Source organism: Chelonoidis abingdonii, chromosome 4 (assembly GCF_003597395.2).
Source record: "Chelonoidis abingdonii isolate Lonesome George chromosome 4, CheloAbing_2.0, whole genome shotgun sequence".
NCBI classification, from domain to species: Eukaryota; Metazoa; Chordata; order Testudines; family Testudinidae; genus Chelonoidis; species Chelonoidis abingdonii.
In genome coordinates, this window is record NC_133772.1 from 42,832,992 (window position 1) to 42,905,080 (window position 72,089).

Below are 72,089 nucleotides of genomic sequence, written 5' to 3' on the forward strand. Positions count from 1 at the left end.
CCTGTTACACTGTTCACTGAAGTTACAGACTCTCGGCACCTCTGAAATTCAGGACCTTATATCTCTTAACTCTCTCGCCTGATTAATCTAGCAATTAAGGTCCTGATTGTCCTCTTATATCTGTATAAATCAGAATTCCTTTGAAACGAGTGGAGTCAGACCAATGTAAAAAATGATGAGAGCTGAATCAGTCTAAATTACTTAAATTAATGGCCTAAAGTCCTTAGGTGAGGGATCATGTCTTCCTCTGCTATCAGTGCTCCATAAGTAATAACTCCTGTTGGCATGTTCATGTTTTTAGGGAATATAGTATCATGTGTTTGCTAAATGACTCTGGGAGCAGAAAGTCTTGTGAAAAGTGGCAAACCTCTGATACATGGACGGAGAGGGGATTTATTTACCCACATAGGTCTAAAACAAGGTTATCAGTTATGTCCTCTGCTATATATGCTCTCTCTCTCTCTTTCTCATGCTTTCATAGCATTCAAACAAGTTAATAGCATCTCTGCACAATATGTAACATTATCCTCATCAACCCCCTCCCGCGGTCCCTCAAAAAACCTATTGATGCACTACTATGTGACCTGGCAGCATATTCAGGAATAGGGGCTTGGGTGCCAGGAAGATCTGAGTACAGTAAATTCACTTAATCAGGCCTGCTTTCCACTGGGCTATGAGAGGGTATTACCTGCTTCGTGGAGTAAGTGCCTCCTAAATCACAAAACTGAGATACAATGTTCAGGAGATTTTCAAAACCATGAATAGAAACTGGGTGCCTACCACATCTCTGTGTCTTTGGCAATCTCCCCCAATATATTGATCCAAAATAATGAATCCCACAGCCTGTTGTGCTTCTGACATTATGGGTGGCATTGGCAAAAATACAGAAATGACTTAGGACCCCAAATCCCGTTACAAGTTAGATGTTTTTAGTTCCCCCTCCTGCCATGTGGCTAGGTGGACCCTATCAATATACTGCATATCTTAGGCTCTTGAAGAACAATAGTTCACTGAACTGATTGCCTCAATAATATCCTACAGCAATGAGTTCCATAGGTTAATGGCAAGAGGTGCTATTTTAGAAAAGTGTTTCCTATTTATCTGTTGCCTTAGTGCTCCCTTGTTTTTGTATGACTGGGAATAGGAGTGTCCAATGAGTCTCCACTATGCCATTAAATATTTATTTAGACTTTTGTTTAAATCTCCCATTCCTCTTCTCTTTTCCACACCTTAGAACGGTGTGCCTTGAGCAGGGGCACTGTGCAAGGCTGTCTGCTCTCAACCCTGCTCTTTGTCAGTTTAATCACTGGTGACAGCTATTAAGCATCAAAAGCATCACGGTAGGAAGGCCAGACTGTAAACTCTTCGGATGCCCGTGAAGGATTGCTGCAGAGAAGAGACCCGGATCTCTTTGTTTAAAGCCTCCGTCCTCACAGCTATCGCAAACTCTGGAGGTTTTAAAATGAGCTTTGATAAGCAGGACCCTTTCAGCATCCTTCCCAGAAAAGTCTGAATGCAAGCCCCATTACCTAGGAATCTATATGTCCTAGCAACTATCCCCACTCCCATCCACCTATACTAAGCAACCTTTGCAGCTACTTGAATCTTGCATGTCTGCCTACGCCGGGGTTTGCTGCTGCATGTTGGCTACACTTTAGAGCTGGAGGGCAGCAGATTTGCCTAACTAGCCAGTCAAGTGCCATTGGGGCTGCTTCCAAGAGGAGCCTGCTCTGGAGCAAGGGCTTGTGACACTTTGTACATTTTGGGAAGCATCCTCAGATGTTTTAAATTGACATGGTTCCAGGGAAGTCAATAGAGCTCTTCTGATTTACACCAACCAAGGAGGTAGCCCATATGACACTGATTCAGCTGCAGCTCCAGCTGTCCTACTCATGTCATTTCATTTATGGGACTTACTTAAATGTCTAAAGCACTGCTTTCAGTTGCACCCAAAACCAATTTTGTTTTGTGATTAACTGGACTTTGGCCACAGGCCTATCCCTCCATCTATAGTTCCAATTAATTCCGGATATCCAAATCCCTTAGGCAGGTTTGAAAATCTCATCCTGTTTCTGTAGCATGCACACAAGAGGTCTAGTATGGCATCAATCTTTTCAGGAATAAAATAACAGCTATCTGTGGAAAAGGAGAAAAGCCAAACTGCGCCTGTCCAGACAGTAATTCCCATAGCTTTGCCATAGTTTGAGTGGTTCAGAGCACTCACTAGGACTATTGGAGTGTTATATTTTGTTCAATTCATTTTCCATTTCTGTGGACAGCTCAGTTTTTACAGATGGGGGGGGAATGATGTGGGGAAAAAATCAAAATTTTGAAGTTGTTTCGAGGTTCAAAATAGACCCATTTTCCACTTTTTGTGAAAACTTTCTATGATTTTTTTTGCCCAAAAAATCATTATCAATTATATTGCATTTCAAACATGGACTTTCAGTGAATGAAAAATATCAACAATGATTCTGATATAAATTTCAATAAAATGTTGATAAAAACATTCTGGAAAATTTTGTGCAAGAATGACGGTGTCAATGAAAATAAATTTTTGCAAAAAGTTGAGAGTTTGCAAAAGGCCATCTTTGAATGAAAAATGTGTGAAAAATCTCAACCAGCTCAATCAATTTCATTGTGGAGTGAGCCTACCCCTGGATCATCACTTAATTAGATGGAAAAGGGCCAATGTCATAAATATTTCTTTGATTTTTAGGTCAGATTTGAACAGTGTGTTCAAACCTGCTCCAATGTCCCGTCCTCTGGTCATCTGGACAGAAGAACATGCTGTGGGGGGTTGAGAAGGGTTATTGAACTGCTCATGACTTCTGCCCTGTGTGACATAGTTTCAAGTCACGTCCAGAGCTGATATCTTCCAGCAAGACTCGTGCCTCCCCCTACCCTAAGCACTTACATCAATGGGAACTTGGCTTAGGCAATCCTCAGTGTCGGGTAATCAGGTTTTACAGTCTGTTGCCAGCACAAGAAATCCTTTACTACAGTAGATGTCTAGCATTTTCGAAAGGTGTCCTGAAAAATAACAGGACTATTATGGGGGAACTGGTTAACGATTACAAGTTTGTGCAAGTTCTACTGAAACCAAAGGTCAGATTCAGAGGTGAACAAGTTCTCAGTGAGTAAACTAATAGGTATCACAAGTCACACCCATGGCTTTAGCTGCCTCACTTGTATCATGTTCACTGTTCACTGCTAGAGCTACCCTGTCCCCATGCCACTGGCAGCTCTCTCACCAGCCTGATCTTATCAAACTGCTGTTTAACCATGTTGTGACGTTATTGATATAAACTGGGACCATATAGAACATGGGTTGCAACCAAGGTTCTGTAGTGGCACCAAATTCTATGTAAAGGGGGTCATATAAGGTGTCTAAGACCAGGTTACGGGTTACTGGTTATGATTATGCTGTCTGTATGTCGTACATTTATGTACTTGAAGTTATAAGTATTGGCTGTATACTGTTCTGTATTTTAAAAATTGGTGTGCCAGTTCGGTGACACCCAAACTAGTTGGTGTCAGCTCTCAGCTTAGCCTGCTTGATGGCCCATTAAGGACCATCACCTACACAATTGACCCATCGAGAGAAGGCAGATACACCCTGTGACTCAGCAGGGTGTGCAAGACTGGCCCATGTGACTGCAAACTCCATTGCTGTAATCTTTCCACAGTAGAACAAAGAGTGTTCTTTACACCTGGAAAAGTCTATATAAGGCAAAGGCCTCATCTCATTTTGTCTTCAATCCTGCTTCTACCTCTGGAGGGACTTTGCTACAAATCTAAAGCTCTGCACAAAGGACTGATGACCCATCCACAGCGGGGATGTTCTCCAGAGACTGACTTAACCTGCAGTTTACTTCATCACTGCTACAAGCCTGAACTAAGACTTTCCATCACTGTATGTAATTAATTTCATTTAACCAATTCTAGCTCTCATCTCTAGCTTTTTCCTTTTATGAATAAACCCTTTAGATTTAGATTCTAAAGGGATTGCACCAGCGTGATTTGGGTAAGATTTGATTGCGTATATTGAGACCTGGGTCTGGGCTTGTCCTTTGGATCGGAGACCTTTTTCTTGTACTGGGTGTTGGTTTTCATAAACCATTCATCCCAGGTGTTGGGACTGGTGGTGATACTGGGAAGACTGGAGTGTCTAAGGAAATTGCTTGTGTGACTTGCGGTTAGCCAGAGGGCGTGCCACGAAGTCTTTATCTGGCTGGTTTGGTTTGCCTTAGAGGTGGAAAAACCCCAGCCTTGGGCTGTGACTGCCCTGTTTGAGCAATTGGTCCTGATTTGGCACTCTCAGTTGGGTCCCGCCAGAACCACATCGTCACACATGTCCAACTGTTACCCATCTGGTCTCAGTTTGGATTTAAGTGCTTGTGTAAGGATATGGATCAGCAGTAAAAACTGAAGCCCTTTCTCCATTAAACAGGTACAGAAGTTCAGTCCTCGGCAGGCTGATTAGTCAGTTGCTCTGTCAGCTGTGATTATGCTTTTTGTGATATGGACACCTTTCTTATTGAAAATGGGGCAGAGACCATGGACTCATTCTCTCTGGGAATTCAATTGTGGGTGAATTCATTGCATATTAAACCAATGGCAGCTGAGCTAGGCATAACACATGCAAGCACTGTTTGAACTTTCCCCATACCTTTCTGCCATCCAGCAGCAACAGGGCCTCTCAAGATGTTCATAAAGATCAGAAGTGTTGTGTAGCAGCTTTTATGATGTCCACTTAGCAAAGGACATAACAAGCCAACTCATAATGGAGATCTAATCTGGATCTGAAGCCAGGGGTCTGTTTCTCTAGCTGTAGTATGCAAGTAAATCCCCTTGCTGTAAGTGGCAGCTGCTTTGTATCTGTGGTGGGAGACTAGAGCTTCCGGGAGTCCAACAATGAAAGGTCAGTCTATCAATTCACAATGCCACCCAGCACCCCATATTCTGTGTCATTCTGCATGTGCTGCTCTCTCATACTAAATCCTTATGCTCAGCATAATCAAAAGAGGGGATGAGGATTTAGTGTAGTCTAGAGGGTAGGGCACTGGCCTAAGAGTCAGGAGGTCTGTTCCCAAGGTCATACAACAGAGAGGGTAAGTTGTTTCACCTCTATCCCCTCCAATCCTGTGTTCCATTAGACTGGAAGCTCCAGGATAGTTTCTCACTAAGCGTTTGATTAGCTCCCTATTGCTCGTATTAAATCCTCAGCACGTCGTACAATGAGGCTGCAGTGTGCTACTATATTACACACAATAACAAACGGATCAGGAAATGAGGGATCTGCAATGGAAACGCTGAGTGAATTGGCAGCAAGCAGGGGATGTAAATCCAGGATTAAAAGTCCGAGCTATCAGAAGAGGGATTGTAGGTTCAACCTGCAGGTGTGGCAGGGAATCTCTGCCTGTGTGGGAGATATGGAGGCCCAGAGCTGAAGAGCAGCGGTAGTGAGCTATAAAGGCTTATCTGGAGCCGTACAATGAGAGATATCATTGCTCCAAAAGAGACATTGTGCAAGCTAACAAAGACTTCACTCCACTATCTGGGCTAAAAGCAATCCAGCTTGTTTCTAGAAAATAATCCAGGCTGTCAGCCGGGCACACCTCTTATGGGGTGACCTGATCTTCCCTCCAGCTATGAGACCAGAGGAGCAATGTTGCTACCAAACTGGATTTCACAACTTTCCAAGCCCCTCTGGATAGGGAACTTGGTCTTGTTCTTTGTTTGTAGGGTGCCATCCACAGCAATGGTGCAATAGTATAAAATCGAGGGCCTGATTCAAAACTCAGAATACCCAACTAGACTTTTCCCATGGGTTTGGTATCTGATTCTGCCATCAGATCCGATCTGTTAAAAGATTGCCAGAGAAAGGAGATATATCTGTATATATGGATAGGTAGCTAATGAATATAAGGAGTACCATATACTGGTACCCAAGAATACATAGCATAGTTCATAATCAGAAGGTTCAATAAAGTTGTTGCTATACACAACACGTGGCTTCTTAACTCCAGCCCTTACTACGATTCCTTCATCCAACGGTGACATTGTAGCAGGGAGGAAACAAATGGCCTGATTCCTTCATCCAATGGTGACATTGTAGCAGGGAGGAAACAACTGGTCCAATTCCTTCATCCCTTTTCACATCCCTGGGAGCTCAGATGATTCTACTTTCCATCCACACTTTGTGCCGATTGGATTTCTTAATAAAACCTAGTTCTGATCATTTTTCATCAGCAGATCTCAAAGCACCTTACAAAGAAGGATCAGGAACATTATTTATTCCCATTTTACAGATTGGGAAATTGAGACACAGAGAGGGGTAGCTGCTGTTTTGAGGCTGGAATTAGTTTACTTTATCCATAACTTTCTTTATCATCAGTTACACTTAACTCTTGAATAGCCCCATGCTCTGTGAAGCACTATGAGGTTACAGAAGGGTTAATTCTCGCATGTGTGTACACGCACACACACACACACAGACCCAGGTCTTTAAGACATTCCCAATTATTCTGGAAATCTATCAAATCCCTTGGGGTTAGATACCAATAATAATCACTGGATAAGTGGATTGTTTTGAGCACTTAAGGCTCAGAGGCACAGCAGTAACTGGTAGATAGATTTTTGACTACTGGTTTATTGGGTACCTAGACAATGAGGTGTAAACCCCACTGATAAGCACCCTTAGGTCACATCTAGACTACGCGCCGGATCGGCGCGTTAAAATCGATTGCTCGGGGATCGAAATATCGCGTCTGGTCTGAACGCGATATCTCGATCCCAGAGCGTGCTTAGATCAACTCCGGAACTCCAGCTAGACGACCAGACTTCCGGATTCGACACAGCGAGCCGCGCGGATCGATCCCGCGCGGTGAAGACGGGTGAGTAAATCGATTTTAGATATTCGATTTCAGCTACGCTATTCTCGTAGCTGAAATTGCGTATCTAAAATCGATTTAATCTCGTAGTGTAGACCTGACCTTTGTATTACAGGGTCCACAGAAACTAAGCCAGGTAGGCTGGAGAGTGGTTTGGTTGGAGACAGGCACATGAATCTCTAGGTTCTTAGGGGAAATGATTAGTGGAGAGCTGGTTCTCTGCTGTCCCTCTCACAGGGGCTGTCAGTTGTGCAGCCTGCATATGGTGCTTCAGAATCCCTCTTGCTCACACTGTGGTGTGGAAGTGACTTGAGGCATTGGGCTATCACTACCAGTGGGGGCTCTCCCGACTTGCTCCAGCTGAGGATCTGCTCCCATTAGTTGAAAGTTACCTCCTCTAAGTTTTTATCAATGTTTAGAAAGAAAGTTCCAATCTATTCATTAGTGGTTTGGCCTTAGCTATAAATCGAGGGGCCCGCTACTTTGCTCTGACATTGTTGTCCTTGTTATCTTGTCTATGCCCCCAAAGGGAGGCAGAAGTTATGTAGGGTTGACCTCAGTGGAATAAGAATGAACAACTTGCCTTTCTCACTTTTTTTCTCTCTCTCAGGTTATTGTTTGTTACATTAGATCATCAGAGCAGGATATCTACTACTTCTCAGGCCATAAGAATATTTTTGAAATCATTTCATTGCTCAGTTACCACGTGTGTAGAGATAGTAAATCACCGTAAATAATAAAAGGGTAAGAGCGTTTAACAGCAAGGATAAAAATGGATCTTACATCTTGTTTCTCCAACAAGACCAATTAAGATGGTTCCTGCTTATCTCTGAGTCACCAATCTGCCATCCCTTTGGCTCACATCTCAAAAAGCACCTGTGTTTCATTGCTAATTAACACTTCCAGCATCCCTCTGGCTGAATCTTTAGTGTGTTTTATTGCAATGGATGTACACATCTCTCTCTTTGTCAATGCAGGGCAAACCTCTAAAGGTTTAGAGGTTGGGTTAGGATTGGATCCAGGGTTTGACACTGGGAATTTAGATCTGGATCCAAGCTCTTCACAATTCTGGGTTGTTCAGTGCCAGGGTTTGTTTTTTTGGATGGTGGGGGGAGATGGATCCACCTCTAGTTAGATTTTGAAAGCTACCCATGCAAAACTCCTCTATTCACAGTGGAGCACAAACATGACTTGTGCATGTACAATGCCCAGTAAGTATATGCAAGTCAGGATTTGTGTGCACATATTGACGTGATCATGCACAAATCCCAGTTTGTATCTATGCAAGGCAGGCATATATAAAAAGAGTGTGCAGGTTTGAACATTCAGCCCCCAACAGCTCATTTTATTAATCTAAGTCTGAAAAACAGGCTGTATAATAATTGTAATGTGTTTGCTTAGTTTGTAATGGAAGTTGTATGTTGAGAACTCAACAACGCTATATCAGTATGACTTCTGTTTTGTAGTCAGTGTTTTTACATCGTTAACTATGAATCCTTATGTGATCTTGCCAAACCTAGTTAGTCAGCAAAATGGGGCTCAAAATCTCTCAGTCAGGCATTTTCATGAGATATTTGATACTTCCTGCTTTTGGCCAAGCCAGAAATCGCACAAGACCAGCTTTTCTGTAGGACTTTTGCTTTCACTCCCAAACATAATAATGCACAGTTGCAAAGGAGCTGGACTATTGAAAACTAATAAAGAAAAATGCAGAGCATTTTTTTGCCTCTCTTCTCCTCCCCTTCATCCCCCTCCTCAAAAAAAAAAAAGAGGTTGATTTGAGCTTGATTCGAATTTTGGGTGATGGTTCAGGTCTGTTCTTATTTTACCCAAATCACACAGGTGCTTATGTGAATACACAAACATACTCATCCCAACGGCATGACACACTCTAGGCAGAGATTCAGTTCACAGATTGCCATTGTGGAACAGCAAAGCCAGCTGTCACAATTTTTTTAAAAGCTGTCACTGAAGAATAATACACAATTATTATTATTTTTCAAAGTACTTGGACCATATTTTGTTTGCTAAAAGCAAAGTATTTCCTAGGAAATACTTTAGATATTTTCAGGACAAAATCCTCTTTAATAAAAACTCAAAACATATAATTGTACTGATTTGTGCAGTGATTTGGGTCTGATCCAAAGTTTGTCATACTCAACAAACTGATTCAGCAAGGTACATGCCTCTTTTTTTCTATATATAATTTCCTATTTTTCCTACCACCCTGGCGTGGCTCCTCTGGTGAGGTCACTAATGTACAAATGCTGCAGATAGCTGTTGCTGTGTTAACCACCGGCTTATCTGTATCTCTGCTCAGAGCAGGTCTAGACATAGAGAGTAAAACTGCAGCAGGTGCATTTTTCATCCCCATCAAAATCACTTTGTGTTACAGTTAATAACATTCGTAGGTTCCTATACAAGTTCACTTGTAATGACGTCCCTAGGCTGTTCATGGTCATCCCTAGATGATCCCCAAGTCATCTGCAAGGATTGAACCCTGGATTTCTGGATCTAAAGTAGAAGCCACCAATGTTTGAGCCAGAATACCAACCCCCTTAGTGCTGAGGCAGTAATAGACTCACAGACCTTTCCTGGGCTCATGCTAGTGTTCTAAAAATAGTTGTGTAGATGGCATTTTGAAGCAATGGCTTCGGCTAGCTCTGGAAGCGGAGTGGGCTTCAGAACCTGAGCTCCAGGGTAAGCTGCAACTTCAAAATGCTGTCTGTCTATACAGCTATTTTTTTAGAGCAGTAGCACAAACCCAAGTCTGCTGACCCAGATTGGGAGGCTTTCTGCCATTGGCTGTGTAGACGTACCCCATGTGGTTTAGCCCCGTGAGATGGACAAAAAGGCATAGTGGCTAAGCTAGCACGCCTACCATTACTAACACCACTGGGTCTGAACTTGTGGTAGTAATAGTGGGGAATTTAAGAAGGGGAAAAGGATAGAGAAGGCAAGGCTGAAGCAAACTTCTGTTTGGTGTTACTAGTAAGAAAAAAGACATCTCCACTAATGCTACACGAGTAACTGTGCAATTAATAAAACCTTGTGAAGGCAACAAATAAGCCTGTTCCCTAGGACACAATGGCTCACTAAGTCAATGTTCTGTATAAGAGACAAGTTGGAGATCTTTTGCCTTATCAGATCCTTGTTATGTTTGTGTCCTGCTGGCAGACATGGGGCCTGGTCTCAGTTTGGAAATGAGAAAAGACACAGAAACCAAACCCAGGATGCTAGACCAGAAATATAATCTTTATTACTATTAATATGTGAGCAGCAGCATGACTCTGAACTGAAAAATAAATTGTTTTTCTTTACACAGACAGACAGACAGACAGATCCATCCACAGCAGCAGCAACAACAATGAGAGAACCATTCATCGAGGCATGATGAATATCAGTGAATAAACTAAAGGCTGAATCAGATAAAGGCTTTGTATCTTCTTCCTCTTCCCTTCCCCAGAACTCCTACTCCCAGCATGCTTCATTTAAAGGAGAGTTAAAACAGTGACCAGTTGCTCGTTCATTCTCCAGGTCATTTTTATACAAACTGCCTGCACATGTCATGAAGTCTGGGGAAATGGCACTGTAGCTTCCAGATCTGGGCCCACAGAGCACTTAGGAACATGCTTAACTTTAAGCACCTGAGTAATTTCATGGTGGGTGTTATCCAACACAACTGAAGTCAATACAAAGATTACCACTGATGGGATTACCTACGTGCTTAACGTTAAGCACGTGCTTAAGTACTTTGCTGAATCAAAGACACTCCTGCTAAGGCACCTTCGACCCCTGGATGTTCTCCTTACCCAGCCTGCTTGCTTGCTGGGAGGGGAGAGAAATGGGACAATGCAGCTGCAGTAACTATATATATTTAGTTGTTTCCTGTAGTTGAACAATGTAAAATAATTAAACTCCTCCCTGTTGGAATGAGTACCCTCACTGGTAGAATGAAGACTAGCATAGCCTTTTGGGTTATTATCTCTCTGTAACTGAGCAAGCAGAGCATGGAGGCCCCCTCAGAGTAAGTCTGAGAATAGGTTAAATGGGTGATGTGTGGTGTTTGCATTAAAACTCCTTAATGAGTCCCAATGGAAGGTAGGAAAACAGAGCTCCACTGAAGGGTTGGTTTTTCCTGCCCTCCTTCTAATTGTCTTTATCCTAGGGAAAATATATTTTAAGTATTTATAGCTTGGGCTAACGTGTTGATGCAGTTTTCCTTGGAGCTAGAAAAGACTCTTTGCTACTAGCTGTGAGACTCCATTTTGGGTAGGATGGAAAGGGCTTATTGGCCAGATTCTATTAGGGGTGGGGCTAAGGATCTATAAAACTGGCTACTAGGCCCAAGAAGGTCACTCCACATTGGGAGTTCAGTTTACTCAGAAGTCTGCTCCAGTTCTGGAGTGCTGGTTGTGGTTAATATAGCTCAGGAGTTCACTTCCACCTGGGAGGACCTAGAGCTGGTAGGATTTACTTAGAAGCCTTTTTGCCCTCAAGGGGGATTTAATACAGGGCAGTTGCTTCTTCATGAAGCTGCTATTGGAATTTTTTTTTAATTAAATGAACATGTTTCCTGTGGGATCTTAAATGAAAAATCCCTTATGTCCAATATTTGTAATAGACTCCTGACTTCTTATGCCCTTAATTCCATTAATTGCACTTAAGTCTATGACCCACAGCTCACGTATAATGACTGTAGTGTGACACTGTATTGGGGACTGACCCAAAGCCCATGGTAGGCAATAAGAAGACTCTCAGTGACTTCAGTAGGCTTTGGATCAGGCCCTTAACCCTTCCATCTTCCATTCAAACTGGATCATCTCAAAATACAAACATCAGTCTTTAAATGACCGTGGGGATACAATGGTGGTGGGCAGCAGTACAAACCCTAAGAGAGAATGGGTTGAAACTATTGCCCAGGACCTGGCTGAAAGCACAGTGGCAAAGTGCCAGAGCAGGGGCCATCTCTGTGATGGTGAAAGGACGAAGCACCCAGTGGCAGAGGGGAGAGAAAGAACATGGTTTTCATATTAACTGATAATATTCAACGCATCAATTAAGGAGTGAAGCTCGTCCCTCACATTCTCCAGAGAGTGGTGGATCTTCTGCGAGTTGTCCAGGAGCTCAATGCTGTGGGTGTATGGATCGTATTTCACTGAGAAGGGTCGCTTGATGCGAGCAGCATAGCTTCTGTAGGGAGAGGGTAGAAGCAAATGTAATGAGTAGAAAGGGATTGTGAGTGGGTTGAAAATAATGGGGGGGACACGTATGCTGCCATGAAATATCTTCAGAACGCACTCTCTGTTTTCAATCACTATCCATTTTAACGTTTTATCAACTTCGGAAAAAAATCTGCGCTTTTCCCAACATCAAGTTTATCCCCAATGACAGTGGCAGAGATGTAGTCTCGATATATCCCTAGTGTATTTCCATGTACTGGAGGGATGAATTTGTTCCTGCACATTTCACTAGGCTAAGATAACTCTGAAAATAAGGGTTAAAATGTTGCCATAAGTCAAATGTGAAAGTGAATTTCATCTGGGAGGATGTTTGTGTAGATGACAAAACACCATTCATTTTGGCATAGGGCAAAGTGACTAACATCCACACCCTCAAAGGTATCTAACCAATTATTTTAATGGGAATTAGGTGTTTAAATACTTTTCAGGCATTAGGGTGTTTGGAGACTGAGGGTTTGTGTACATGGGGAAGTTATGCTCGTGGAAGGCAGGATGTGAATTTAATCTGCTATACATGTACCAGTATAACTCCTTGTGTGGACACTCTTATTCCAGAATAAGAGGGACTTTTTCCAGTCTAGCTTAGGTCACTTTGGAAGCAGTTTAAACTAAATCAGAAGAAAAAACACAATTCTTATTGCAGACTAAGAGTATCCTCATGACAAGATATACCTGTATAACTACAGTGATTTAGCTATAGCTGTATAATTAGACCAGTATAATGTCTCATGTAGAGAAACCCTAAGTAAAACTTTCAAAAGCACCTTAGTAACTTTGGAACCAAAGTCCCATTGATTTTAATTGGGGCTTAGACTCCGTAGGTACTTTTGAAAGTCTTGCCGTAGTTTATAGCCTCTGCTCAGGAGTGGAATGGCAGCGAGTGCTGCAGGTCAGGAGAGAGGTACATCTGGAAAGCTGGGAACCAAGAGTGGACCATGGGGGAAGAGCGGCTTTGTTCTCAGAGCTCTCTGGGCAAAGGGGAAGTTTACACGGTTTCTCTGTACAGTGTCCTGACTCAAGTCAGTACTTCACTCCCAATTAGTAACCCTACACCTGACTCAGCATTAACCCATTGACTTCAGTTATAGGTGTAAACACTCAGCACCTCTCAAAAATCAGGACCATAGCCGTCAACCTTCTAAAACCCAAAATGTGGGATAAAGATCACAGGATAAGTTAAAAAACAAAGGCCAAGATTGTCAGAACTGGGTATCTGACATTAGGTTCCTGTGACAATATTAAGCACCTAAATAAGTGACATGATTTTCCACTACTGAATGAATATGGACTTAGGATCCTGACAGTAGACATTCATACTTGAAAACTGAAAAAAGCTTACAAAGATGGGGGAACAAGTTTGTTCTACTAAAAAGAGTATTTTTGATGAACTCCAGTTACATGAGTCGTTATTTCTGATGGCAATAACTGATACTAGTAAACAGGTAAAAGCAGGTTCATGTGGATAGAGGTGGACAGGGGAATGACTGACTGGGATGATGATTACCCAAAGCATAAGAGAACTAGAATAAGCAAAAGTGTTAAACAATATCCTGCACATTTCACCTTGCTGCCAATATTTGACAGATCTATAATACCAGGTTCACCTGCATCCTTTACTGATAGTCTTTATAGTATCAAGCAACATTTGTCTTTCCTTAGGTTCTGGCACCCTCTTGTGGTCTTTAAAATGACATTCACTTACATTTAAAATAGGGAAAAGTATAATTGAAAATTTTTCCACAAATCCATATTTTCCAACAAGAAATATCTGCCTGAATCAGATCAGTGACTTGAACTGGGTGTCTCGCCCTCCCAGCGACTGCCATAATCATTAGGCTCTTGGTTACACTGGCATGGATGGGTCAGTCGGTCTATCTTGTTTTTTTTTTTTCACAAAAACATTTTTTCCCAAAAAAGTTCTAGTTTTGTTCCAATGTAGAACACAACCATATGTCGAAATTTTTCATGAAAAGGAATTCTTGTTTTCTGGCCAGATGTATTACTTTCCTTTCTCTCCTAACTATGCCTCTATTGATCACTAAAACAACAAGGAGTCTGGAGGCACCTTAAAGACTAACAGATTTATTTAGGCATAAGATTTTGTGGGTAAAAAACACCTCACTTCTTCAGATGCATGGAGTGAAGAAGTGAGGTTTTTACCCATGAAAACTTATGTCCAGATAAATCTGTTAGTCTTTAAGGTGCCACTGGACTCCTTGTTGTTTTTTGGATACAGACTAACACGGCTACCCCCGATACTGTCTATTGATCACTGTTTTTCATTGTTACTTCGAATTAGAATGAATTGCTCTTTGAATGGTGGCTCAAGAGATAAAAGAAGCTCTGACAGGGCACTGAGAGTTAACATTGTGACAATGGTGGTCTTATTGGAACTGCAGTGGTCTGCTGCAAATTGGGACAGGAGGAATCCTGGGGGAAAGCATTAATAATTAGAAATGTGGGCCCTTTGAGGATCCATATCTCAGATGACCTCCTGAGGTCCCTTCCAACCGTGATATTCTATATCTATATCTATCTATGTCTTGCTTCTCCTGGAGCATAGGAACACAATATCCCCTCTGTAGGTAGCTTCATGGATAACTAAATAAGTGCCAGATTGTAAGCTCCTGGGGGCAAGAACTATCTTTTTGTTCAGCACCTACCACAATAGGGTCCTACTCCATAGGTGGTGGGGTCCTCAACCAGACATGAGTCTGGTCTCTGCCATACTCTGCAATAACGGCATGACTGGCAGATGTGCCATATCACCACTAAGTGTGGAGCTGGGGCTCCATTCTGTGATCTTTCTGATAGGAGTCCAGTAGTAGAGATAGAAGTATACATTCCTTTATCTCATTCAGTCTGCCCTCCAGCTCACTGCAGTTGACAGATCTAATGCCTATGAACGATTAAGGTTTGGATGGTTGGGCACGGTGGCCTACTGCTTAGAGCAGAAGTTCATGAGTGAGAATTCCTGGGGGTTGATCTTGGCCTTGCTGTGTGAGCTTTGCAGAGTTGCTTTAACCTCATTGTGCCTTAGTTTCCCTACCTAAAAATGAAGCTAATATGCTTACTTGCCTGTAGGGCCTTCTGAGGCCTAATTAATTATGGTTTCTAATGTGCTTTGAGGTCATAAATGAGGACTTTCAACTGAAGTGTCATATATACTCCTTCATAAGCTGATTTTTTTTTTAGTAAAAAAGGGAAGCATCAGAGAAGGGGCTCGACTTATGAACAAGTATAAAGAGGGAGATGTGGGACACAGTTCCTCCCTCCAACAAAGGGGGCAAGGAGAGGCAGCACAGCCCGCAGAGCCAGAAGGGAAGAGGCGGGGCCAGAGTCTCCTCACTTCTGGCCATGCTGCTCTTCCCCCAGCCTCCAAAGCAGCTGCAGCTCCAGGGCTGGCAGGCTGCGGCTGTGCCACTCAGCTCAGCCCACCAGAGCAGGCTGTGGCCACGCCGTCCAACCCACCAGAACATGCTGCGGCCGCACTGCCCACCCTGCTGGAGCAGCCCCAGCCAGGCCAGAGACATCCTCCCTTGGCCCGCCCCAGGTAAGGTGGGAAGGGATGGGATGGGGAGAGTGCGGGGGTCCTGGGCTGGGGTGGGATCATGTGGGGGTGGTCACAGGGATTATTCCCCTGACTCCCAGTTTCTTCCCCTCTCCCATAAAATTTCCCCACCAGTTGCTGTCCCAGCCCATCAGGATAAGCAGCTGGCATGCTGAGACACTTTGTTTACTTAGGTTTACCTCCGTGACTGCAGATGCTAGAGGTAAACAAACAATATCAGACTTTCAACAGCTTATCCTGATGGCCTGGGATAAGTTTGCCAACCCCTGAATTATCGGGTTAGCTTCTGAATGGGCTATAAAAAATTTCCATTTTTATCCATCTTGGGGGGGTCGGCTTATAAACGAACTGGCTTATGATCGAGTATATATGGTACCAAGTGTTGTTTTGAATGATGCAAGGAGGAAGACAGACTATGATATAACTAACTGTGTGTATTTGCCCTGGTGGCATTTCCGTTCTGGATCCTACCTGAGTTTGTCTTTGGCATCATTGAAGCTTTCAGATACAAAATACACTGGCTGATAGTTCTGATCCTGGTAGGGCTGAACAGCAGCAGCATCTGGATCAAAGTTCCGGACCTCTGGCTCGTCCGACAAGGAGTGCTGAGGAAGGTACGAACAAAAGCCAATGCTTAAAGGAGGGGAAGGAAGTTTGTGTGCATGAGGGAGAGAAATGCAGAAAGTGGATTTGCTAAAGAAACTGCAGGTGTGCAGAGGGAAAAGGAGCCCTTTGCCACAATGTGTCTGAGCAGAGACAGACAAGGTAGGTTGAGACTTACTATCAGCTCCCCATAGGAGGAGAGGAGCCCAGCTCCATAAGCTTTGATTATTCCATTCTGTTTGCAGAGCCCAAACTCCACTGTAAACCAATAGAGCTGCGAAGGGAAGAGAAAAACAAGCAAGGAGTCACTCCTCCTCCTCTTCTTCATTTCCTTTCACCTCTCTGCAGACCGTTCAGATCAAAGAACAGCCTTCCCAGGGCTGTTAGATGGGCTTGAAAGGAACCAGAGAGGTCACTAGCCACAAACTCAGATCAGATCACTCATACGCTTTGGAACAACTTGCATCTCTGTAGACTGTCTACCTATACTGTACCCATCACTGTCATATCTGACTTGCATTGACTAATTGAGACCTGCTTAAGAATAAATCCCTCCTTCTTAGCTGGTGAGGAGCTGGCTCTTTCCTCTCTCCCCCCTTTGGAAGATCTGGGGGCATGGTGCCACCCTGTCTGATTTCACTGCTGGAGGGAGTGAGACAGACAGTGAGTTAGTAGTCTTATTGGGGTCCCCAATAGCATGGGGCTTGAAGCAATTGCTTGCGTTGCAGGTGCTCAGGGCCAGCTAGTCCCAATGTTGTTCATGCATCTCTCTGGATAATGTACTAAATAATCTGATTGTATCACTGAGTATTCAGCGTCAACAAAATATCTTTGTGAATGGGCCTTGAAGCTGAACTTGGTTAGGCAGACTCAAAGATTCCTTTCAATGCTATGCTCAGAATCCCACATCTTTGACAGCACGATGCCAGATGATACAGAAGTGTAAGTGCCATTGTCCATGAAACTTAATGTGTGCCGGGTGAGCTTTGCTCGACCTTAGTCTTTTGTAATAGACTGTATTCCCAGCATGCATTTCAACAGACGCTGCAGCACCCCATGACTAGGCCCCATGTTTCATTGGTGGTATGTGACGCTCTGGAGATGGTCACCCAAGAAGGGAACCAGAACGCTGTGTTCTCCACTCACATGCTCCAGTGGTGTAATGCAGCATGCTGTGTGGGAAACAAGCCAACAGAGTCTCCCCGGTGACACATCTGCTGATTGGATGGAGAAAATGTGAGGGGAGAGGAAATGGAGACATTTGGAGACAGGACATTAGTGACTGATCTTAATGCCTCTACTGAACCTGTATGTATGTAACTCAGGAAAAACTACCTCATTTCCTAACTAAACCACATCCTCCTGAATCATCCCAGCCACTAATACCCAAGGAGGAGAAGGAGTTCACCAGTTCTGCTAGGGTAACAAGGATCCCTACAGAGTAAAGGAAAACTTACTGTTGCAAGTTTCTCAATCTCTTCCTCAGTGGCTCCCAACGATGCCAGTCCAATATCCTAGGAAGAGAAGGAAGAAGGTTAACACTTAAACACGGGTTGTACCCAGAGCCATTTCAGTCCAGTCAGTTTTGCTAGTGGGTTTGGCTTCTAGCCTGCTCAGATGTCACTCATTTTATGGACTTCTCACACCACTCCCTAGTTAGCAGCTCAGAAACCAGCAGCAAGGTGGCACTACGCTAATTCTGAGCTTAGCATGTAGCAGCTGCTTCGGTATCATTTCCTCTAGCACCTCATGCTACGGAGGCTGAGAGTGCAGGGGGAAGAAGGATGATCTTATAGTTAAATCACTGGGCTGAGATTCAGGAGATCTGGTTCTATTTCTTGACTCCTTGGGCAAATCACTTAATCTTTTGGTCTTTGTTCCCCCATCTGTAAAACAGAGGTAATATTTCCTTTCTTTCTGTCTTGTCCATTCAGTCTGTAAACAGAAATGATACCACACCTTACATTTATGGCCCTTGATGGCCTATCTCCACCTCCCTATCATCTCTCACTCAGTATCAAGATGTCAATTTCTGCCTCCAATCAGTAAATGTCAGCCTTTGTCACTCATCTGTTACATTTTCAAACAAGGACCTTCATGCTTTCTTCCAAGCTGACCCTCCTGCTCGGGAAGAGCACCCCATAAACATCCATAAAGCTGCCTCATTATTTTCCTTGAAATCTCTCTTTAGAATTTTCCTTTTCCATGATGCCTACCAAAAACTTGAAAAAAGTTTCGCTACTGGTGCACTGAGAACACAGTCTATCTTGCTGACCAATACTGTCTCGCTGTTCCCTTGTACTCCCCCAGCTGTCTGTATCCTTCTGACATATTTAGACTGTAACCTCTTTGGGGCAGGGACCCTCTTTTGTTTTATGCTAGTTGATATGCAAACACAGCAGGTCCTGGTCCATGACATTAGTCAATAAAAATACTGCTACTACTAATGATGTAGGTGGCCAGTCACCCATCAGAAATGAACAAAGAGTAAAAAGCACTGCTCACAGTAGAGAGGGCACAAACAACCTGTGGCTGACATACAGTCACACCATGGATTTGAGGAACAGTTACTAAGAATGACTATGTGCATAAAATGCAAAGTTTGATCTGTACATCATTTGTGGGGAGGAACAAGTCCTAAATCCACTGGATAAATTGTTTGCTGTGCTTGATACTCTCTCCAGCTCTAGTCCATGATCCGATAGCTACAATAACTCCTTCTAGGAATAAGCTCCCACACAGCTACTATTTCCATGCCATTCCCAACCATACTGCTGGGGAAAATTGGAAGTGAAGTAGCTCCCCTATAGCCAACATAACTATCCAGATCCCGAAGTAATCCCCCCGCTGGGATAAACTGGGATTGGAATTTGAGTTCTCACACCATTCCCTACAATGGCTTCTGAGCATCAGGACCCATTGCTGGGATTTCAGTGCAAGGAATAATCTGCCCTAATTACCTGGGAGAACTGTGCGAACGTCCTGTCGGCTAGCATCGGTACGTGCCCCAGAAGTTCGTGACAACAGTCCCTTCCATTGGAAAGAAAAGAGGAAGGATGGATTAGTTACTGCTAGAGGGCTGAATCACATTTTCTGGTTATACACTGTGGCAGGAGCAGTGTGAGGACAGAGAGGATTCTGCATTGTACCCGACAATACTCACGGCTCTGGGGAGTGCATGGGTGAGGATGCATGGCGGATGTACTGTGTGCACTGGAATACCCTGAAGGCCAAGCTGGATAGGAAGTCACGTGCAGACAGCAGACCAGCCACAGGTCGGAGCTGGAACCCAGTTCTCTCTGAAATAATCCAAACTACCACATATCTTAGGGCCCTACCAAATTCATGGCCATAAAAATCATGTCAAGGACTGTGAAATCTGGTCTCCCACCATGGAATCTGGTCTTTCTTGTGCTTTTACCCTATATTATACAGATTTCATGGGGGAGACCAGCATTTCTCAAACTGGGGGTCCCAACCCAAAAGGGAGTTGCGAGGGTGTCACAAGGTTATTTAAGGGGGGTTGTGGTATTGCCACCCTTTGGCACTGCCTTCAGAGCTGAGTGGTCTGGAGAGCGACAACTGTTGGCTGGGCGCCAGCTCTGAAGGCAGCAGTGCAGAAGTAACGGGTAGCAATACCCCCCCATAACCTTGTGACCCTCCCCCCACACATACACACACAACAATCCTTTTTGGGTCAGGATCGCCTACAATTACAATGCCATGAAATTTCAGATTTAAATAGCTGAAATCATGAAATTTACTATTTTTAAAATCCAATGACTGTGAAATGGACCATGAATTTGGTAGGGTCCTACTTATATAGTGAAAGTTCTTTGAGCCGAGTCTCAGAGTGGGGTGTTCATTAGTCATGATAACATTATCAGCACTTACAGCAAAAGCTATGGTACTGTAAGTGAATGTCTTCAGTTTTACCTTGGCAGACCTAGTATCTCTACTTGCAATAGGCAGCAAATTCCCTGCAAGCCAAGAGGACATGGTGACTGGGCAAATGCTGAAATTCACCACTAGGTACAATGGGGTCCATACACAAATATTTCAGTGCTTGGGCTCTCCGCCCCAGCCCACACACCCTCCACACTAGCCCCTACATTCCTTGAGTTGATTCTCACTCCTGTGCTTGGAATACACATTCCCACTTTAGACCGTCCCCCCGTCCCCTCCCCAATCCTTCTTTGCACTTCTGACCTGGAACCCCATGTTTCAATGCACTGACTCCTGCCACCACCCTGAATTCTCAGACTGAGGCCCAGAATGCTCGCTGGCTCCCTCCCTTTCTCTGAAGTCACTCTCAGAGTCCACAGAGGCATACACACTCTTGCATGAGCATCCCCCCACCCCCCGCCCACTTCCTTCCTGGAGCATGCTAGACCTCTCCCTTGTTTGTACTACCCTACAAATCAGTTCATGCTGTCGGCCCCCATAGCAAGCACTTCTTTACCCTAACCTCCAGTTCCCTCCTCCAGATTCACATTCTGCCTTGCAATGCGCCCCAGCCATTCCATGGAGTCACATGCCTCCATGCTGATACCCACGATCCTGTGATCCCACTCCTGGCCCTGGAACGTGCTCACACCCACCTTTCAGGAAGCGGGAGACATCCTCCAGTTGAGGAATGTTGTTCTCGCTGTAGCCGCAGAATCTCTCTAGCAGGTGAAAGGCCTCCAGGTGCTCTTTGCAGGCATGAGTTGGGTACAGACTCTTCAGTGTGGTGTAAACCTCCCTCCTTCAGAGTAACAGATGGGAGAGAGGGTGTGAATTCAGGATCTAGCCCTGCTGGCCTCTGTAGCTCCTCTCATCAGGACAGACAACACCCAGTAAGCATCCTGTTGGAGTTCGTCTCCCTGTTTTTGTTTTTGTTTTTAACCATTGATTTTCTATCTGTTTACACACACATGCTCAAACACATGTGCACACGCACACTCTCCACCCAAATGCTTCTTGCTGACTCTGAGAGTGGAGAATTCAGAGGCCTCCTTCACAGGGACAATTCCTGTATCTGGCGATAACTAACTCAAGGCCAAGGTGCATCAAGAGAGTTCATTCTAACTGGGAACAAAAATCCAGTCCCAGTGGCTTTATATTTTAAAAAAGTTACAATAGTGAGAGATAATTGAGAGACAGCAGATGGATAATTCCAAAATACACATCAGCAGCTCCCCTGATAAGTCATCTTCTCATTAGTGGTCCTACCCACCAAAGGTAAGTCTACACGGCAAACAGAAACCTGCAGGTGTGAGTCTCAGAGCCCAGGTCTACAGTGTCAGGCTCATGGGGCTCATGCTAGGGCGCTAAAAACAGCACTGGCTCAGGCTGGAGTTCAGGATCTGAAGCCCGACCCTGTCCCTAGGTTTGGAGGCTTGCTGCTGTGGGTTTTAAAACAGTTTAGACGTACTGTAAGGGGAGCCTCTTGAGACAATAAGAAGTGGAACTGTAATGGCCTTTAGGTTAGAGAGGAGGAGCAGCAGAAATTGATTTATGGTACTAAAAGGTCTTGGCTGTGCCTTAGACCTTGTTAGGTGACTGAGCAGTTAACAAATAGAGTGGCATTACTGGGTCAGATTTCCTCACCTGCTGCACCTCCTTCTCTGAGCTATGAACATTAGCATCATCTGACATTCTTGTTCTTTAGGGATGGCCTCCTGCACCCTCCCACTTAGAATTCCCTTAGCTCCCAAAAAGAACGAGGAGTACTTGTGGCACCTTAGAGACTAAAATTTGTTAGTCTCCAAGGTGCCACAAGTACTCCTCGTTCTTTTTGCTGATACAGACTAATGTGGCTACCCCTCTGAAAGTTAGCACCCAAGGAATTCCTTGCAGACAGTCAGAGCTCTTTACAGAGAGGCAATTAGGCAACATCTATGCCTTCGTGATATATTTTTTTAAGACACTGCACCACAACCATTCTGTTCTCAACTTCCAGTATTGGCCCCAGTATAAACACACTACTGTTTTCTGATTTCTCTATTTGCCCAAGGCACACTCCCCCACAGCTCAATGGGACAAAATCTTTTATTTCTTTCATGGTTCCTAATTCAGCAGGATGGAGTCCGAAAGGATTTTGCATTAAATCAACACTCACCATGTAGCTATCTCATCTGCCCTGTACTCCACTCTAGGAATTGGCTCCCCGCTGCAAGGCAAACTTGGGGTTAGGAACAACAGGAGATGGGGAAACACAATAACAACATGCTATATACTCTGGGGCCTCAACTTTAAGAAAGCTCCCCCACCCATTAAAAAAAGAGCACTAAGTTTACGATGCACAATATCTTCACAGTATAATATGGATTGGACAACTTTAAACCTAACACATAGCTAGCATATGGGGCACAGGGTTAGCACAGGTCTAGCAGGAAACATATGGGTCATAAGTAGAGTTGGGCCAAATTTTTTGATCAAAACTTCTTTTTGGCCAAAAATGCAGATTCAGTGACACTAAAACATTTAGTGAATTTCTGTCAAGATTGCTCAGTTGTTTGGGTCAAAATGAAAGCTAAAAAAATTCTGGAAAAATGGAAACTTTGTTTCAGTGGTTCCTTTCATTTTATTCATAGTTTTTTGTAATATATTAAAAATGCTCAAAATCAAAACAAAAGGTTTTATGGGGTGCCCAACAAAACAACATTTTACAAATATTTTGATTCACTGAACCTATCAAAAAAACCCTTCATTTTTGTCCCCACCAGAAATTATTTTTTTCTTCAATTTTTCAGACTTGCCAGGGAAAACTGAAAACACTATTAGTTGCCCCGCTCTGGTCATGAGGCTAATTAGAGACACAGCTAGTATATGAAGATAGGGCTAGCATGGGTCTAACTGGAGACATGGGGCTTAGAACTGAACATAGGGTTAGGAGGGCTTTAAACTAGCAGCTACTGGGGTGAGTCTTAAAGAATCAAACCCTGCACATATGCTCAAAACATGTAACTGAGACTCAGCATGGCCTGAAGGTAAAGAATCAGGGCACCAAGGGCCATAAGGAGCAGCAATTCTTCTATTGCCTGTACACCAATACTAGAAAGCTGGGAAATAAACAGGAGGAATTAGAAATGCTCATTTTATAGAAAAAAATTGATGACTGGTGTTACTGAAACCTGGTGGGAGGAGTCACATGACCAGACTGTTGAAATCCCTGGATAGCCTATATTTCCTTGATAGGGTACATGTCTACACTTTGAGCTAGGGGTGTGATGCCCACAGGCGGGTTTGATCTTGGCACAGCTAGGCTGTGCCTCCACTGTCACTGCCCATGCTCCCACAGCTACACTGCTATTTATACTCATGCTAACGCTCATCAAGCTAGTGTGAGTATGTGTATGTGTGCTGGGAATCACAACCCTAGCACATAGGGTAGGCTTAGTAAGAAGGGAAGGGAGTGACACGCTACATTAAAGATACTATTACCTACTTTAGACTTACTGACAATTCAGAAGGACAGGAACAGGAATGATTATGGACCTATGTACTAAGTGATAAACCACAAGAATTATATAGATAAACACAGACACAGACACACTTGGTGCTTTAATATGGACAATTCCCCAAAGCTGACAGTTGAGTAAAACTGAGTGGGAGGGGAGGAAAAATTTAAATATCAAAATGTGAGTGATCATTAGCATATGTTTAAGAATGCTTTATTCAATGCCCCCAGCAAACCCACAATTCCACAAGAAATTATATATATATATAAAAAACTGTGACTACTTTTCTTTTATATATATATATATATATATATATATGTATATATACACACACACACAAGGACAATGGAAATGTTGATAGCAATGAATACAAATGGACAATTAGGAAATGCAGATGATTGATAAGTGAAGTTCAAGGTATCGATGAAAAAATGTACGGCCAACAGAGGTAAAGATTTCCTTCTTATTGTCCTTAAATATACTAAAACTAACAAAATCCTAACATTGGGATAAACCTGGTAATATATAAGGATGATAAAATTGTCAATTATGATGTAGAAAAGGCAGAAGTATTCCATAAATAATTTTGCTCTGTATTTGGAAAGAAGCAAGATGATGCCTTCATGCCTTACAGTGATAATGAAATACTTTCTATTTCATCAGTAACCAGGGAGGATGTTAAACAGCAATTATTAAGGTTAAATGGTTAACCGATGGATCTAAAAGAATCATCATCATCTTGTTAAGGAAAGTGGCATTCCCAAGGTATCTGTTCTTTGCCCCATGGTATTCAATATCTTTGTCAATGATTTGGAAGAAAATACAAAATTATTGCTGATGAAATTTGTAGATGACACAAAAATTGAAGGAGTGATAAAAAATAATGATGTGGTCAAGTCAGTTCTAAAGACCAATCTGGATTGCTTGGTCAGATGAGCTCGAAGTACAATACTATAACTAAGTGTGCGGGCTGAGGTGAGGTAGGGTGGGGAAGGGAATGCATTCGTTGGATGCATAAGCAAAGGAATATTAAGTAGGGACAGAGAAGTGGTATTACATCTGTATCCAGCATTAGTGAGACCATTACTAGAATACTGTGTCTAATCCTGGTATTCATACTTCAAAAAGAATGCTGAAAAATTGGAAAAGGTTTAAAAAAGAACTACAAGAGTGATTTGAGGTCTGGAAAACATACCTTATAATGAACTAATTAAGAAGCTCAGCCTATTTATCTTACCCAAGAGAAAGTTTAGAGGGGATCTGTTTGCAGTTTACAAGTACCTTTATGGGAAAGGGAGTTCTGATAGTAGATGGTTCTTTAATCTAGCAGAAAAAGGTATAACAAGATCCAGTAGTTGAAAGATTATTTCTAGATCGAATTTGTCTAGCTTTAAACATACATTTTTAACAGTGAGAGTAATTAACCATTGGATCAATTTACCTAGGGATGGGGTGGTTTCTCCATTACTTGACGTCTTTAAATCAAGACTGGATATCTTTCCAAAAGAGATGCTCTAGCTTGGACTGGAGTTATGGGCTTGATGCAGAAATTACTGCATGAAGTTCTATGGCCTGTATTATGCAGCAAGTCTGTTCTGGCTTTAACATCTACGAATTAATGAACATGCAGATTTTTACGCATGGGAAGAAGCTGAAATGAGTGCAGAAAGCAAAGGACCTGAGAAAAGAAATCGGAAAGGAAGAATGGAAGGGCAAAATAATGGACAGAGAAGAAGATAAGCTGACAGAAGACAGGTTTATGGAAGTAACATCATAAATTCCCAGCAGGTGGCACTGTGCTATGAAATTGCTCCGGCACATAGGTTTGGAAAGTGTCTTACTGCTTATAGTGGAAGGCAATTTCTGCTATCATTTTCCTTCGCTGCCGGTATGCTTGGTCAGAGAATCCCTGTGACAAAAGGGAACAGAAAACAAGTGTTTAAGTTAATTAACCTTTCACACAGGAAAGTTCTCCCATTTCCCGCACTACCACACACACACTTATATATAGGCCCTATAGTGGTGGAGATATACATGCTCACATATTAGCAGTTAGCAACTGCCCCTCGTTACAACAGAGGCCCCTCCTTTCATATCCATAGGTAACTTCTTTCCCCATCTCAAAGTGAGAGCTTTGTATTCTCCTTCTAGGTGGAGGAATTGGGCCCTGCTCCAATCCAATGTATGTCCTGTCTATTCATTTTCTGAGAAGCCAGGTCCTTCAAGCCAAACACAAGACATCTCTACTCCATCTCTGGGAAGCCAATTCTGAAACAGAACCAGTTAAAATTTGGGCTATATAGCCATGAAAATTTCTTCAGAAGTGAGATTTTTTGAACTGAGGAATAATATCCTTAGGAATGTAGTAGAAGCCCCATCTGTTGATCAAACTAGACTAGACAAAGCACTGAAGAATACAGTATCCTGCAGGAACTAAACTTTTGCTGGCTACAGGGAGATAGGCAAAGTGGGATTACCAGTAGAGCTAGGCCAGAAATGGTTTTCCCATCCTAAGAAAATGTTTGACATTTTAAAATCTTTCCTTTCCCAATTTGGATGAAAAGTCAGAATCTCAAAATATTCATGAGCTGACTATCCCACAAAAGTTTTAGTTTGAGTCTATCAAAACGGTTCCTTTTGATTTTGATCTTTTTGTATTTTAACATTTTTTAAACGAAAATGGACCCTTTCCTGAAAACAGTTATGGGTTTGCAGAATCAACATTTTCTGATAGAAAAACATTTTGTCAAAAAATTCCCAACCAGTTCCAGTCACTGGTGATTTCCATTTCTCTGTTTCCGTTGGAAGACACGTGGCTAGAAAGTGAGGATACGTCTGTATGCACCAACTCACCGGGTGATCCAAATCCAAGTCTGGGTCAAACTTGGTGACCAAGTGGTGACACTTGTCCAGTTCAGAGATTTTTCTTGGAAACCAGTAAACTGTAAAGAGAAATAAGACCATAGAAGTGAACACTGAGCTAAGTATGTCTCAATCCAAGTGAAGAAGAGAAGGTCATAGCACACACATGACCTGATGGGTCACATGCATAAACACATGACCCGTCAATTCCAAATGATTTAATTGCACGTGACACCACTGCGCTTCAATGGCTATGCTCCATGACTGCCCATGAGCCCTTCCTATGGAACACCTATCACACAGCCAGACATCATAAAGTGACCTCCATCACATGCGCAAACATGACTTTCCTTTCAACCTCCCAGCACAATGATATTTTCTGTTACTAGGAAACCACTAGGAAAAAAAACTGGCTTTCACTCAGAGCAGCTTCACCCTCCCAAGGGTAAAATAATATGTGGTCACTGTAAAACACCTAGGATCCTGCATGACCCCCTACACACACCTCTGAGTGCTTCTGTTGATGAAGCTCAGGTACATCAAGGATTAGGTAGTAATGAAACAAATCCATTTTACCAGCCTTCCCAGGCTTGTGTGTACACAGGGAACCATCATCCAATGGCTTGGACCAGGCTATTCACTTGCATCGCTAGGTCAGAGAAAGATGACGTAGCACTGATCAGCTAACACTGAAGGGGTGGAATTACAAGGAATGCAGGGAGATAATAATGGCCCCAGATTAGCAGTGTGATACCCAGACCCCAGGCACATCATCTTCTGATGCCAGTTATAGTAAGGAAAGGCCCCATGACTGATCATCATCCCCATCATCTGGTCTCCTTTCTCTTTGTATCTGTTGGGCACAATTAGTCAGAGTTGTTCCCTATCTAGCCCAAATATAAAGTCTGAGACAATATCATGTTTAAATCACTAGCCAATTTTTGGCATGCTGGCTTCTCACCAGGAAAAAATTAAAGTTCTTATTGACTTCTCCTGATGAACTTCCAGGGCTACTTTACCCTTACCACCCACCTAATGGCTGCTCCAGGAATCAAAGCTGGGAGGAAGAGAGAAATCCTCTGACCTTAGTGATGTATCAAAGTAGAATTCTTGCTCAACTAGAAAGGATTCATTTTACTAATCCTTAGAGACATGCAATTGGTCACTAGTGTCTCACTGGTGTAGAAAGAGCACCCTTCAAACACACGTGAGGTTACTGACACATAGGTAGAAAGGTCAGAAATGTAAAATAGACAACTGGCTAGAATAAGCAGGGTGGAAGCTGTACGGTACTAGCTATTAGGCATTACATTTCTAATCCTGTTGCTATTTGGACCTGGAAGAAGGAATCCAACACCTCTTGAAAAGGGAGAAGGTGAGAGAGAAAAGATGAGATCTGAGGAGCTTGCTGGGAGGAATATTCTAGTCTAGTCTAGTCTAGTCTATTCAGATCCCTGGCATGTGAGTGCTGAAATCCCTGTGCCACAGTTTCTAAAGTTCAATCTTCATGTTAGACTTGAAAAAAAAACACAACAGCTGCAAGTTCCTTACACTTGTCTTCCTTGGTGTGCCTCACATCTTCTGACATCCTTCTGATGGAGCTCATGAGAGTGCTAACATCGGAGCTATGGACTTCACACCGTACAAAATATTCCAGCTCAGTGGTCCCTGTCCGAAGCTTCCTGCTGGGCCTTGTCTCCAGGTGGTGAATTTTAGCTTCAAATGTCTTTAGATGGTGGAAGAGGGGAAAGATATAATATAAAAATACAGGCTCTGATAACATTGCATTACAAACTTTCCAACGGGTGAAATTAAAGTGGAAAAAGTCCAGAAACACAAACTCTTTCCAGGATGCCTGCAGGGTAGGAGAATGGGTATTTCTGATCCTGAGTTAGGAACTCCTGAAATAAGAATATCCCTCGCATATACTGTAACGTGAGTAGGTTGAAATTCTATGACTGAAACATTTTCCCATTACAAAATGCCATTAAATCTTAATGGACATTTTCTGCAAAATTAAACCACATTTTGTAATGTCAAAAATTTTGCACAAGCAAATGTGAACCATCGTGACATATTTTTCAATTCTCCAATTGGGAAAATGAAAATGAGAAAAATTATTTTGAAACAAAATGTCTCATTTTGAAATGGTGATTTGAAACAAATTTTGTTTCAATTTAAAATGTCAAAAATTAGCATTTCCTATTTGAAATTTTCAGAATTTTTTAAACTAACTTTTTCTCTATTTTGGCTTTTCACTCTGACACAGGTAAAAAGTAATTTCTAAATGGAGGCATTTCCTGTACATGGAATATTGCCCTCCTCAAATTGTTCTAATTGTTATCAAAGTGATGAGTCATCAATGTCAGTCAAAAGGCACAAGCTCTTAGCTCAGACTGTGCAAACAAATAGATACAATTTGTTATAGTTGCAGAACCTTATTACTTATGTTGAACAGCTGTAGTACACATAAGGAAGTGACATTCCACCAATACCTCTCTTAATATCTTTCAAATGCCTATTATGGGTGTGGATTTCAGCCACTATTACCCCAAAGGAAGCAAAACACGAAGTGAGAAGGTAGCTTTCATCTACCAGGCAGTGTCAGTCCTATGCACTGGCCAAGGTGCTGAAATAAAGGCAGTGAAGAAACTGTCAATGCTATACATCATTTATGAGTCATCTTTTCTCTCTGAAGGAGCTACAGGGTCAAACACACTGAGTCGCTCTCTCTTTCCAACACACAGGCAGTTTTTCATGCATTACACCCATCTCCTCTGAATTCCTTAAGGATCTCATATTGTATCTCAGTCAAGGAAATTCCTTTACAGACTCTTGTCAAAAAAGCTATCAACATCTCTAAAAAGTAATATTAAGAACCATCATCTTGGTCCTTTCTCACCACCCATACGAGCCAGCAGGTCTGCATGCTACTTCCACTGTCTTCCCATCCCCTCTTAGCCAGGAAGCAATATTCTCACTCTAATCTTCAGCATGTTAACAAATTGTGATACTTTTTGGCCATTGGGCTGGCTCACAGAGCACTGTGATTGGTTTAGCTTCCCTTCCAATACCTTGACTCTCGATACATGGTAGATCTAATAAGTAACTTCCTTCAGTTCTATTTTGAATTAATTACTAGACACTTATGAAATCATAAATACCTGGAAAGGTTCCTCCTTTGTCTCCTGGTATCTTTATTATCCAACAAAGGGAAGGTAGCAGCATCATGGGAGATCAGCCAGTGTTCATGCTGCCACTGGAACATCTTGCTTCTTGAGAAGAATTGGAACTTGGCCTCATGCCCTACCCTCCAATCTCAGTGACAGAGCTAGGTGTGCTGCTGGGAACATCTTGCGGTGTATTGGAGAATCCCAAAGCGCCCACTACGAGATTCCCAACAGCAGGTATAAACTGGCATAACTTCATTGAAGCTAAATGGAACTAAGATGAGTTACACTAGGTGCAGATCATTCTAATTCTTTTATTAAACATGAAAGAGAGACCCCAAAAGTCAGACATCTTAACAGAGTTTAACTAGCTTATGAATTAGTCTGTTTCTCACTAGCAGCACTCAAGTGGCCCATTTTCTCTGCTATCTCCAGACTAACTGAATGCAGGTGCAAGCTAGAATTTTAACTCAAGCTATCGCATTTTTTTGCTTATTCCCAAGCATTTGGCTATAGGAAAACAGGCTTCATTTTAGAACATGGGCTGAAATGATTGATTCAGATGGAATAAAGGAGCCCAAAGAGTTAAAGGTGTTAACGTGACCCTGGAACTCTCCAACATTAAACAGTTTTCAACGGTTTGGTATTTATTAAAGATACGGAAAAGAAAGAGAAAGAAGTGAACCATCAGAAATTTTAAGTATTAAGTAAGGCTTTTATTCTAACATCCATTGTTCTCTTTCCCTTTAGAAGTAATGAGTCTTTAGAAGGGAAAAAAGAATCCATCTCTGACAGTTGTTTAGATGCTATTATAGGTGGCAATATCTGTCCTTCTGAGGAGAAGAGCAGAAGTTAATTGGGCTCTAGCTGTTACTGTTTCGGTTGTCAAAGTCTGATCCTGCTTCCCTTCAGACAAAACAAAATGGACACAAGTAAAAGTGGGGAGAAAAAAGAACAGCAAAGATAGAAAATGCAGCTTTGTCTCTGGTGTTTAATCTTACTTGTGTCCTCACCGAGTGGGGAAAAAGCCAAGCACAGCACATGGTCTTATTAGCTACTTCAAGACCCAGGAAACTTGTATTAACATCTGGCTGTCCCAGGCATTACTTTTAGCTGCCCTTCTGATCACAGGCTTACAGCAGCGGCAAAAAAAAAAAAAAGTTTGACCAGCCAAACCAGACTCTGATTAGACAGAAGGAAAAAATCTGGAAGCAGGTGGGGTGGCTCTGGGGAGGCTGGTGCCATGAGCAAGAAGATTTCACCTGTAGGTCACAGGATTGAGTCAAATGAGTTTGGTGGCCTCAGTTCTGCAGACAGGGCCCGTGCAACTAGGTGCTAGGATTTGGGGAGCGGCATTTTCTTCGGCGGCAGCTGGATCTTCGGCCACCCCAGTCACCGCCAGTATTTAGGCAGAGGGAGCTGGGCCAGGGGAGCATGGGGAGGGCCGCCTGCAGCAAGTAAAGGGGGGGCAGCACGCAGGGGAACTCCCCACCCAATCAGCTTAGGCGCTGCAAGCCTGGGAGGCAGGAGAAGTGAAGCAGCGACAGCATGCTCGGGGTGGAGGTGGAGCAGGGGGGAGCTGGGGGCGGGGGTGCCTCAGGGCGGAGGGTGAGGGACCTGCCGCAGGTGGGGCACCTCAGGGCGGAGGGGGAGAGCTGCCATGTTGGGGGTGTGCCTCAGGGCGGGGGCTCAGGGATGGGGGAGGGCTCAAGGTGGAAATTTTGCCTAGGGCTCGAAACGTATTTGCACCAGCCCTGCCTGCAGACAGATGTTGATGTCATCACGCTTACTTCCACAACTGGCGTCTCAGTGGGGAATGACTACTGAAACAATATCAGTCCCAGAGGTGGTCCCTCCAGCTAGGGTGAAGGGAAAGCATAGAGGGATGCTATGGGAAGCTTGCTCTGCAGCTGCCCATGCTGTACCTGAGCACTGCTTGGTCTCCAGGGATATCATTTTGGCATCTTTCACCAGCAATTATTTCACCCAGAGATAAAGAGTGGAGAAGGGGGGTTGGCCCTTTGCATCCACAGGAGGGTTCTGATATATTCCCTGATGTAGGGAAATCTGGCCCTTGCAAACCCACTTCTCTGGGTGATGACCCAGTCTTTTCCGAATCTCTGAGTTCTTCAGTAGAGGAAGGGGTGTGATTTTTAGTTAATCAGAGGCAGAACAAGGAGAAGGAACAGAGGCAATGTCACGAATAAATTCAATTTAGGACCATGTTTTTAAATGTACCTACCCACCTCTCTATTACATTGTCCCCCAATAATCAATGCCTTAGCATTAATCTGACAGCTCTGATTGCATTACCTATGCGTTGGCTGCATGCATCACATACAGCAGAGTGAAACCAGCCTCCCTGCAGCCTGTTTCATGATGAGACAAATGTCATTACACCCGTCCGTTTTCATATCTTGTACCTGCATCGCCAGAGGGATCTGAGAAATGAATCTTCCCCTGTTGTAACTTGAGATGCTTGCGGCTTTTTTAAAAAAAATCTTTCTCTGTATCAAGCTGAGAGAGCGCTTCCGCTGAGACAACTCCTCATGCAATGAGTAAATTGCCCAAGAGGAAGCAGGTGCCAGTTGAATAAAAGCTACCCTGAGTTCTTGCCTGACTTTTTAAATTGTTCTCTGCTGCCTTGGAATATATTTTTTACACACACACACAGAGCGTAAAATAAATATCACCCACATCTACTAAGTGCAGGACCCTATAAAATTCACGGGATGAGAATCACTTGGCATCTCATACCAGAGAAGTAGTAAATGGCATTTGAAATCTGTTGTTGATGCACTTCTGAGCCTTTTCTGACAGTCACAAACTTCCTGGAAAGAGACAGCAACTGTGACCAAGACCAGTAGGGCTCTCAAATGCTTGCCTTGTGGAGCACTTCTGGTCCACAGATCCCACTGCAAAGGCAATATGCTACAGGAACACAGCGTTAAATACTGTAAGTTGGTACATTTCTATCCTGCTTCCACAAGAGATGCAAGGCCACTTGTGGCCATTAAGATCCCAAACAGCTTTCCATAAGATTAGAGGAAGTGTCCTGATCAAATTTCAGTTTGAGTAATTACTAACTAAACTCTCCCCTCACACACACACACAATTTCAACTGAATATTTTTTTTCTTTTCTATATGGCCTCAGCTGTTTTTCATTGTTGCTTTGTATTGTTAATGGTGGTCAGGTTTCATCCCCAGAAGTGGCTGCATTTCATTGGGGACTAAGGTGTTACACACATACACGCACATACTGACCGAATTCTCCTCTTATTCATACCACAGAAGATGATGGAATTAAACAAATATAAATGAAGAAACTCAGGCTCATGATTTGTAATCTGCTTTTTGAAAATTTCTGCATGAAAAGTACTATATAAATTCAAGTCATTATCCTTTATGACTGGTTAAATAAGCAGCACTTACCTATGTGAGCATCCATCCATGCTACCAATGTCACAGATAAAGCTACTTTTGACTGGGAAAACCCAATTATTTACCATCTCCCTATGCAATTGTATACAGTGGCAAGAAATGCTTCTTGTCATGGGCATATTCAGGATGCAGTAATGAAGGAAATCAGTGCAACTTTTGAAAGTTTATGGATCAAACTCATCCCTGTGGTAAGTAGGTATAATTGATGGGCACTATCCTGATATTATGACCATGCTGAAGCTGGTCCTGTCACTTTGGTTGAAGTTCAGTGGGGATATGATTCAGAGATGGGCAGAGCTTTGAGTGAGGGGGTGACTGAGGCTATGTGAGGGAGCTGCATGGTTCATCTGCAATCTGTCCAAACTCTGCAGTCTCTGATGTGTTTCAGGGAGTGCCATAAAGGTGGACAACAGTGCAGGGTGCGGGTCATTAGAGGGAACCATGAGAATCAGAGGTGAATACAAATCCACACTTGTTTATACTTTAGTTGTGCTGGGTACTGGTTCACTCTGGGCAATGTTCAGTCAAAGGCAAGGCCAGAGCCTGGAATTACAACCACAACATTGTCAGGCAAGGGGTATGTCTCATTTATATTGGTTTCTCTGGGAAAGAATGTGATAGAGACACCAGTAAATGAATAGAGTGTACTACTTAAGTTAATGTAACCATCAATATTTGAATTCATCCAATTAAGCCCCGAAGAATTAAAATCAATAATTCATATTAGGTAGGCTTTAAATTAGACCCTTATCCAGTTGAATTTTGGTGAGTTGGCAGTGTTCCCCCAAGCTACAGTAACAGACCTTCCACCTACATCAAATGCAGTATTTATTGAGTGCAGTACAGGAGGTTAGTTGCTCACCTCAAACACTTTAAGTGCATGAGATAGCGATGAAGTCTTCACTCCCTTAAGCATGAAGAAAAGGTTCAACATGGCCTTCCCATCTTTCTCCTCAAAGACAATTGTTTCTGTGGACTCTGCAGCATCAGTGGCGGTGGCGGCTGCTGCTGCTGCTGCAGCTTCTCTCTCCTTCCTTGCATCTTCAATGAGGCTCTGCCGTCTACCGATGAATCGTGGAGACTGGAAGGAGAGCAGAGTTAAAAAGCAGCAATCTTCTCCTTAAGACAGCTGAGGAACAATGGGACTCCCACCACCTGATCCCCATTGTAACATTCCTTCAAGGACTAGCAGAGAACAGCTCTTATTGGAGTCAACTAGAGCAATCTGGGTCTGCAAACCTGTCAGGGTCCAGGCTCTTTTCAAGGTTCTGAATTTGGCAGCAAGTGTAGTCAGGTAAGAGTGTATTTCTTAGGTTGAGCCTAGATTTTTGCTATGGGCACTATGGATTCTATTGTTTTCATGTGTTGGTTCATGATAAAGAAGCTTCTTTTAGCACTTTGAGACACACTGATTTAAACCCTGGCCTCTACTGGAGGCAGAAGTCTGGATCTCACAAATGCCTACTGCAAGGAGCTGACTACCTTCAACTCGCATTGGTTTCACTGGGAATCACAGGTTCCCAATGCCTTACTGGGCTAGTCTCATAGAATAAAATATCAGGGTTGAAAGGGACCTCAGGAGGTCATCTAGTCCAACCCCCTGCTCAAGCAGGACCAATCGCCAGACAGATTTTTGCCCCAGATCCCTAAATGGCCCCCTTAAGGATTGCACTCACAACCCTGGGTTTAGCTGGCCAATGCTCAAACCACTGAGCTATCCCTCCTCTCATGCTGTGGTAGGTTCCAGTGTAGCGGGAATATGCCAACTCAACCACCTTTTACTTATGACACTTTTATTCACTCCCATCAAAACCAGGTCTTGGGCCCCATTCTCTGTTGATGTAATATGGCTAGATCCATTTATACCAGTAGAGAAATTGATTTATCCATTTTTTGTGTGTGTGTGTATCTTATGTGCATTCCCAAACACTGAGGCAGGGGTATGTCTGTGGAGGTTTTTGTCCTGCAAATAGCATCTTTTATAGGCTCCCTTGGTTGTCTTTTTTTTTTTTAACACCACTCTTATCAGAAATAATAGTTTCAAATCCATCTGAAATGTTCCTAACTGGATTATAAGAGAGTGAGATGGTCCATCTGTAAACTCCCACCAGGCTTGTGTCTACTGCTTATTATGGGATCATATATTCATGATGATTTGTTTGGTCTAACCGAAAAAGCTATAAATCCATCCCAGCCAGGACTAGCCAATCGGGCCTCAGCACACTGCTGGTAATATACCTCCTTCCCTGGGCAAGACTTGGCAACAGAGTACAAATAGGCTAAGCAACAAAATAAAACCAAACTGAATCTTCACCCCACATTTGAAATGCTCTTTATTTTTGTGCTCCCTGATTGCGGGGAAGAGTAGAAGAAGGAAAGTTGTTTCAGCTATTCTGGCCAGGTTGGAAACAGGAAGAATTGTGAGCTCTTGAGAAAACTTGTTCCCAGCCCAAGTTTGCAGGCATAAGAGGTTTGTCTAGTTCAGATAAAATGGTGACAATAACCCAAACTTTTGGGTGCTTTTCCAAATGGAAACTTTTATTTGTATGATAGTAGCACATAGAGGCTCCAACTCAGCTCGGGACCCAATTGCCCTAGACATTTTAAAAGCACAATAAGAAAATATCTAACCTAAAAAAGCTTCCAATCTAGATGGACAAGGCAGACAAAGATTGGGAGAAGTGAAATATTATCCCTATTTTACAGATACGGAACTGAGGCACAGAGAGCTTAAGTAGCTTGCCCAAATTTGCACAGGAAATGTGTCACAGAGCAGGAACTGAAACCAGTTCTTCTGAGTCCCAACTCAGGACCTCAAACACAAGCCCTTCTTTCCTCTTGTATTGAAAAATCTCTGAACGTTTTGAAATTTGCCCACCCACAGTTCTTCAGATGTGTTGAATATGCCAACAGGAGGACTAGTAAAGATTAGTCCTGTGTACAATAAACAGTCAGTGAATATTTTGCTCCTCTACAGCTGGGTATATGTGAGCTTCCTTTGGTGGGTGGTAATACTAAAGTCTGGTTTTAAAGCTTTATAAAATCTCTCACTTCCTTTTTCTCCCCACCTACTCAAAATGCCTTTATTTAATTAGTAGAGCTAGGTGCAAACCTCACTAACCTGTTGAAAAAAGAGTTCTTAACAATTTTCAAAGCACTGACCTTCCATTTGCTTTCATAATAGAGAAATTTTCTTTCTCGTTGATCATTTGTGGTTTTTTCCTTCAAAAAATTGAACATTTTCTACATCACAATCGGAAGTTTTCAAAATTAAAAAAAAAAACCCTTTAAATCTGTCAAAAGAATCCTACCATATAACTCCCCCAAACCTGGTGATGAATGATGAAAACTGAGCATGACAAAAAGAAGACATGACTTATGAAAAAACACAGAGAAGACTAACACCAAGAGACTAAAACCCAGATGGCTACATTTTTCAGTTGGTTTCCATTGAAAATATTTCAAAAATGTCCATAACTCTTCCAAAAGTTTTTGGGGAAAAATTAAAATAAAATTATACAAAATTTAAACCAGCTCAACCATTCAACCTTTTTTTGTATTTTTAATTTCCTCCACTTACCCAGGTGTATTTTCTTTTAAAATCATTCATGCATCTTGTATGCAGCCAGTCTCAAAACTTTTCTCTCACATTTTAAACATATTTATCCTACGAAATGGGTATTCACCCACGAAAGCTTATGCTCCAATAAGTCTGTTAGTCTATAAGGTGCTACAGGACTCTTTGTCACTTTTTACAGATCCAGACTAACAGGGCTACCCCTCTGATATTTTAAACACAAGTACTTATATAGTTTTCTGTGTTGCATATTTTTATACACCAACCCATGCACCTACCCCCAGTACTTTTTATTATAGATTCCCTTATAGGATGATATTTGAAGCTTGTCACACATTTGTTCCTTGCAATATAAAACACACGTTTGAACAAATAATCACTGGTTATCTGCATGATCAGGTCCACAATGGGTATGGAGGACATGTGTCCATGTCCAAAAAGAAAACTCATCTAATAAATATATTAGGTCTCAATTGAAGAAAGCATCCCCATTTAGGAAGCAGTTAAGCACCGGTTTAAATGCCATCGGAAGTGCTTAAAGTTAATCAAATTAATTTAAACTTCCCATGATAGATGGAACAAACACCCCTGTGAAACACCCACCATCTGTAACAAATCGCCTTCTCAATGGTCCAAGTCAAGCAATGCTTTAACAGAAAGATGCATCTTGCCCTGTGCCCTGAAGTTCAACAAACTTTAGCTTTGGCTTAGTAGAGAAAAAGAAAAAGAAAGAAAGAACCATGCATGACAGATATAAATCATAGAGTCTAATGGACAACTGGAAAGGGCTCTGAAAGCATGATCATGTGTTGTATGAAAATCAGAATAGAATAAGCAGATCAGATCATTGATAAACATCCACTTGACACAAGTTGCTTCCATTCAGTGAGTTATGCTGGCAATCAGTCCCCAACATAATCACACACTGACACACAGATTTGCTAAAACTTACTACATGACACCTCCTCCTCTGCATGATTAAGGCTGGCTCTACGGATGTGCAGCAGACTGCACTGGATCGAAAGGGAATCAGTTTGGTTTCCCTTCCTCCTTTACATCTGGCTACTAGAAAAAACTGTAGGATCATCCTAGCGCCTGGCAGGCAGTCACCTAGTATGTCTGGGTAAGTTAACAAGATACCAGATTTTGTATGGGAGGGTCTGGGGGAGGTAATATTTGCCTGCCATCTCCACGGCTTACTCTATTGTCTGTTTGCTAGCTTTCCATCACGCTGGTCTCTCTCTCTCTTTACCCTCCTCTTTGCTATTTTTTTAGAATGTTATTTACTCCCAAAGGGCTTAAGTTATAACTCAGTACAATTGCAGAGGGTTTTCATTACCAATTGCAAATTAGATACACACAAACAAAATTGATTCCTCTTTCCACACTGACTGTTCTCCCATTAATGCTTGGTTTTTTAGAAGACATTGTTGAAAGGTATGTTTTGATTCAGCTTGCAGATTAGTTCATCTTGTGTATTTTAGAATTCTAACTACAGTAAAAACATTACTTTTGTTCTGTTAAGCATCAGGTTGCTTATTCTGGACTAGATTGTGAATCCGTGATTGACAGTTTGTGGTACTTTACTCCTCCAACAGCCACTTTAAAATTGTGGCAACTCAGCGGGATGACTTGGTGTGAGTAAGGATGCCAGAGTATGGCCTTCTGAGTTTGAGTAACCACAGCAACTTAGCTTTCTCCCTGCTTATAATTTTCAAGAATCTAGGAAACAGAGAGGATTTTACTTGTTAAGAACATTTACTACAGCCTAGCATATCCTACCAATATTGTGTCATTATTTCCTTTTGCCAGTTTAGCTTATTTTGTTCAGGAACTGATATAAACAATATTAGCAAAAGCACTTTTTTTCTGGTATAAGCTGCATCTCCTATAAGAGAGTTTGATGGTACAGTTATATCGTCAAACCCTTTTTAGTATAGACAAGGCTTAGATCCTCAATGCTTTGAGACTAGCACAGTCTTTTCGTTCTGTTTTTGTACAGCGCCAAGCACAGTAGGGTCCTGGTGTATGATCATCATCATAATAAAGGAGATGCAACAGCTCCTTTAGAACAGAGCGAGTATATGGGACGGGGAACAGATCACTGACAGGATTTTAAAACAGTGAAACAAGATGACAGCTTGTCCCAGACATACAGGTCCAGATTTTTAAAACTATATAGATGTTGCTGCGGTCAGCATTACAACACCTAAATGATTAAGGAATCTAAATCTCACTTTCAAAAGGGATTTAGGCACTTAGGAGTCTAAATCCATCAATTGACTCTGAGATTTAGACTCTTAAATGCCTAAATCCCTTTTGAAAAAGAGTTTTAGATTCCTAAATCAGTTAGATGTTGCGATGCTAAGCACAGCAACATCGAAATAGCTTTAAAAGTCTGGACCACACTCAATACATAGCAGAAATACAGAGGCAGAGCCTCAGTTGATATAAATCTGATTAATGAATAAAGGTAATGTGGAAACCTTCTGCTAAAGGTGCAGTAAAAAGGATAAACTAAAAAAGAAAAGACAGAGTCTTAAATGTGCATTTCAGATTTGCCATCTGTTATTAAAGCCTAACAATTTTGTTCAGAGCTTTTCCAAGTCCCCTTCCCTTCAAAGTCAATGGTGTTTTGAAATAATTTGAAGTCTGATATAAGCTTCTCAGTGCCGAAAGTGGAGTGAAAAAGGTGTGTGTGGGGGGAGGGGGCTACCGTAATCCAGGAGCAGCAGCTTTGGCAAAACAGTTCTTAAAGTGCTCCCCCCCAGCAGTCCAGCTCAATTTTTAAATGAGCCATTTGGGTGGAGGGAGAGAGTTACTCAAAGGAACAAAAGGTAACAATCGAACACAGTTTCATTCTGAGCTTTTCTAAACTCTCTTTCCAGGGTGCCATGAAAGAGACAGTATTGCTATCACTAATACACCTGATAAATAAGACAATTCAATGTCACGTTTGTCATTTAAAGACTAAATACTCACATGAATTGTATTACAGCATCAAATAAATGCCCCTTCATTGTCATCTCCTGCTGTTACCATAGACAGAGGGTTGTTCATTTGACTGGCAATCTGGAAAGTGCCAGTGTTCTAAGAGTTCACTATATGCCCGCCAATGCACTCTTTTGCTGGAACAAGTTGCATCTCTACTTAACGGGCTCCAAGAGTTAACTGCCTTGTCACTCCCTATATGCCAGTTGAAAAATGCCAAAGTGATGTGGAAACTCCCATGGTTTTCTATGATTGCATATTACAGAAATCATGCATACCTCTTCATTTCCAACTCTCCTTCCCTTCTTTCCTAGCATGCTACAGTGTCTGGGAAACTTTTTTGTTGTTTGCACAATAGTTGATTTTACAAAATACACAGCACTGCAGAGAGCGGAGGCAAGAGTGGGTCAGCAAAATAGAGACAGCAGAGAATGGAAAGTTCCATCCCCTGCAAATAATATATCAGAAGTCAAATCCAGTTTTACACACAATATTAAACAACAATTGGATTAGATGACCTCATCTCTCTTTTCTTTCCATATCAAATATCGGTGATTCTGGAAATGTCTTTTTTATCCATGTCTAATATCTGTGGTTCTGGAAAGTGGTAGGAAAGAGGGGAGCTTTAATTTGGGGTTGAAGTTTATGTGGGGAAGCTCTCATGTGACTTGGCTAGGGAAAAAGGCTGAACAGTAACTACTAGGAAAAGCTGAGGGATATTTAAAACACACATATATGCTACAGTATAGACAAACTCTAACTTATGTGAAATCCCAATTTTCAATATGTACTCTTTGCACACAGTAAGATCTATTTAAAAAAACTTTACAATCTCCTACCTACTGGTATTTGGGACAAACTACATAAGGCACTAAACTGAGTTTGCCAAATGCAGATGCTAATCAAAGCTATCACTTGAAATCCTATAGTGCCCTAACTGTGGGGCATTTGGAAGTTGTTCCAGACAGCTGATTGCCTGCTGTAACAGTCAGCCATCTAGCAGAGAGGGAGATGGCCACAAAAAGGGACAAACTATGCATTAAAGGTTTGATCTGACAGGATGCTGCATGCCTTATCGTCTCGTTAGCTTTAATGTCTCCTAGGGACATCAGTTGGCACTAGAGGACAAAACTGTTTTTAACTAAAACGCCCTGCATGTCCCTAGTGCCAGGCCAACTGAATCAGTGTATCTGAAACTCACCTGGACTGGATTCAAATTTTAAAGGTAGTTTAAGACTCAGCATGAAGTATTATTTTCCCCTCACTTATAGTTATATTGCATGTGGGATTGTTCCACACCCTGAGCGGATGGTCCTAAATCTCTGTGGGTGGAAGCAGACCCTGCAGTAATTACGTAGGAACAGTTAGTAAGTTTGCCTGAATTCCCACCATCTTGTAGCTTCACTGGAAAAAAGACAGACATCCGTTTTCATTCAATTGGCAAAGAAGGACGCTTTTTGGCTTAGTGCCGTGAACTTAAAACCTAGAGAGTATTTAGATTTTCAAAGTGCATTTTTGCCCTGGGGATTCCTTGTTAGCCTTGTTTTCGCTCTATTGGTCATTCCAATTTAAGTGGCCGGTTTTATTATATTATTAGGATTATTTGTTTTCTGATATTTATATTTATTGTGTATTAGTTTGTGTGCATGAATGATTAAGCTGGATTTTATTTACGATTTGCCAACCCTGAGTGCCTAAATGCCTGGGTGCAGTGATGCTTTAGAAATAAAGTCATTTTGTTAGTCCATCTAGCTATAGTTACAGTCCCTTGTGCAGCTTTAGCCATTCTGGAGATTACTGGGTGGTGGTGGTGGTGGTGGGGTAGGAGGGTTCTTACCATGATGGCCTCAGCTTGCTTGGAGTCCAGCTCTGACACCGCCCTGCGGAAGCCTTTGGCTGAAGAAGTGGAGGAGTTGGGGGTTGGCATCCTTGCTGTCGTACTGGCTCTGCTCTCAGCTTTGCCTCTCCTTGCCAGTCTTTTATAGGGCAGGTCTGACGTCAAAGACCCTTTCACATCCCCCCGCCTCCCCTTCCCCATCTCCCTCCCTTTAGCCTGAGGGGGAGAGAAGAAGAGGAGGAGGGGATGTGGAGGAGAAAAACGCTTCTGTCCCATTAAATCTAATTGCTACAAAGATTGCAGACACCCTGCCTCTGCAAACCAGCCATCAGCTCTTCTGCTCCTGCACCCAAAAGCTTTTGCTCTCTGTTTCTCTTTCTCTCCCTCCTTGCATTGGAGTTCACGCCTTGGTCCTGTGTGTTTTATTCTCCCCCACTTTCTTCTCCAGTCTGGGCTACGCTGAGCTGAAGTGCTTTGATGCTGTAAAAGAATAAAACCAAGGGAGAAAAAGAGCCAGACCACTCTATCCTTTTTAGTCTGTAGCCCTACAGTAATGTAGACGAAATAATAATGAATAATAGAAATGAAATAGGATGTGGCATGCCCACTTTGGACCTGATTCTGAGCTCACATACACCCCCACTGGTGTAAATCAGGAATAACTCTGTTGAAGTCAAAAGAGTCAGCCCTCCAGATGCAGTAAATAGGCACCACTCTCTTGACTTCAACATTGATTAACACCAGCTGAGAATCTGGCCCAAAGGGGTCAGACTGGTGTAAAACCAGTGTAAATAAGACTAGACTCCTTGGGAAGAAAGGGGGAAGGTTTTTTTTAAATTCAGAAGTCTAATTGGAACAATATGAGAAGGATTCAGGGTTTCGCTTTTTTGGCGTAATTAGTCCAAAGCCAATGACTCAAAGATCCATGGAGCTATGACGATCCATGCCAGCTGAGGGGCTGCTTCAGGGATTTGGTGTTGCTACAACTGCCTTTTTCTCTTGGGCAAGACTTATTGGAAACAACTTCTGATAATTTTAAGAAATGGTGTTAATGCTGTGTGCTGGCTTGCAAGCCTTAAGACTGAGGGCCAGCTAGTGTGAATGGTCATAGCACCATTTAAGTCAATGGCGTTATGTCAATTTGCATTAGCTGAGGATGTGTCCCAGAAACCCACTCTTGTTAATAACATGGACCACAGCAATGTAAGACTCATGTTATCTCCCTAACAGGCTCCCAACTCTGGCTGAGAGGGACCATCTTCAGTGGGGAGATGATAGGCTATTCTTGATGGCCTATCCGGTCCTTAGCCTCTCTACTAAACTGCCAAGTTGATGTCAGTGGCACTGGTGGTTGCTGTGTCATGGTTGCAGATCTAGATTTAATAAGCCCCGTTTGTAAAGTGCTTGACGTCTGTTGGCTGTTACAGTTTTGTTGTTTGTCACCTACTATAGTTAAACTGGAAAGTACAAACAGCATGACAAAACAGTATCACTGCACAGAGATATTTTTGACCAGCACGTCGGTGGGTATACGGCAGCTCAGCTTCCTTGACATCAGAGTTATGCCAATTTACACGAGCTGAGGATCTGTCCCAATACTGAATACAAATAAATTTCAACTGAATTTGTTCATTTTGGATTCCGCTTGCCAGCACTAAACACATGCAAATACCATTGTCAGAGGGTGAATTGCCCGTTTATGGGGGAGCAGGGTCCAGTGCACCTGTGACTCAAGAGCTGCCTCTCAGTTGGGTTTAAATAAACACACCTGGGCCAGAGAAGTGGGAAAGTCAGAAAGGGATAGATGACAGCTTCCTGAGGGCAGAGGAGAAAGAGAGAAGGAGACAGCTAGTTGTCTGAGGGAAAAGAGTACCAGGAAACCAGGAAGAGAGTAATAACCATGAGCTGATGATGATGAGTATGAAGGAAAACATTTGGGAGGACTGGCTAGAACTGAGGAACCCTGCAGGAAGGCTTGTGAAGTGGTCCCAAAGAAGAGTGAAAGAACCAGTATGGTCAATGTAAGCTGGCCCCAGAAGCAAGCAGTTGATGCTACAGGAAGGTCCCAAGGAGCAGAGGTAGGACTCACAGCAAGGAAGCCTGGAGAGCATAACACTGCAGAGAGACCTGAGTGCAGTGCTGTGGGAAGAGCCCAAGAACCAGAGATTGGTCCTGAAGGGAGATTCCTTTGAGCAGGGATAGGAATCAAAGGTGAGGAATCCTGAGGCAATGAAACAGTCTGAGAAGATGCTTTTTCAGCAGACCTGACTTGGGGCTATGGGAGGAGACCTGTGGGAGAGAAGTGGGTCTTGGAACTCTCAGGTAGGAGGCCTGGAGAGTGGGGCCTTGGCTTCGGAAAAAGGAATTGGGGTAGACTAGTTAATGACTCTTGAGTGGGTGACCTTTGGATTGGAGAGCTGCTGTGTGGTAACCCTGGTTTTACCTAGGCGGTTTTGAGAGGAACTGGTTTTACTATGAGGGATCTGTGGACCAGGGCACTTTATGTGAATAAAAGGGTTTGAATTTGCCTTTAAGAAAGACAATATTCCTTTGAATGTGTGGAGAAAAGGGAAACTGAGGAAGGTGTATGGTTATGCCATGGCCTGCTGCAGGAGAGTGGCCCTAGGAGGGGCTGCCTCAAAACAACCATTCCTTAGAGGTAAAAAACTGAAGCAATGTGCAAAGTACCAGCCAGGAGTCTGCTATTCCAGCTCTCCTCAGCTCTCATCCATCTCTGCCTCTCTGATCTTCACGTGTCCCCTTCTCTTATGTTTTGAACACCGAGTTCTTTCCATGCCTTTAAATTTCATCCCTAATCCCCTCTGTGCCTCTCAAACCTACTGTTCTCCCTCTGCTAAACGCTGGCTGCTTGAAATGTGAGATGAAAAATAGTCTTACTTACCAAACAGAAGTGCAAGACAGCACTCAGAACCTTCCAACATCACCTTCCTGAAGTCAGATGCTGTTTATCATAGAACCAAAGCAGTCCACTGTCCTGCTCAGTGCCTATGTGCTACTCCCATTGATAGTTCTAGACAGTGTATGAAGGGGAGAGCAGACTGAGGTATACGCTATAGATGCCATAAAATATTTTGGAAAAAGAAGCAGGGAGTGGTGCGTGGCCAAAGTGCTGCTGAGGTCCGGTGACCTTTGGCTGCTGGAATGGCACTTTGGGGCTACTGGGAGTGAGAAACAAGTTAGAGTATCCCTGAGGCTGATTTAGTTTGTGCCAATGGCTGAAGCGACCCCTGGTGAACAGCTGGACTGGGGTTTGAGGAGGAAGGGGAAGATTTTATAAAGCTTTAAAACCAGACTTTAGTATCACCATCCACCTAAGGAAGCTCACATATACCCAGCTGTAGGGGAGCAACAGCAATCAGATTAATTCTCCTCAGACTTTTTCTGGTCCCAGAGGGTGACTGCAGAGTTCCTGTCTCTTTCCCTACAAATCCTTTACTACTGTCAAGTTCCTTTCTTTATATTAACCCACAGCTTGGATTGATCAATAATTGGGGCTGGCCCACCCACCAGCTGAGGCCAGGTACCTTGAACTCAGTAGTTCTAGTTATCTGTTTCATGACAGTGTGGAATGCATTCCCCATCACAGGACGATATTCTTAGCCATATGAAGAAACAATCCTTTTTTGAACTCTAAGCTCTTGACCTCCATGTTATCTTGTGGCAATGAGTTCCACAGACTAATTATTCATTTTGTGAAAAAGTCATCTAGGATTTCCTTAGAGGCATCTGCTGGGAGAAATAGCATGAAACTAGGGTAAAATCTGGGACCCTTTGAAATCAGTGGCAAAATTCCCATCAACTTCAATATAGATCAGGATTTCACCCATAGTCAATAAAAAGATTTCCAGGTCTGAATGCTCATGGAGATGGAATTTAATATTTCTGTCCAGGAGAGACTAGTCTCTCAAACTGAAGTGACTCACCTCTTCCTTTCTCCTTTGTTTCTTCTAACCCCTTTTCAACTGACCACAATTTGGCCTCTCTTTTTTTTCCCTACTGTATCCTTTCTAAAAGTCTCTGCCCCCACTCCCCAGGAGTCTTCCACTCCGTCTAGTGGTGAACGGGTGTTTCTAAAGGCAGTGCATATAGACAGTTGCCTGGGAGAGAGAAGTGTCAGGGACGTGCTACTTGGGGATGGAGACAAAATGGCAAGTTCTTTAACACCCTCCTTTCCTCTGGCATTCAACTGAAATCCTCTTATTTGTGCCCCCATGCAATAAAAATGTGTTGGGGTGGTGCTGCCTTTTGGTATCTCATCATCTTCTTAGTAATGTCATGGGAAGAGCTGGAGACACAGCTTTTAGGAGAGGAAAGCTGATTAAGATTTCACCATGAGTGAGTCTCCTTTTGCACAAGGAGGGTTGAGTGCAGCAACTTTTGAAGACAGTTGGTACTGTTCAGTGCATCTGTCAGGAGGAGTGGGTCATGGCTGCACTGCAACACAAGTTATAGCTTCCTGACAAGATCTGGTGCATGGTCTGTACAGCACACCCAGCTTCTGCCTCATGGAGTTGAATCCCCCAGCTGGGCTTCCCCCGAAAGTAATGGGTTGCACAGTCACTGTGGCCCATCAGTCCAGCTCCCCTGCTTCCCAAATTGTGCTTCTTAAGCATTTATTACTGATGCCTCAGTCTTAGTTCAGATTTGGACTAGAGGTGAGCAGGAGTCTAAGTATGGCTTCATTTAGCATTTATTATTTGCATTACAGTACTGCCTAGAAGCTGCAGCTGAGACCAGGACCCGTTGGTGTTAGTACAAGCATACAATGAGAGTCAGTTCCTGAACCAAACAGCTTGCAATATAAATGGACAAAACAGACAAAAGAATCAGTACCCCCATTATCATAGATGGGAAACTGAGGCACAGAGCCAATCAGCGACTTACTAAGATCACACAGGAAATCCTGTGGAAAAGCTGGGAACTGAAACTGAAGCTTCCAAGCCTCAGGCAAGTTTCTTAATCACAAGATCAGCTTATTCTACCATCCATTCTCTTAGGGTGGGTCAGACCCCTCTCCAGTTCAGAGAGGAGCAGGACTGCTCATCCAAACAAGAAGTGCACTAATGAAAACCAACCCCCACCTGCTAAGAGACCGCCTACCGCTCTGACATTTCCATCCCTTGGTGTCTCTGCGTCTCAGTTAATCATCTATTCCATTGGGTGACCAATTAGTGCTAATGTCAAATGTAATTTTTATGTGTGTGCCTAGCTAAACATTGGCCCCACCACACCCATGCCTGCCCGCAGTTTCCACCACTATTTGACTAAATAACTAACCTGTTTGGGAAGAAAGAGGAGCACTTCTTTAGAAAGCATTTGAAAGGGATTCAAAATGAAGCAAGAGTGCTCGTTCTCTAGCGCTGTAGAAAGCATTTGAAAGGGATTCAAAATGAAGCAAGAGTGCTCGTTCTCTAGCGCTGTTTCTGCTGTTCAGGCCACAGAATTCTCTCTGCATGTGTATAGGCATCATGTTCATACAGGGACGGTGCGTGCGTATAAAGAGATTTATCGGATCTTATTCCTGAAGCAGAACTGGAAACTGCTAACACCTTTATAGGCAGCTTATCTGAACTGGTCTGAAAAAGGGAAAGTAACTCTGGCTGTGCCTTACTAAAGGATAAGCCAGAGCTGAGAGAGATTAAGGAAATGGCATTATCATACCCAGCACTGTTGGTCTGTCTTTTGGATGTTCATTTCACCTGCTGCTGGATCCTAGTGTTGATGATACAGAAGAAATAGCAGGGAAGTGCCTGTTACTTTAGGATGGATTAATTTGGTTGTTCGTACATCTTAAAGATTTGTTTGTAATAAATGCCCTTACTAAGTGTCCTGGATGCAGGGAGCGATCTGCTTGTCTAGTGTATGCTTGTCTAAACTGCTCAGGGGGCACTCAGCTGAAAAGACCACACTCCTAATACTTTATGGCCCTAATCTAAAGCACAGGATGGTCGATGGAAAGACACCCATTGACTTCTATTGGCTTTGGATCGGGCCCTAGCTGAGCAAGGATATTAATATGTATTTATTTGTATTACATAGCACCTGGGAGCCCCAATCATGGAGCACGATCCTATTGTGCTAGGTGCTGTACAAACAGAGAACAAAAAGGCAGTCCCTACTGACATGCCACTTGGTATCTGAAGACTGTGGGCTCTACTTCAGGGCAGACTGTTCAATAACAAGGAAGATAGCCCAGTGCCAGCTGTGACTTTGACTCTTCAAACACACCAGCTAACCACACTGGCTGTTAACTCTGTAGACTTTTTGCCAGCCTTCATACAGAATTTAAACAATCCCCTTGGAAACATCAGTCCGTTTTGGCTCTAAGTAAGTGGACCCCTGTGATATTAGGCCCCTTTCACTGTAATATAGCAGAAAATCCAATTTTCTCTGTTCCCAAAGGACTAGAAACATGTCACAGGTCAGTTCCTCTTTAGGTTTCCCTCCTTTATCCAATAAGGCAATGCTCAGTCTGACCCTTTTAATAAACTTATTTAGGCTTTATTAATTAAATGAAAATGAAGCAAGAGATATTTGCACAATGCTGAGAATACTAAACATTCAGACAGAGCAAGCCAAACTCAGGTTATTATCTTATAAAACTTGTTCAAAGTAACAAAGTCTCATAGTTTCAACTTCTGAGGCTTATCCTAGCTGCAGAAGCTAGGGGTCCTTTATCTGGCACACAAAGTCCTTCCCTCTTAAGATCTAGTCTGGTAAAAAGAATCTGGTTTCCTTCCCCTAGGCAGCTTTTATCTGAAAACCCTGCAGTGTGCCCATTCGAACCTAGGCTCACAGATGAACAAGGTGATGGGGCGGAGTCCATGAGGTAATTCTTCAGTGAAGTCATCCTGAGTGACTCATCCTTGGATGGGAGTTTCCTCTTCTCTGTTGCTCTGTACACTGGTTTCTACCTACTGTGTTGAGAACTGAGGCGTTCTCTTTAGACATGTTGCTTTTTAATGGGTATCAACTGACCATTCTTCCCCTAAGAGGTATAGTCATTTCTATGGGTGAAACTCTGCAATGATTAATAGCTCTTGTTCTCATGGGGTCTGTCCCAGCCGTGAGAGTTATGTAACACACATGCACAGATGTTACTCTTCACATGAGAAATACGGAGATTAATATATGCATATTACCTTTATCATATTACCAGCATTTAGGAAAGTCCAAACACTACATATTTTACTTCAATTTTAACAACTTAATTTTAACAATATTCCACCAGCATTTTGCCTGACACTTTCAGCTGACACGTAGGCCTAAAGTTGGCCCAAGTCTCTAGCATCATACTTTCCACAATGAGCTTACCTTCATATATTACTTCTTCTACAGCCCATCAAGCCTTCTTAGAAACCCCACCCAGAAGTAGAAGAGCTTTTATGCCCATGGCCTCAGGCAGCATATGCAAAGGCCCAAGGTACTACTAAAGCACCAACAGCCTAAGCCACTGTTGATTGAAGTTGATGGAGAGATTCCAGCTGACTTCAGTGGGCTTTGGATCAGGTCTCAAATGCATCACATTCTCCTAGAGCTACTGGTGGCAGAATTAGGTTGCTCATCACTGACCACCCGGGCTCCTAGCTGAATCAGAGCCCCGTGAAAGAGCACCTCCTGTCAGTGCCTGAAAGGGCGTGCTGGCTCAGTGGGGCCAGAGACATAATGTAAAGACTCGGGATTTGATCTCAAAGGCAGAACTCATTTGGCATTTCAGAAGCGGGATGGTAGGGAGTGCATTTTTTGTGGGTGTTACCATTCACCAACTGGTCTAAACATGACTCTAGAATATCCAAACTATTAGTAACCGGTATATTCCTCCTCACTGTACCACAGACTGAATGTGGGATTACAGCAAGAAATAAAGGGGGAAAAATACTTCCATTCCAACAGAAGCCATATAAACCATCCATTGAAGAGGCTGTGTGTCCTCTGCTTGAGACCAGCACCTCTGACTCTGACTATTCCTTTGCAGTGGTGTTGTTTTTAATTATTCATATTATAGTAGCACCTCGAGGCCCCAACTGAGATCAGAGCCAAATTTTGCTAGGTTCTTTGCATACACGTGAGGGAGAAACAGTCCTTGCCAAAAAGAGCATACAGTTTAAATACAGAAGATAGAAGCAGAGGTGAAGTGATTTGCCCAAGATCACACAGCAGATCAGTGGCAGAGCTGGGAATAGAATCAGGGCACCTGAGTCCCAGTGCAGTGCCATATCCCTTAGACCACACTGTCCCTTTAGTTCTGTGGCATAGTCCCTACTCTGGTGTTTCACTGGTGCCCCTCTCCCTCTTTGGGAGTTGCTGTGGCATCAGAGCAAGCCACAGATCATTCTGTTTTTCTTTTTCCCGCAATGGAAAAGGTGTGTCCACCTGAAGGGGACTGGATTTGGCCTTCCTTGACGCATCATTAGGATGACATGTTGCTGAATCTGTTAGTGTTAATATGCTGAACAGCAGGAACCTGCTTGTATGTGTAGAGAAGCCTGGAGGGCCTGGAAGTTGGGAAACCTGTCCCTCCTAAGAAAATGTTGTCGTCTGTCCTCTAATAAAGCAATTGGCATTGTGTTAGGAGCCCACATGTATACCAAAGCTCTGCGTCCCACTAAAATATCACAATGTCCCATTCCCCAAAAGGATTCAGGCAGGATGTTTGACATTCTTGGAAGTCAAAAATAAATCAGACACCTTCATCCTGGGGTATAACTTGGAACTGGTTGCTAGTGACAAGCAGTAAACCTCTCCAAGCAGTGTATCACTCAGTACAACAGCACGTGGAGCCCCACACCCAGCTAAATTGCATGAAAGCTCCCTGCGCCACTCATGAATTGCCCAGGAAAAAGCTTCAGCAAATCTCCCAAGCCCCCAGCCTTGTATCTCTGAGCCGTACCGTCTTGTCGTGGTCAGAAGCCTGACCAATGTAAGTTCATTACCCAGTCCACCCCTCCCTCAATGTGGAGAGGACCCACACAATGGGGATTGTCCAACTCAGCCTTTGTAAACTGAGCACTTCGACCATAACACACTGTTTTAGGTAAAATATAAAACAGATTTATTAACTACAGAAAGAGAGATTTTATGTGATTATAAATGATAGGCACAAAAGGTCAGAGATGGTTACCAAAGAAAATAAAAGGTAAGCATGGAGTCTTAATCCTAAACCTTATTAGACTAGGTAGTATTTGGATCAAGCAGTTTTTCTCATCCCACTGGATGTTGCATGTAGGTTACAGTCCTTACTACATAGGCTTTCTGTTTAAGCCTGGGACCAGTCTCCTCAGTTCAAGTCTGTGTCTTCCCATTGTTCTTGTTGCTTCCACCATAGGTTGGCGAGGAGAAAGATAATCACATGGTGCCACTGTCTCTTATTTTATACTCTCAGTCCATTTGCCTGAAAAATGGAATATACTAGCCCAGACATGTCCTGATGGGCTTTGCTGAGTCCCTGAGTTGGACAATCCCAATTGTGTGGTGCTTGCACAACTCTCTTACAGAACTATAAATCTCTTGTTTACAATACCCCTGCTGATTAATGGTCGTTTAACACCTGCCTGGGTGTGGATCACCTCCTTTGTTGTCACTGGAGAACTAGCAGTGGACAACTCCCAAACTGATAATGTATTTCAACAACAACAAGTCCAGCAACATGTCATAACTTCATACACACTAATGATATACATATTTTGACAGAATAATGGGTTTCAGGAGATCATGACCTTTCATATGATATCTTCCATGACAAGCTTTGTATGAAATAGCACACCCGTATATGAATAATGAATATAGGAGTTACAGGGTGCTACTTTGAGATACGGTGTGTCACATTCTCCTAATAAAAATTCTCTTTGCACCTTGAGTGCCTTGTCATGGGAGAGGCAGAGTACTGGGAACATAGCAGCACTCATTTAAGCTCTTGACGCCACCTTTCCCCCAGCCTTAGCTCCTATGTTGCATGCAGCCCAACCAGATCCAAGGAACTGGCCTTATATGCTTTAAAGGGCTGATATATACTACTGTGAAAGTGACCAGTACCTACTGATCATTCAGTGGGACAAAATCTCATATGACCAACAGTGTACAATACAGTGTTCTACTGATGACCATGTTTAGAGTTCAGTTCCCCATGTGGTTCTCTCTCTCCCCCCTCTTTACATAGTCTTGAATAATTATAGTCTTCCACTATAAGCAATTACAACAGAGTTTAGCCAGCTCTATCAAATTGTGCTTTTTCCATTCACAGCTCCATTCAACTTCACTGAATGCCACAAAAGAGTTTAATAGCCCATAATGATACATCACAGCTCAGCGTCATTGGCAGCCTCCCTGGGACTGGAGGAACTGGAAAAGAATATAATTAAAATCCACATCTACATTGACTTTACAGCCACCTATTATTTAGCAAACCATGACTTTTAGCACTTGTCCCCTTGCGCTCAGGGTGGTTTTGTTAGAAGCAAAGTTTTTCTAACTTCTGAGGCTCCTCTGAGGCCAAACCACTGCACCCTGGAGAAGTTGGTTTTGACAAGCAGTTGGCATGGTGTGTGAATCCGACATGGAGAGCTGCTCTCCTGTGCACTAGGTCACTAGGATGCTGATGGGTCTTACCATGCTCAGAGGTGGGGAGGTAGAATCTGGCGCGTTGCTGTCAATGGATCATACTGTGTTAAGAGACTGGGAAATCATTAAGTGTACAAGGCTCTGGCAGGGAAACAGATTCACAATTCATATACTGCCAAAGTAGCAAGAATGTTGGCCACTTGATAGATGTGTAGTATACAGAAGGGAGAAAGAAAGGGTCTTTTTGCATACTCCTTGGCTTTGTAATGCTCCCATGTACTCTTTATCCTCCTTTCGTGCTACTGGCTATCTGACCTTCTTTCATTGCCTTTTAAATGCTGGTTTGGGCCTCCTCTATTCATCCTAACTCCTTTAAGGATCCCTAGAATTTTGAGGCTCTATCCACTGCTCACCACTGGTGACTTGTCTCTGCTGTCCCACATCTCCAGTGACCTATTACGTCTCAGATTCAAGCTTCTGACTTTTGCCTCCCGTAGACTGAGATCCATATGAAGCCAAAACATTTTTTTCTTCACAGCCTCATTCTCGTGGACAATGAGAGGGGAAGGTGAACCATCCCGAAGCAAAATCACTATGCTGTCTCCTTAAAAAGAACCACAAGGTCAATGGTTTGAGGTAGAGAGATAGATAAGCAGGACTGTAAAAAATGGATCAAACAATCTGTTGGCCTAGATCAGGGGTCACTGAAGTCAAGTGGATTTACACAAGCTGAAGAACTGATTCAATATCTTAGGGTATGTCTACACTACGAAATTAGGTCAATTTTATACAGTTGATTGTGTATGTCCACACTAAGAGCATTAAGTCAGTGGAGTGCATCCTCACTACCGTGGTTAGCATTGACTTACGGAGTGGTGCACTGTGGGTAGCTATCCCACAGTTCCTGCAGTCTCCATCGCCCATTGAAATTCTGGGTTAATCTCCCAATGCCTGATGGGGCAAAAACATTGTCGCGGGTGGTTTTGGGTATCTGTTGTCAGTCTCCTCTCCCTCCATGAAAGCAACAGCAGACAATCATTTCGCGCCAGACACCAGGGCGATTAGAAGAGCACAGCAAGGCGCACTGCACATCAGAGAGGCTTTGAAACCAGTTTCATGACTGGCCAGGCTTCAGTGTGACAGTTGTATGTGTTTCTCCTTGATGCAAACCCGTCCCCTTAGTTGATTTTAATTCTCTGTAAGCCAGCCACCCTCCCGCCTTCAAAATAAAGTAACTATTGTTTTGAAACCATGCATTCTTTCTTTATTAATTAAAAAAAAATGAGATAACAGACAAGGTAGCCCAGATGGGGTGTGGGGAGGAGGAAAGGACAAGGCCACGTTGCTTATTGTAGCCACACTAAAAATCAAAACTGTTTGAATGACAGCCTTCTGTTGCTTGGGCCATCCTCTGGAGTGGAGTAGCTGGGTGCCTGGAGCCTCCCCCCACAATCTTGGGCGTCTGGGTGAGGAGGCTATGGAACATGGGGAGGAAGGTAGGTAGTTATACAGTGGATGCAGTAGGGGTCTGTGCTCTTGTTGGCTTTCCTGCAGCTCCAGTGGATGCTTCATGATGTCCATTTTCTCCCTCAACAGACGCTTCATCATGTCCGTTTGCTCCCCCATTAGCCTCTGCATTGCATCCTGCCTCTGCTCTTCGCGCTCACTTAATTTTTTCCTGGCCTCTGCCACTGAATGGCTCCATATATTAAGCTGTGTCCTATCAGTGCAGGAGGACTGCATGAGCTTGGAAAACATGTAATCGCGAGCACGTTTTTTTCACCTTCTAATCTGCGATAACCTCAGGGATGGAGATGATAGGGGGAGCATAGAAACATTCTATGCTCTACGATTCTGGGGGGACTGCATGGTCACTTGTGCTGCTGAATTCCCCATGCTGACCAAACAGGAAATGAAATTCAAAAGTTCCCAGGGCTTTTCCTGTGTACCTGGCTAGTGCATTGGAGTTCAAAGTGCTGTCCAGAGCAATCAAAATGGAGCACTCTGGGATAGCTCCCTGAGGCCAATACCATTGATTTGCATCTGCACTACCCCAAATTCGAACCAGCAAAGTCAATTTTAGTGCTACTCCCTTCGATAGGGAGGAGTACAGAAGTCGATTTTAAGAGCCCTTTAGGTCGATGGAATGGGGTTGGTTGTGTGAACGAATTCATTTTTAAATTGACCTAATGCAGCTAAATTTGACCTAACCCTGTAGTGTAGACCAGGCCTGAGTATATGAAAACCTCAAAAACTGAGGTTTTACAAGTTGTAAAACTGATTCAATTTTATGATAAATTTCTACAATTTTTCCCCTTCTCAAAGATGGGACATTTTGGAATGAAAATGGGCCTGGTTTTACTCATGTATGATCCTGTTTTCAAGCACAGCTCTTGATGGTATTAAAATTCAAAATTTTGTTCTCACAAAGCTTAGTTTTTGCACTGACACAAGCCAAATATTGAAACCACACATGGTTCAATGAGCAATTGCCATTCTGTGAAAATTTCACACCAATCAACTGTTGGGAAGAAAATAACACGGAGTTGAGCAAAAGGGTGAATTTTTTCCTCCAAGAACATATGCAAAATCAATGTTTTCACATGACCCTATAGCTTAGAATTCAGTCTTGACTTCTCCGAAAAAAAACAACAATCTCCCACTTTCTGCCTCAGAGGGAGAAATGCTGCAGCAATTAACATTAACAAGAGCCAGGAAATGGCCAAGCAGCATCTGAGCAAGAATTCAGAAACATCATATTGATGATTTGACCATCACTGCAGAATCCAAAACAACGCTCTTCTTTTGGATCAATGGGGAAGCACTTAAGTGTCATTTGGTCTTTGGAAATGTAGACAGCGAACAGACAGGTAGCTGGCAGGAGGCAGAATAAAGTGTACCTTTCCTTGGAACCTTTCAGAATTGTAAAGCTAATTGGTCACCTTCTCACTCCCACACAGCAAATGTAGATATTTCCCCAAAATGCCACTTGTAAGGACATTGATACAGCAAAAAAAATAATTAATTAAATAGTAGAGGAGATAGTTCTGCTCCCTGATGACGTCAGAATGCTGTGAGATCTCTGGAGAGTTCATAAGTTTGCCCATATTTCCATCAATCCTCTCTGCTGCCTTCCAGTGTCCTGTGATAGTCCACCTCATAGGAGCCATTAACAAAAAATGCACATCTATAAGCACCAAATTCTTAGTTGATTCTGATTTGTCACCTGTGTAGGACAGCAGGTATTTCAGACAGAGTAAAATTCAACCCAGTGTAGAGTCAGCACAAGGCCTATGCCCCTCTTACTTCCCCTTATAGAGATCAGCCCCTCTATGATTCTAAGACGAGTCTCATGATAGCTAATGTTTTACTGCAAGCTCCAGCTCCTGGAGTCAGGTGATTGCACGAGAACCTCAGCTTTCAAGTTTCTAGCTCTAATGGCTGTGGAGCAAAGCCTGAAAATGTGATCCAGGGATAGCCAAAAGGAAACCAGAAGACAAATAAGAAGAGCCCATATTACTATTATTATTTTATTTTATTTTTAAATCTCATGATTTTTAAGCCCAACGATGAATTTGGGTAGCTTGACTCAGGATTTTTAAACATTTGGAGTTGGCAAAACTATCTCTTATCTGTCAAAACAGTTACACAGTTATCCTTATACCAAAAGCTGAGGGCAAAACATCAGAAGCAATCTGAAGTTTTAAAAAAAATCAATTGTCCAGGGCTGATTACATCTACAGAGCAGCTACGTGAACAAGTGGAGCAAACATGGGGCTGCCTTTCTCAACTGCCTCACTATGGGGCCTTGGGCAAATCATATAACTCTCTGCCTTAATATCCCACTCTGGAGATTAGATTAATAATTTTCATGGCTTCTTACTTCTTAGTGCTGTTGTAAGGAATAGTTGGTTAATGTCTCTCCAGAACTTTGTAAATGAAGAAAGCAATATAAGCACTTTAGTATTTGGCTGGATTCTTCTTCCACAAGGGGCAAAGTTTATTGGTCATGAAAGGGAGACAAACTCAAAAGTAGTGAGTTTGTCTCCTCACAGGGCTTTGCAAATGCATCTCCACTCTATCATGCTACATCCTCATTTGTTCTAATCTAGGTTCCAACCCAGTACGTCTCATGCACTTCAGGCCTGAATTCAAGTCTTGAAAGGGGTATTCTGAACTGGGATTTTGATGAACTGGGAAGGCATTGATGATGCTGCACTGGAACAGGGGAGTATGTAGCAAGTTTTCATAGAAGTGCAAGGGTAGAAAAGCATCAGAGCCTAAGGACAGGACCAGTAGGGTATTTCACAAGTCAGGATTAAGGTGCATTTGCAGATCTATTTCCGAGATGTCTAAACATCTCCTCTTCATGCAGCTGGTCCTTTGGTAATTTTAGTTTAGTGTATCAATTTCATGGGCACCAAAAGTCTCTCTCATACACCTGCTCAACTATTTTCATTGACTGGCTTATCCTTCTTGAATCCTCTCCTACTGCAGATGAAAGCTCATGCCCTGTTGCTCACACTATGTCTACAGTGCATATACCAAGCCTCCAACCCATCCCTTGTAGCACTTGACAGTCTCTGACAAATTATACACGTGAAAAGCAATAAGAGAGAGACATTCAGATCTAATCAGTTAGTCATTCACCAGACAGGACCATCATCATCTGTATTTTGACAGATCATGGACAATTATATTGTTGGTGCTTTCTCTCCTACGCCTTCCACCCTAAACTCCATCCTGGTGCCTATTTTAAGAAATCCCCATTTCCAACAGATCAAATTCAAATGAAGGGTATAATCTAGAAAATATTCCCTGAATCACACAGGAAGACTGGAGAACTCCACTTGGACAACAGAGGGGCCAGAGCATGGATTCTGCTTTCCGATAATTTGCAAGAATCTGGAAAATGACTTTTTCTCCTGTGGCACTCCCAGCAGACTGTTCCCTAATATTGTGTGCAAGCAAAAAAAAATAAATCACACTACACTTTATTTTGTACCTATTCTAGCTGTAAGCCTCAGAACTAGGAGGTTTGCAAGGAACAGATGTTCTCTGGCCCCATCTATAGGTGAAATTTGAGTGTGTGTTCCTAAATGCTGCCAGGTTTATTAGCATATTAAGCTCTCTGTCTCCCCCATAGATAAAAAGAAAAAGTTGAGAGGTTCTTACCTGCTATCACGTATAAACCGAATGTGCTGCAGTGGACTTTCAAAAAGGGTGAAAGTAATTCTTTATGCACTAAATGTGAATGCAGCTCTGGGCTGAAACTAGAGTAGACTCAGTTTCCAACACTTTTCCTCAGGGTATGCAAAAAGTGCATGAATGCATGGTGCAATGAACAGTACATTTAAAGAAAGCAGGGAGTTTTCCTCTGCACAGGAACCCCTCAGGGTCCACCAGGTGTGGCAAACTTTACACTACATGGACTATGCATTTGTGTCTGGAGATAATGAGTAGTTTTCGATACAAAGCAGTGGCTAAGATTTCCAAAAAGGACTAGCAAGTTTGGGCACCCAGCGTGTGACATCTTAGAGGGGCCTGATTTTCAGAAAGTGCTGAGCCCTCACACTCTGAAAATCATTGTCTTTCAGTGAGACTTAGGCTCTCGTACTTAGTGCATAAGTCACCTAGTTCAGGCACCTAAATCATTTAGGCACCTTTGAAATGTTTACCTTTGGCCACCATTTCTGAGCCTTCTATAGCAGGAAATAATTTATATAATTTGTGCCAGCAGCAGATGGGGGAGTGGAAAGCCAGTATCAAAGTTCAAAAACCAGTTTCCATCTCCTTTTGGAACGATCAGAAGATTTTCACTGTTCACTATTTACAGCAAACGATTTTGGGTGAAATCCTTGCCTCATCAAAGCTGATGCCAAAATCTCATGTACTTCAAGGGGGGCAGGATTTCACCTCTTCATTTATAGATGCCTTTTCCCTCAGAGCTTCCCAGCAACTCGTTTTGGGATCTGCTTGCAAATGCAAATGGCAAGTGGCAACCGCAGAAAAAGCCATGGGTTTCCATCACAGGCAGTGTTTTTGTCAGTTTTTGCTGAATGCTCTTCCTTGTCAGTAACATGTAATTTCTGTTAAATAGATATGTTCCCACCTCCTCAATCCTTCCACCTCTTTTTCTCATTTTTTTTTTGAATGGCAGCTCCATGTCAGCAAAGAAGACAATAGGAACAGATGACAGTAAAGTGTAGCTCAGTACTACTTCTGAGTGCACAAAAAATAACCCACTTCTTACCCACTTTGGTAGGTCTCTCCTCAGACGTCAGAGAATGAAACTGATCCATCTGTCAAACAAAAGGTCTGATATAATTTTAGGATCAAGGGCTATGCTAGGAGTCCCAGATCATATGGAAATAGCACCATATTGACTTCATACAGATGTTTATTTATACAGTAATAGAAAGATGTTTTACATACAGCATTGAATGGATGAGATTTATTATGTAGACTCAACTAATTCTGAATCAGAATTTGCCAACGGTATTTCACAATGAAGTCCATGCAAGCTACACTGATTCACACCAGCTGAATCATGAGTTATTTTCATGAGTTAAATAAAAGGGAAAGAGCATGAGAAAACATTATTGTGTTCCTCTTTATCTGTAAAAAGAGGGACATATGTCTACCAGTGACAAGCCTCATTCAACCCACTCAGGGTTAGAGATAGTTCATTTTTAATCCAAACTTTGAACCCATTTTTGTGCCTTCAGGATATATCAAAAGTGATTTGCTGATCCAAGTTCCTGGGTGTTAAGGACCTGGGCTTGGTTCACCATTGCATTACTGCAGTTTTATACTGGTGTATCATGATTGATTTCAGTAGACTTATATCAATGTAATATTGGAGTAACAAAATGGTGAATCTGACTCTTATTAGGTTATATGTTCTATAACCTTTGCTGTTGCAGGAGTGTTCCCCACACAAACAGAGAAAGGCATTAACAAGAACCAATGGCTGGTAGTTAAAGCCAGACAAATTCAGATTAGAAATAAGATACAAATGTTTAATAGTGAGGTTGATTAACCTTTGGAACAAGCCACCAAGGCAAGTGGTTGGGTCCCTATTTCTTGAAGTCTTCAAATCAAGATTGAATGCCTTTCTGAGAGATATCACATAAGTTACTGGGCTCAATATGGGAGTAACTGGACAAAATTCTATGCTGTGTGTCATACAAGGGGTCAGACTAGATGATCTAATGGCTCTTTCTTGCCTCTAAATCTATGACTCTCCAGTACTTTGTCCAATCTAGTAATGAGTCAGTGTAGAAACAGAATGGATATACCAGCAGGTCCAAGGAAGCTGTAGAACTAGGAACATCATCACATGTAATGCAGCTACAGAATGCAGAGCTACACCTACAACCTATATTTTGAAAAGCTTCCTGCCTTGTGGTATGTGTAATGGCTCAGCCATCAGGGTCTTTTAGAAGTACAAAGGCGCTTTTGTACAAAACATTCTCAGAACTTACTATGATTTCATATTCCTCCCTCTCTTTTCAAACCTACCTGGGAGCCTTAGGCAAAAATGAGGTCCAGTTCTGGTCTCATCTACACTCAGGGCCGGTGCAACCATTTAGGCAGATTAGGCGGTTGCCTAGGGCACCAAGATTTGGGGGTGCCAAAAATCAGTGCCCTCAATTTTTTTTTTAAGTGATTGAGCGGCTGCTGCTGCTGGGATGGAGAGGGAGTCAGAGCTGCTGGCGGCAGTGGCAGCAGGCAGCCCAAGGTGTCCCCTGGGTCAAAGCACCACTGCCGGCAGCCCAGGGCTTCCTCTGGGTCAGAGTGCTGCCGGCAGCCCACGGGGTCCCCTGGGTTAGCACGCCGCTGCGGCAGCCGGCAGCCCAGGGGTTCCCCTGGAACAGTGCTCCACCGTGGCAGTCGGCAGCCCAGGGGTTCCCCAGGGTCAGCGCGCCACTGCCGCCAGCCGCCAGCCCAGGAGTTCCCCTGGGTCAGCGCGCTGCCGCCAGCAGCTGGCAGCCCAGGTGATCCCCTGGGTCAGTGCACCGCTATGGCAGCCGGCAGCCCAGGGGTTCCACTGTGCACTTGTGCTTGGAGAGGACGCAGAGCAGAGGTGAGCTGGGGTGGGGAGGTACCACAGGGCTCCTCGGGCCACGGGGTGGGGAGCTGCCGCAGGGTGTGGGGAGCTGCCACAGGGGCGGGGGGCACACTTCAGGGCGGCGGAGGTGGGGAGCTGCTGCAGGGCTGGGGGGGGCGCAAGGTGGAAGTTTTGCCTAGTGCGCGAAACTTCCTTGCACCGGCCCTGTCTACACTGATGCAAAAATAGGAGTAACTCCATTGAAGGTAATAGAGATTCCCCTGTGTAAAACAAGTAGAAGCAAGATCAAGATTGGGACCCTAATCACTCAACGCCAAAAGAAAGGTACCTCTTTAATAAGAGAGACCCTCCCCAAGCAATATTACCAAAAATGCAGACAAATAAAAATAAAACAAAGGATAATTTGGGTGGCCATTGAAGTGGAATTTTGTTTCAAGTTATTAGCTTCCTAAATTCTCCATGGTGCCTTGTAGGAAGTTTTTGGGGTGACTGCACTTTGGGGCTATTTCAAAGTGACTAGGTAATGTAGTTTGATGATCCAGTATGTGTGCTCCATTGCTACAAAACCACCAAGCAGGAGCTGTCTTGGAGGTCTTAACACAAGAAGACCACTACCATTAAATGACTCATTCAGCTGTGTACCAGCTGACTGTGTCCAGGAGTGAAAAGAGCCCAGGTGGTAACTAAATAGCTTCCTCACTGTGCCTAGCAATGTCTTCTCATCTTGCTGAGAGCTGGCCTTGGGAGTTTGATTTGGTGACAATCAAGCCCAGCCCTCCAAGGATATGTTCAACAGGGATAGGCAGGCCTGAGATTTTTGACACTCCAACCTCCAGCAAGAGGAGTTGGTAGAGATGCTCCTGCCTACTTAATACAGAACGATGCTAAGTAACGATCCAAGGGTGGCCGTGTTGTCAGAGAAGGACATTAGGAGTACCAGAGAAGGAGACGATGCAGAAGAAAAATTGGCTTTGTTGGAACTTTCTTCCTTTCCCTCAACCCCCACCTTTAAAATAGCTCTTAAAAACAATCTGATGCTGAAAGCATCCTCCACTAATCCATCCCTCCTTTACCAGAAGTTAGCACATGAACTCCCTCATCTGCCATCTCTTTCCCACTTTCTTCCTTTGTTTCCTTTCCTGGCTCCATTTCTCTCTCTTTTCTTCCCCTATTCTCCTGCCTTCTTTGTGCCCCCCCCCCCCCAAATCTTTTTCTCTGTCCGTCTCACACGCACACACACACATGCACCAACCTTTCCATAGCCTGAAGGGAATTGTCTTGTACCTAAACTGGGATCCTGTTCAATTTGCCTTATCTGCCACTGCTAGGGCCATGTGTTTTGTCTCCACTTCCTCTTCCCACTGCTGTGGATGTGCAGGTGGGGGCAATGAAGGTCAAGGGGTCGTCATAAGTGACTTATGATAATTGCAGGCTAGCAACTGCTCCGAAAATCTAAATTCCTCCCTGACATTTCCAGCCTAAGGCTCCCACTGACTCAGCTGCAGCTTGTGATATTTAAACAAGGATTATCTCCTTTTTTATTCTTTTCTTTTCGATAATAGAATGGCAGAAGCATAGTTTAACACTTTCCTATGATGTCTTTTGCTGTTGCAGATGCAGCTGATTTCAGGCCCCCTGCCCGAACTCTGACTTTCCAAGTCTCTCATCTGGTATGAGAGGGATAGCATGGGCTCCCAAAGTAAAAACTAGGGATCTTTCCCCTGAGACGCTGTATATTTTCTTGCAGAATCCTTCCCCGATGCTCGGTGAAGCTGTAATGAGACATGGATCTCTCTGGTGTAAACTGACATACCTCCATTGTTCTCACCAGAGCTGAGTGATTTCTAACAGCTGAGGACCTGGCCCATTCGAGCAGACTGCCCCAGACTGATAATAAAAATGGATTTTGTGTCATGGGGATGAAGCATAGGACCTCCCTGAAGAGAGAGAAAGCTCAGGATGGTTTTTAATCCTAGAGAGACAGAAGTGGATCAGGATTAGGGAGATACATAGACTAACCAAAGCTTTAATATGTTCTTTTACATTGCTCTAAAAACCTGGCAAATGTCACCATCGCCCTGACATCAAACACCTCAAAATTATAACTGTCTGAGTGAGATTAGGGGAAAAGGGTGGAACAGCTAAAGAACAGCCCCTGGGGTCCTCTATTCCCTCCAATAGGCAGCAGCAGCTTCTAATGACCACGACTCTTTTGGGGGGGACCCTCCCCTGTCTAACCACTCCTGCTCTTTTTTTCCCCTATGAAACTTTTCTAGAGCTTAAATGCTATCAGTGGCTTTGCTTTTTATCATCCTAAACCACTATCTTTACAATGAACATCAAAGAGTTGATCATTTGCTAGACGTAACAAGGCAGTTCTGTCCTTCCCGGGCTCAGAGTTGGAAGTGGCACTGTCAAGCTCCCTATGATCCTCTGAGTAAAGGGGCAAGTTGATTCAACTTGAGACATGCAAACAAGAACAGCTGGTGGAAATAAAAATAGGCCAAAGCACCCTGGGGGAGGGGCAGCAGATGCCCTTCACTTCCTCCCCCACTCTGAGCAAGGCAGATCTGATTGGCTAATGTTTGCCCTACCTCGGAGACCAGCCAAGTCCAGGTCTCCCAGGAGAGGATGTTGAGGGGAGATTCCACTTTATACTGGTAAATTGGCTTTGGATTCCAGTCCTAGGCAATCTATCCAGAGATAGAGAAACAGAAGAAAAGTCTCACATTGTCAGTTTCTCACATAACCACCTCCACCTTAAGTGACTAGTGATTAAAACCGGTCAGGAAATTTTCAGTGAAGTGATTTTTCATTTAAAAAATGCTGCTTCATTGAAAAGATTTCCTCAGGTCCAGGATGCAATTTCTGGTCAGGCAGAGAGAGGCTTACCCTAGAATAGCTACGTGATTAGGGCACATGCCTGGGATGTAGGAGACTCAGGTGAAAGTTTCTGCTCTGAATCAGTCAGAACAGGGATATGAACCTGTGTCTTCCACATCCCAAGTGAACACCCTTCCCAGTGGAAATAGGTTATTCTGGTATCTCTCTTTCCTGTTTTTTTTTCAAGAAATTTTTTTAAAGGTCTAATTTTTCTTCCAAAGCCCAAAGAAAATAAATGTCTAAACCTTAACATTTTTCACCAATCATTAATCTTGTTTTCTGAACAGCCCTACCAGTGATTTTTGAGTGCCTGAATTTCTGGATGCTCAACGTTAGGCACACTGTAGGAGCCAGTTTCTCAGAAGGTGAGTGCTTAATTCTTTCTGAAAATCAGGCCCATTTGAGGGTCTGAAGTTGGACATCTAAAACCACGAGGCACTTTTGGGAAATCTCAGACCTTGCTAATTTGGTTCCAATAAGCACCCAACAGTTAGCCAGACTTTTATGAACCATAAAGCTCTAGTATCAGAGGGGTAGCCATGTTAGTCCGGATCTGTAAAAGCAGCAATAAAGATCTAGTGATGGGCCCAGTGTCAAGTTTGGGACTCAGATTTGGTTCTTACATTAGCCAGCTGCTTTGCCTATATCTTAAGATTTTAAGCTCTGTCATATTTTAGAATACATGGGTTTGCTTTTTGTTTTTTTATTTTTTACCTTTTTTATAACTTCATAGTTTAACTTAATTAAAATTATTGCCATTCTAGAGGTGATCCTGGGAATTACAGACCAGTAAGTCTAACGTCAGTACCGGGCAAATTAGTCGAAAAAATAGTTAAGAATAAAATTGTCGGACACAAAGAAAAACAAACTGTTAAGAACATAAGAATGGCCATACTGGGTCAAACCAAAGGTCCATCTAGCCCAGTATCTGTCTACCCACAGTGGCCAATGCCAGGTGCCCTAAAGGGAGTGAACCTAACAGGAAATGATCAAGTGATCACGCTCCTCTCATCATCTCCCTCCTTGTTGAAATAAGTTCCTGTCTGCATCCTGTAGTACTTGCTCAGACCGGTATTGCCCTGGCCTCTTCTTTTGTCATTCAGTGTTGGACCCATTCTACAACAATATGCATTACTTCACCTTTTGGGGGCAAAGCCAGACCTTTTGGCACCTGCTCCCCTATTTGGTGTAAACATTGCTTGTGCCAATCAGAGGCGAACACACACAGGTTTTGGGCCCCGTCCCCTATGACACTTTCCGGTGATGTCATAGTGAGTACTTTAGGGGTTGCCCTGCCATGTGCAGGCAGGGAGAGGAGAAAACGAGTCCCGTGTATCCCGTGTATGCCGTAACCGAGCCTGATCACCTCGAAGCCTCTCTCTCAGCTCACGTGTTTCAAATAGAGCTTCTACGTTTGCCGGTCGTGATGTGTTGGTTTGTATTTGTAAGTATCAGTTATTACTAAATGCTGCATTTTTTTTGTAAATATTGTTAGTAGAATATTAGGCATTGTGTGTTTTAGGTTTTGTTAGCTCTATTAGCAGTCATAAGCTGCTCTTTACCCCTTGTAACTATCCCCAATAAAACTTTAAATTGATTAATTTTAGTTGTGTGTGTCTGCAGTTTGCCTCGTGACCCATACTCTCCTTGCATCTCTTACCTATATAGTCTGTTGCCACGTGCAGCCTGGTAAATAACAGGCCTGCATTTTTTTTTGCCCCTGCAAATACGTGGCAATCTACACTCCTCTGACAAACAGAGGCTAGGGACACCATTCTTTACCCATCCTGGCTAATAGCCATTTATGGACTTAACCCCATGAATTTATCCAGTTTTCTTTTAAACACTGTTATAGTCCTAGCCTTCACAACCTCTTCAGGTAAGGAGTTCCACAAGTTGACTGTGCCCTGCGTGAAGAACTTCCTTTTATTTGTTTTAAATCTGCTGCCTATTAAAATAGTCAACATGGTTTCTGTAAAGGGAAATCGTGTTTTACTGATCTATTAGAGTTTTTTGAAGGGATCAACAAACATATGGACAAGGAGGATCCAGTGGATGTAGTGTACTTAGGTTTCCAGAAGCCTTTGACAAGGTTCCTCACCAAAGGCTTTTACGTAAACTAAGCTGTTATGGGATAAAAGGGAAGGTTCTTTCATGGACTGAGAACTGGTTAAAAGACAGGGAACAAAGGATAGGAATAATGGAAATTCCAGAATGGAGAGGGTAACATAGTGGTGTTCCCAAGGGTCAGTCCTAGGACCAATCCTATTCAATTTATTCATAAATGATCAGGAGAAAGGGGTAACAGTGAGGTGGCAAAGTTTGCAGATGATACTAAACTACTCAAGATAGTTAAGACCAAAGCAGACTGTGAAAACTTCAAAAAGATCTCACAAAACTAAGTGATTGGGCAACAAATGACAAATGAAGTTTAATGTGGATAAATGTAAAGTAATGCACATGTGGAAATAGCCCAACTATACATACAATATGATGGGCTGAATTAGCTACACGAGTCAGGAAAAAGAGGGCTATCAGTGGATAGTTCTTCCTGAAGAATGTCCATGCAGCGTGAAGCGGCACTCAAGAAAGCAAACAGGATGTTAGAAATAATTAAAAAGGGGATAGAGAATAAGACTGAGAACTAAACAGTTATTGTCCTTCCACTCTAAAGTACTACAGGAGTAGCGCCACGTCATCTATAACGTATAATAGAACCACGAATGTAGTCTCAGGTTCACCTCAAAAAAGAAATATAGCGTGCAAGAAAAGGTTAAGAAAGGGCAATTAGAGATTAGGGGGTTTGAAAGAGCCCTGGTAGGAAAGATAAGATTAAGGCCTTTTCAGCTTGGAAAAGAGGAGACTAAGGGAGGATATGATAGATGTATATAAAATCATGAGTGACGTGGAGAAAGTGGATAAGGAAAAGTTATTTACTTATTCCATAATAACATAGAACTGGGGGTCACCAAATGAAATTAATAGGTAGCAGGTTTAAAACAAATAAAAGGAAGTTCTTCTTCACGCAGCGCACAGTCAACTTGTGGAACTCCTTACCTAAGGAGGTTGTGAAGGCTAGGACTATAACAGCGTTTAAAAGAGAACTGGATAAATTCATGGTGGTTAAGTCCATAAATGGCTATTAGCCAGGATGGGTAAGGAATGGTGTCTCTAGTCTCTGTTTGTCAGAGGAGGGAGATGATGAGAGGAGAGAGATCACTTGATCATTTCCTGTTAGGTTCACTCCCTCTGGGGCACCTGGCATTGGCCACTGTCGGTAGACAGGGTACTGGGCTAGATGGACCTTTGGTCTGACCCAGTACGGCCGTTCTTATGCCAGCAGATGTCAGCTTTTGCAGGCAAGTATTGTCCTTTATTATGTATTTGCACATTTCTTAGCACAATGCCAGCCAATCTGGTTGCAGCTGGTAGGCCCCACTGCAAAATACATGTTAATAAGAATGTTCTTGAGGCAGAAGAGTTTAGATTGGAAGCTCTTTGGGAAAAAGTTTGTCTTTTTGTTCTGTGTTTGTACAGCACCTAGCACAGTGGGGATCAAGTCCAGGACTGTGTCTCCAAAGTGCTACTGCAAAACAAACAACGATAATAATCAGCACAAATTCTAGGCTCACCTCGTCCCAAATTATCTTTACACTTGTCCAATGCATGCTCCGAAGAGGTTGCTACCCCAGAGCATGCTGGTCCCTTTGAGATGCTGGAGGATTAGCACTTCTTTGGGGAGTTTTTCTGCCAGTGCTTAGTAATGTGAGAGGGATTGTTGTGCCTGATAACCTGTCATTAGGACACCCACTAAGTTGCCTCCTTCTCTGCCTACTAAATCATGCTTTCAAGTGGTCTTCCATTAGGGAGACAATGGGAGCCATTTATTCCTGAAATTGGCTGAAAAATAACCTCGCAGGGGTGATGAGTTGGGCGTTCCTGACAGGAACGTGGTGTAATTGCAGCACCATCAACAATATCAGCATCCATGCCTGACGCTTGTTTTTTTGCAAATTGCCAAGTGAAATCCAATCATTCCTCTTGGTTTTTCAAAGGAAATGAAGGGATTAGGATGCAAGAGGGGGAGTTTTCTATCTCTGATGAAGACACAAGAAGGGACAGTCTAAGTATGTTTGTATGTGTGTGTGCATGTGCAAAGAGAGAGATGGGGGGAGGAATGCAGGGGTTTGTCAATGAGTGCCAGCTGTGTACTATCTCTGAGAAAAGGCATTGTGTATTGTGCAACAGACAAGGCACAGCATAACGTCCTGGGGCCAAGTTCTTCTCTCCATTACATTGATGCAACTCCCTGGAAGTCAACCCCCCTAGAAGCAGAGAAAAGACTGATCAGATCTGGTTCGGGATGGCATTCACAGATGGGTTTCTGTTCTGGCTTGATGTTTCAGAGGTAAAATTTTCTTTCTTTCAGATTGCTCTTCTGTCAGGCTGATACAATTCCACGCTAGGGCACATACAAGAATCGCTAGACAGCAAGGTCCCAGCTAAGGAGGGGGCCTACATGCACACAAGACACGTTGGCATTTGTTTTTATCGTACATGTTGCTTCGCTGACTTTAAGGAAACCCATGCTCAAGCAGCAAGAATAAGATGATTCTTAAAGCCTCCATCTTATATGGCATGCAGACTAGATTCTGTCTGTGCAGAGTCAAGTGCACACGCACACAGCTCTGACGTAAGGGGCTGGAGGGGAACATGTGTCTCATCACAGCCCCTATCACACTTCCACAGTTGGGCAAAGCAAACACTGCCCTAAATGGAGACTCTTGCTGCTCTGCAGATAAGCAGCTCAGGGCAGATGCAGAGACAGCTGCCTGTTGTTCCCTGCCACCCATGACGCAGTCCCTCCTTTCAGCCTGGGCAATGAGTGGAGAAGGTCTCCATTAAGCCCCTGTTTGATCAGAATCAGTGTTATTTGGACTGCATTATAACCGAGGCATAAAAGGAAAGGGCCAATGAGGCCAGCAGCGAAGGTTGCCTCAGATTACCAAGCACCAGCTGGTGTAGCCTTGCCTCCCCTCTCATTTCTCTTGCCATGTTCCCCCTCTTGTTATGGTCATAGAAGTACCATTCTGGGGAGCATGAAGGGCCAAAGAGGCAAGCTCAGGAAAGGTTCCAGGATACATGGGCTGCAGTCACATACACAATCTAAGACTGGATTTTTCCTGTCTATGCAATGAAATAGTGACTCTCCCACTCCCACTCACGACTCTGACTCCTGTGTTCTGAAAGCACGGGACCCCTGTTGCAGAACTTGCTTTTTCCAACTCAGCATCTCTGCTGTCCTTCTGCAGTGCAAAACCCAGAAACATGAGCGACTGAGAACAAAACATGAAACACTGTTCAGAGTTTGGTCCTTTAAAAAATGGAAAAAGAAAGAATATTATTGATTCATAACGCATCTTACCAGAGGCAAAGGCTGGGAGCATAAACTATCCTGGTGTAAGTGTGATATAATCTACTATTCCTATTTAGAGAACCAATCGTTGTTGAATCTAGGGGGCACCAAAAATACAGTCAAACAAGAGTGGTACAAGCATATAATTAAAAGTGGGCTTTCCCTTTAGAGCTTGCCTTTCTCCCTACTTCCTCATTTCTCCATGATCCTGTGACCAAAATCACAGCTCCTGTAAGGTGAGCACATGTTCCACACTACATATCATTAGAGATTCAAGCAGTGACTACAGGAGATCATTGCGCCCTCTAAGGAAAATAGGGAGAGAATAAAATATACTGTAGAGAATAAGAATATTCTATTTGTGATTCCTTCTACCTGATCGATAGCTTGTGCTTACATTAGGTAACAGTGTTCAGTTAGTTACCTTGCTCTCGTAAGCACACATTCCCATCACCAGGGCGCACAAAATAGACTACCCTAAAGTGAGCAATGGAAAAATAAAAATTTAGTCACCATACTCTATTAACATAGGCAGTTCTAACCCCACACTGGAAAAAACTGAGCTTTTGTGTAAAACACTAGGGTCAGATTCTGAGTCCAAACTAAGTCCCCCTTTGTACTACTCTTAAAGCTGCACTTGATAGAGCAGCTGGGGACTCCCCCTGCACTCTCGAAGAAGCAAGGAGTCTCAGGTTTCCATTAAATTCTATTCTTTCGCTACTGCATCAGTTCCATAACAAATGCAACGTGAGTCAGCCTCTTGCTGAGAGAATCCCTAAACTCAGTCTGTCTTCCTGTCTCTCTCCCTAGTTTGTTTCCTGTTAGATATCTTCTGTGTCCATAAAAATGGCACTGGACGCACCTTTACACTGTCCACTCCCCATCACTTCAATGAAAGGGACAGGCCAGGAACAGCAAGGTATGCAGCAGAAACACATGCCATGGTAGAAATTCTGGGCCAGCAGAATAGTCCCTAAGGGACTATTACAGCTGGCATAAATTAGAATAGTCCTGTAACTGCTTTAACTTGTGCCAAGGGACAGTTCAGCCCATGACCAGCCTTAGGATCAGGGAGGTAGAGAGCTGGCTTGGAATGCCCTTTGCCTCCTCCTAATTCTCAGGGCTCTACTGGGCTTGAGTTTGGCATGGCTGAGAATGAAGACTGATCCCTAGGACTGGAATCCAAAGCCACTTTACCAGTCTAAAGTAGAATCCAGACCAGGCCACCTCCAATTCTCTTATATATGCACAGCCAGAATCCAGTCCACATCACCTGCCCCCCAATCACAGAGTCAAAATCCAGCCCTTCATCATGAACTGTCCATGTAATCCCAAGGCCAGTTTGCTGTCAGTCCCTAGCCTCCATTCAGAATCTCAAATGGGTTATCATCAGATGGGCCCACAAGTCCAGAGTCAGAGTTTGGCGTAGCTCCCCATCAGCCAGTCCTCCCCAGCCAGTCATATTGTGAACCAGGTCTTAGCCAGCTGGCTTTGCCCATCTTTCTATAAAAAGAATCCTTAACTTATTTTCTGAAACCAGGCTTTAGTTTTTAACCTCCTTCCAATGTTCATTCTAAGTGCAAAGCAGTATGAATTCTAAAAGGTGAATTGCAGTAATATTAATAACAACAGTTCTGGTTTTTTAAAGGATCATCTTGAAAATGTCGCACACACACAAAATACCCTGACCACAGTCAGTAGCCTATTGATGCACTTTTCTGTGTACTGAATCTTTAAACAAAGACCATGTTGTTGCTATTGCCGATAACATGACTTCTCTCTTCTTTTTTTAATTGCCATTAGTCACTAGTGCTGTTAATGGATCAGCAATTATAGTTCTCCACAAATGGGCTCTCACTGAGTTCTATAATTTCCCCTTCTTGCTTCTGCCACGCAGGTATTTATTTCTGTGACATGATACACTTGACAATCCTCTGCAGGAAATGTCCATATCTAGAGATAGCCAGACACAATCTGGTGGGGAATAGAAAAAAAAACTAAGCAATCCAAGCTCCTGCACTGGACACTAAAGTCTCCAGTGCGAGGCAGAAAGTTGCTTGGATGAAGCTATGGTATAGAGCAGAGGTTTCAAACTAGTGGGGGCACAGAATCTATTCTGGAGGGATGGGGCGGGACTAGAGAAGCTTTAGGAAATAAAAAACTTGTATTTAATTGGATGCATTGACCACAATCACAGTTTTGTTTTTGCTCTTATTACAATGGATCATCAGCTCATTATTGCAACAGGGTCAAAAAACAACAAAGGCAAAACCGATTCCAGTGAAGCACTGTCACTGTATATATTGGTATATGTACTTGTATGGTGGGGGGAGGGTGTCGTAAACTACTGCAGACCCACAGATGAGGGGTGCGATCAAAAATTTGAGAACCACTGGTATAAAGGAAGGAGTATGAGGTTGGGAGTCAGGTGACCTGCTGTGTGACCTGGTGCAGGTATCTCATTCAAGGGTCTGTAAAATGTAAGTAATTATATTTCTCCATCATTGAAAAGAGCCTTGAAATCTAAGGATGGAAAGCTAGGTAAGTGCTCAGTATTACTGTTAGTGCTAATATTTATTTATTATAATACCTGGGGCCTCTGACAATAGCAATGATAAAAAGAATCTTATGGCCCCACATGCAAGTCCTACTGCCCCAGCCTTTTCCAAACAATTGTTTCCCTTTTAGGAGTCTGGCTCCGTGCAAACAAAACTGGCAGAGTCTCCTACTAGCCCCTCAGTGAGTTTTGTTTAATAAGTCTCACACAAAATAGTTTCTGAACAAGAAACTCCCTGACATCCAAGTTTCCTCCTCCGGCTTGCCTCACTGGTCAATTCCAAACTCTCTGTAGAGACTGCCATAGACCTGACTCCTTCCCCAATCTCTTATCCTCCTAGAGAGATGAACAAACTAACCAAAAAAGTTTGCTTTTTGTCCCTGTATGCGGCACTGCAAGGCCTACAGTTCTCATGTGCTCTGGGAACTACTAGCCCCAGGAGGCCTCTGTTCTGGGTGAAAAACCAGGAACCGGCAGTACTGGACCTGGAACCTTCCTTAAAGGACCAGCATGACTCCTAATAGGCTCCTGTAGCTAATCAGAAAACTGCCATGCCTTCAACCAGGCATAAATCAGTTTTAAAGTACCAGGGTCCACAGTCAAGTCCATAGAACCATGTGGTCTACAATCAAAGATTGCTGCCCAATTTAAAAGAATCCAATCAAGCATACATCAGTGAGGAAGGGAAACCCATCTGATACAATCAACTCCACTCTCCAGAATTTCATTGCTCTTAAGGTGTGAGGTCTTTTGAGAAAGCTGTTATTTCAGATCTCTCATCCTAAAGGTAACCATTCTTACAACAACTCTCCCGTTCCTTCAGAAATCTTAACTCTACCCCAGTGCCTGAAACTAACTCTCAACCAGGACTTGAATTGGAGGAAGACAACAATAGTGGATTTTCATAAGCTCCACCCTACGAGCCAAGCTCCGCTGCCTTGAAT

The 72,089-nt window shown here is 43.1% G+C and overlaps 1 protein-coding gene across 1 annotated transcript; it reads right to left on the reverse strand.

Moving 5' to 3' along the window:
• Positions 1-11,354: 11,354 nt before the first annotated feature.
• Positions 11,355-41,732, reverse strand: TH (tyrosine hydroxylase). Its single transcript, XM_032771016.2, has 13 exons — positions 41,638-41,732; positions 34,095-34,313; positions 28,172-28,346; positions 26,612-26,700; positions 25,600-25,667; positions 22,417-22,467; positions 20,915-21,060; positions 19,477-19,612; positions 19,274-19,343; positions 17,771-17,827; positions 16,492-16,587; positions 16,182-16,315; positions 11,355-12,089 (listed from the first exon to the last, which is right to left on the reverse strand). Exons 1-13 carry the CDS (start codon positions 41,725-41,727, stop codon positions 11,930-11,932), a joined length of 1,491 nt encoding a protein of 496 aa, XP_032626907.1. The 5' UTR covers positions 41,728-41,732; the 3' UTR covers positions 11,355-11,929.
• Between the last annotated feature and the right edge of the window lie 30,357 nt (positions 41,733-72,089).

Coding starts and splice junctions, on each gene's coding strand:
- TH (XM_032771016.2), bottom strand. CDS start 41,727: ATGCCAACCCCCAACTCCTCCACTTCTTCAGCCAAAGGCTTCCGCAGG. Junction 22,468..25,599: donor ATTGCCTTCCACTATAAGCA/GTAAGACACTTT, acceptor TTTGCCTTGCAG/CGGGGAGCCAATTCCTAGAG. Junction 19,344..19,476: donor CCCATGCACTCCCCAGAGCC/GTGAGTATTGTC, acceptor TTCCAATGGAAG/GGACTGTTGTCACGAACTTC.